The sequence below is a fragment of the Cajanus cajan genome, chromosome 6 (genome assembly GCF_000230855.2).
Source record: "Cajanus cajan strain Asha chromosome 6, NIPB_CcT2T_4, whole genome shotgun sequence".
NCBI lineage: Eukaryota > Viridiplantae > Streptophyta > Magnoliopsida > Fabales > Fabaceae > Cajanus > Cajanus cajan.
In genome coordinates this window covers 34,919,005-34,991,093 of record NC_138522.1, presented here as the reverse complement: position 1 = coordinate 34,991,093, position 72,089 = coordinate 34,919,005, and the positions used below count along the sequence as shown (strand labels likewise).

The 72,089-nt window shown below is 35.9% G+C and overlaps 3 protein-coding genes, 1 long non-coding RNA gene, 1 other non-coding gene and 1 pseudogene across 6 annotated transcripts; 2 read left to right on the top strand and 4 right to left on the bottom strand.

Moving 5' to 3' along the window:
- Positions 1 to 23,466: 23,466 nt before the first annotated feature.
- Positions 23,467 to 31,183, bottom strand: LOC109816246 (putative 6-phosphogluconolactonase 4, chloroplastic). The gene is made up of 3 exons (XM_020381171.3): positions 30,739 to 31,183; positions 30,509 to 30,644; positions 23,467 to 24,183 (listed from the first exon to the last, which is right to left on the bottom strand). The coding sequence occupies exons 1-3, from the start codon at positions 31,074 to 31,076 to the stop codon at positions 23,719 to 23,721; spliced, it is 939 nt and encodes a 312-aa protein (XP_020236760.1). The 5' UTR covers positions 31,077 to 31,183; the 3' UTR covers positions 23,467 to 23,718.
- LOC145959035 (uncharacterized) lies at positions 24,111 to 29,829 on the top strand. Its single transcript, XR_014434649.1, has 2 exons — positions 24,111 to 24,217; positions 25,499 to 29,829. It is a non-coding gene; the product is annotated as an uncharacterized LOC145959035 (long non-coding RNA).
- Positions 31,184 to 42,868: 11,685 nt separating the features above from the next.
- LOC109816252 (ubiquitin-ribosomal protein eL40 fusion protein) lies at positions 42,869 to 45,952 on the top strand. The gene is made up of 5 exons (XM_020381180.3): positions 42,869 to 43,096; positions 43,175 to 43,261; positions 43,646 to 43,748; positions 45,478 to 45,544; positions 45,690 to 45,952. The coding sequence occupies exons 1-5, from the start codon at positions 42,994 to 42,996 to the stop codon at positions 45,714 to 45,716; spliced, it is 387 nt and encodes a 128-aa protein (XP_020236769.1). The 5' UTR covers positions 42,869 to 42,993; the 3' UTR covers positions 45,717 to 45,952.
- Positions 45,953 to 46,664: 712 nt separating this feature from the next.
- PLR1 (NAD(P)-linked oxidoreductase superfamily protein) lies at positions 46,665 to 50,952 on the bottom strand. Of its 2 annotated transcripts, XM_020381181.3 has the most exons (9): positions 50,690 to 50,950; positions 50,375 to 50,603; positions 49,519 to 49,612; positions 49,281 to 49,404; positions 48,634 to 48,735; positions 48,193 to 48,344; positions 47,987 to 48,080; positions 47,065 to 47,246; positions 46,665 to 46,980 (listed from the first exon to the last, which is right to left on the bottom strand). In XM_020381181.3, exons 1-9 carry the CDS (start codon positions 50,792 to 50,794, stop codon positions 46,977 to 46,979), a joined length of 1,086 nt encoding a protein of 361 aa, XP_020236770.1. In that variant the 5' UTR covers positions 50,795 to 50,950; the 3' UTR covers positions 46,665 to 46,976. The 2 variants fall into 2 exon arrangements, with proteins under 2 accessions (XP_020236770.1, XP_029130787.1); XM_029274954.2 differs by lacking the exon at positions 48,634 to 48,735 and having other exon boundaries at positions 50,690 to 50,952.
- A 29-nt stretch (positions 50,953 to 50,981) lies between these two features.
- TRNAL-UAG (transfer RNA leucine (anticodon UAG)) lies at positions 50,982 to 51,061 on the bottom strand. The gene has a single exon. It is a non-coding gene; the product is annotated as a tRNA-Leu (tRNA).
- A 160-nt stretch (positions 51,062 to 51,221) lies between these two features.
- On the bottom strand, positions 51,222 to 54,405 carry LOC109816261 (uncharacterized; annotated as a pseudogene).
- Positions 54,406 to 72,089: the final 17,684 nt, after the last annotated feature.

Here is a 72,089-nt window from a genome sequence, read left to right as displayed (position 1 = left end):
ACAAAAATAAAATGTTTTATATATTTATTATTATTATTTATTATAAAATTTAATTATATCAAATAATTAATGATCATGTGTCACACATATTAAAGTATTAGTAAAAAAATACTCTCATTCAAATTAACTAAGATACATAGAATATTATTAAAATATAATAACAATAGTAAAAGTATATTAAGTATAAAATTAGTTTTATTTTTTTTTGTTTTCAAAACCAATTTTTTCATAATTAAAATAGTGTAAAAAAGATACTTTATGCTTTGTGACTGTAATAGTGGACAGTTATTTGAAGGTACGAACAATTGTCGATTGAAATTTATAGAAAATAATAAAAAAAATGTGATTTATAAAAAATAAAAATAAAAGTAGTTACAAGATAAAATTAGTTAAAAATTGTGTATACAAAAAACATAATCTCCTTTACTATAATTGAAGATTAAGGATATAAATTATAGATAAAGAGAGGAGAGAATGAGTAATTACTTAAAGATAAGAGATTTGAAAATTGAATACCTAGAAAAAAGAGAGGATAAATAAATAAATAATTTAGAGGTAATTATGAGGGTAAATTAATAAAAAAATTGTTTACTCACAAAAAAATATCCTTTATTAATATTATATAAGATGTAGATTATATAATTAATTAATTTTAGTTATAATTAATTGATCCCCATATGTTAAATACAATTAGTTATCTTACATGAAAGTGTTTTTAAGATTTTCTTTTTTATGGGAGGTTTTTAGATATTTTTTTAATTACATATCTAATTTGGTTTTTTATTTATCAAATTTTTTGTTAATTAAATTTTAATATATGTTAAAATAAAAATATCAAAAAAATTAAAAAAATAATAATAATCTTGTGCAACAATATAAATTGTTTATAAATAAATTAAAATAAAAATCTAATGTGTCCAAAATCAAATAACCAAACTAATTCAGTTAAGTGAAACCTCTCCTTTCTTATGCATTTTTGGGAGCATAGGTGAAGTTTCTAACAAACTAATTTGGTACATGTAACCTTGCTTTTGCTCTTGTCTTAAATGTCATTTAATTTTTGAAAAAAAAAATATGCTATGAAGTTTGTTAGGGTTTTGAAGGATTGCTCATTGGAGAACGAAGATTCGCTAGCACACTGCACTAAAAAGGTAAAAAATAAAGGATGACAATGTTGTTTGTGATGAAGTCATGGTGGAGAATGTCGATCTAGTGGAGGAAGAATGTCATGATAAGAAATATGTTGATAGCCTTTTGTCATCAAACCATAGTAGTCAATAACTAGAGCGGAACGACCTTGTGCCACTATGAAAACCTTGGAGTGGAGCGTTTTCGAATTGTGGTTGGAGCAGTACTGCGGCACGGTGGTGCGGATTTTTCAGCCTAAAGCGAATCAATTTTTTTTTAAAAAAAATACCTCATTAATTAAGGGTATTTTGACTTTTCGAAGTGCAAACAACACCTCTTCCACCTTCTATGCGCAAACCCACGAACAACACCTCTTCTAGTGAGCCCTAGCCCCAAAAACGTGACACCTTCGTGTGTCTTCTTCTCGGACTCTCTTTGAGGGTCATCTTCTTCCGTTCCAATGTCAGTCAATAAGGTTGTCCGATCTTCTCTTCTTCTCTCTTCCCTCATGCATGGTATTCTTTCTTTTCTTTTTCTGTCTTCTCTTCTTCTTCTTTTCTCCGCTTGATTTTTTCTTCCTGTTTCTTTCTTCTTTTGCTGTTCACTTTTTTTTTCTCCATTTATTTCTCTTTTTTCTGTTCCATTTTGTTTCTGTTCATTTTTTTTATTTGGACATTAGTGATCAATAAAATCATGGCTCAAACAAACGCTGCTGGAAGTGGTCCCAATCATAGTCCCACACCATCAATGGGTTCTTCAATTGGAATGTTTAAGCCTTTCGGTGACAATATTGACATATTAATGCGTGAAAGGTTATTTTTTTTTGTGTTTTTAGCTTATATATATTATTAATTATTTAATAAATATAAATATAATATTTAATTAGTGATCATCCTGTTATCCTATTTTTTGGGTTGGTCGCTCCGCTATCCGAGATTAACTACTATGCATCAAATGATGAAAGAATTTTCTCATATTTTAGAGACTTCATTCGGGAGATGAACCTTTTGGTTAATGATAGTAAATCGCTTAATGCTGAAAGAATTGAGATGGAGAAAAAGCTTTATCCATTACCTATTGTTCCTATTTCTCAAGAGTTTGAAAAGTAGTCCTCTCCTTGGAAGAACTCTTTGGTGATCAATGTACTAGGTAAACGTTTAATCTTCTAGATGATAGAGAACAAGATCCAACGATAATGGGCCAAAGCTAGAGTGATTCGTATTATGGACAGACCTAATGATTTGTTTCTAGTTCAATTTGCAGTGGAGGAAGACTACAAGCTAGTCCTATTTGAAGGGTCATGAATGATTGCAAACCACCATATTGTAGTCCAAAGATAGAAGCCATTTTTAAGGTTACAATGAAAAAGGTGAGAAAAATAACAGCTTGAATTCGTACTCTTAGACTCATGATTAAGTCATACCAATATCAATTCCTTTTGGGGAGTGGGGAATTATCTCAAAACCATGTTGAAGATAGACAAATTAACGTTCATTCATTTTCGTGGTCAGATTGCTTGAATATGTGTGGAAATCAATTTGGAACGAAAACTAGTCTCTTGTATCAATGTTCTAGGTCATTTTCTTAAACTAAAATATAAAGGTTTACATTTATGTGCTTTTCCTATGGCAAGTATGGACACAAACAAAGTCAATGCACTGCTTCAGCCTTTAGGATGGATTTTCTGAATTGCAGGTTGATGAGACTATGGAAGTTGACAACGGAGTCAAGGTGAATGAGCCTACAATTAACCTTTCTCCAAAGGGTAACCTTAATTTTAAGGAGAATCATGAAATTGCTGAAATGGTTAAAGAAAGCATTCTAGATTCTTAGGGGTTGTATAGGCCATGGATGTTAGTGAAAAAAAGTGTTAAGGTTAGCTCGACTTTGAATTATAAAGAGAAAAATCTACAAGTTTTGAAGGTGGCAAGTACAGGAGGATTAATCAAGAATCAAACACAATTTGATTGTTTAAAAAAGGATGATGTGGCTATTGATAACGTGACATGGCATAAAACACTTGGGGAGGTGCATGCATGGACACATGAATCTAACTTGGTAGTTATCAAAGTGATGAACGTTGTGGGTGATAAAAACCCACAAAACTCATGTAGTAGTGGCGTGGCTCGTCATATGGCCCAAAGTCTAAAAAAAATTGGTACAAAATACGTGCATGCTAATCAAAAGGTTCTCATTTGTAATGATGAGAAAAATTTATTTATATTAGGGGGCAAGAAAGGGTTGTCACCTAAAAGGGGACCTACGTCGAGGTGCATGAACATCTCCAAGATTCGATCTAAAAATATGGCCATGGCCACAGCTGGATTGAAAGTTGTTGAACTTGCCCAAAAGCAATAGTTCCCTATGATGGACTATGCATTTATAAGGCTTAATATAGTCTTTCCTGATGAAGAAACCCAAGCATTTTTTGCAACCATGCAAAGGCATATTGATCCTAGGATGAGGGAAACTAATATGTCGTCTCTTATTGACTCATCTCGAAGTCAACATGCTAGTAGAGACCAATAATGTAGGATTAGGGCCTCAATGCTTGACCCCTCCAATATTTCCAAATGAATATGATATATTGGAATTGTAAAGGGGCTAGCAAAAAAGGATTTTCATCATTAGTTAATGATATGATTCTTGAGTTTGACATTGCACTACAAAAAAACTGGGGATTGTTGGCGGTTATTTTTTGGCGGTTTTAATAAACCATCAAAAAATGTTATAATTTTACAAATAATTAAATATTTCGGCGGTTAAAAACCGCCATAATTTTTAAGACCAATTATCAGTAGTCAATTTAATTAAAATATTTTTTATTTTTTTTTATTAAAAGAATAAAAAATTTAAAAGAGCTTAGAACTTTAATTCAAAATAATTGTCAAAACCTAGCAAAGACTTCGTGAGTCTCAAACTTCTTCTTCATCTTCTTTCACGAGTCGGAGTGTCGAATTCTTTCTTAGCTCAAACATCTTCTTCAATTTGTGTGCGTGTCCACCATTACATAGACTCATCGATGAAGAGAGGTGGACTCAACGGTTTCGATTTGAGGAAGTCGGAGCGTTTGAGCTTGGACGGATTTGGAGTCCAAAGTTGCGATTATTACTTCGATTCGCACGAAAATCACATTAATCTGGCGTTCAAATGCATCTACAGGTATTTTGTGGTGAAAACTTTGATTTTGTTAGGGTAATTGATGATTTTATTGGAATTTGGGATCCAAATGAAGTGTTCTGTGTGCATTAGGTACATCGCGTGCTTGTGGATCTTGTTTCTGCTTCTGCAAATGCAGCGCCTGGTCTTGGAAGGTATCCTCCATTCAAGAGAGAGGTAACAATGTTGTGTTGTATTTCTAATTTCTAATTTGTCTCCTTCTCCACAACAGTATGAAAACAAATTTTAATTGGCAGATAATTTGAAGGTATTCATTCGTGATTCACTCTAAGGAACTCTTTGAATGTTTCTTGGAATTTGAACAATGATGTTGAGTGCTGTTAGCACTGATATGATTACGAAAATTTCTATGTATGACGGTATAACCATTTTTGTGGCTTGTGCATAAATATATCAGTTTAATCACCAAATTATAAACAAGGTACCCCCTAGTCCTCTACTTTGATTCTGAACTTTTGTTTGGCTGCCTGCAAGCATTTGGGAATCTGGATCTCTGACAACCTGGGTTTAGCCCTTCCAATTTTATTTATTTTCATTCTTTAGTTGTGCTTTGATCAGTTTATTTGTCTCTTTTAGTACGAAAATGATCTTTATGGTATATACTGTCTAGGATTATTAAGTAGTATTATGTTCCTCCTTTATGGTATATCTATTGTGTCATCTTTATTGATGATATAGAACTCAGCACCAGTTGTGATATTTTACTGACTTATGGACTTGTGTTGCTTGATCTCTTTTACTGTTGCTATTGCTGAAGAGCTTCAACATTTGAGAAATAGTCTACCTGATCAAGTTGTTGTTCAACGTATAGAAGAAAGATTATCTGCTCTGGGAAATTGTATAGCATGTAATGACCATGTGGCTCTCACACACACTGATCTTGACAAGGTATTGACTTATTATAGATTATAGCATTTTCTTTCATTGTTCAAAATATTTATAAATATTAATTGTGTATCAAATATTTATACTATATTACAGAAACAAATTAATGTGATATCTTTACCACAATAAAACTTTTTTCCATCTAAAAGATATTATATTCTCAACTCCCATGAAAAATAAATTTGAGAAAAAATTATATAAAAAACATTTTGTAGAAAATCATGTTTTCTAAGAATTTTCTACAAACTGATATGTTAAACTTTCTTTGATTTGTCTTATTAGAAGAATTGAAATTTTGATTGTGGAAGAAGAGGGAAAAAAATATGGTTAATTATACTCTGTCAATTGTATTATATAGAATTTTAGATTATTTTAGAAATGCATATATATAATAAGTAGAGTCAGAATACAGTTTAAGGAAAAATACAAATTCAAATAGTTCTTAATGGGAAGGAATTATTATTATTTGAATGCAAATTATAACTAGCCTAATTGTTCTTGTTTCTTCTGATTTGCTTATCCTTATCAGTTTCTTTTCACATATGACATGCTTATATAAAATACAAAGCTAATTATGGTGGTTTCATAATCAAACAGGATAGTTAAAGAGAATATGTAAATTTAATTATCTTGCTTATGATAAGTCAAATCTCACAGTATATTTGTTTTTGACATGAAAATACTATATACATGGTGAGATCCAGCTAGAATAGTGATAAGGGCTGAGAGTTCAATCACTTTAATATGAAATGCATGTAAGGGAATGATCCATGTGTTGGTCTGTTATTGCAATGAAAATCAATATTTGCATTATTGTGGTGAAAATCACTATCAAACACTTTATAATAGGACAAAATTCAATGAATCAATTTATTCAAAACTAAAAAAAAGCTTTGAAGGTGATATATTCATGAGTCATTAATAATCTTTTTGTGTCCTGCTGATTTTATAGCAAAGGCATATTCACAAACATTATTCTCTTATTCTTTTGACACTTGAGAATTCCCCCTCCCCTCTGCTTCAATAACTCCTCCTTGCATTGGAAGTAACAATATAATACAAAACATTAACTACTGTCTTCATATTTTCATGGAGAACAAAGGAGGCATTAATCAGCCTTTGCATCCCTCTCATGACATACCAAGAGTACCAATGTCTTCCATGGAATCATTGTTGGGTTTGGATTTCAATGTGGTCCTAATTTAATTGTCATAATTCTATCATTGTAATGAATAAAGAAATGCATACGTCATTGATAACCCCTCCTGGTGGTTGCACGTTAATCATGAAACCATTGTTTTATCATAGATTATTTAGTGGTATCTATTGTTAGTATTACAATGAATAGGATATTAGTTTTTATTTATGTTTACTTTATTGTATTTTGAACAACTGTTGTCTCATGATGCAGGTTCGCTTACACCTTCTTACTGCAGTTATGAAGTGTTTTTTTAAGCGACCCCCTGAAACTCAAAAGCATTAGGAGTTGTTTTGACTGCTGGTCTTGCTGATTTTCACCAGGTTTGAATACTTTTCTTATGACTGAACTTTTCTATTCTCATTTTGAGTGAATACTTTTGACAGGGAAGTAACTATTCTGAAAGAGTGATGCTGATTTACGATGGTCTCCACTATGATGCATTAGTGGTGAGTAAATTTATATACTATAAATTATTAATCTTCAATTCCTTCTTTTTCATGCATTGTTTTAATAATGTTTTTTATTTTAAAAAAGTAATATTTAACTATAAGTGAATAAAAAATTATTTAATTATAAATTATTATGTTATGTGGTTTGACAGAAAATGTGGGAAAACTTAAAAAAAATGCAATTTTGTGGCGGTTTAACACTGGCAAAAATGCTAAATCAAGAAAAATCTAGGTGAAATTTGTGGCGGTTTTAAACCGCCACAACATATCAAACAAGTCAAACAAAAATGCATTTTGTGGCGGTTTGAAATCGCCACAAAAAGATTGAATTTTTTGATACTCAAAACCAGCGTTTACAAGATATCCGCTGGAAACGGTTTTTGGCGACCGTAGATCCGGCGGTTAGGAATGACGCCGGTAATGCAATTTGTGGCGGTTTTTAACCGCCAGAAAGTACTAAAATAACCGCCACAAATCACACATTTTTTTTGTAGTGTTGGTTTCTTGTGTCTGTTAGAAACTCAGGTTAATAAGGCTCGTACTCCTCATATTATTCGTCGTATCCAAATGGATAAACATCATGTTGTTCCTTCTCAAGGTCAAGCAAGAGGTATTTGGTGTATGTGGAACGCAAGGCATTGGTAGGTATAGATCTTGGATAAAACACCTTATTTTGTTCATATAATGATTGACACCAATAGATGGTACATGACTATTGTTTATGCTAGTCCTTACTCACAATTTAAAGTGGGTCTATGGATGAATTTGAAAAAAATTGTGACCTAGATGACCGATACTTGGAGTCTTTTACATCAAATTTTAACAATTCAATTGTTGAATTAAAAGTTTTTAATGGATAGATCAAGTCTGGAAAGTTTTAAAAAAAATTAAAAATTATTTATTATTCTACTTTATTAATTTAAATTGATAAATAATCATGAAAATATCTCATATGTGGATTTAATAAAGTAGATAGTAAATAATTTTTTAAATTTTACAAATTTGATCTATGTATTAAGAATTTTTAATTTAACAATTAAAGAATTGAAATTTAATGTAATATTGAATAGAATAAATAGATATCTCATCATATATATATATATATATATATATATATATATATATATATATATATATATATAATTGGTTATTGAAAAATTATAATCGATTTTACTAAATAAAAACAAATTATAATATAAAATTGATTATGGATTGAATAAAATAACTATAATTATAAATGATTATTAAATAATAATGATTAGTATATGAACAACCGTAACCACCCCAACCTTTGACATGGTATCAAAAGCGACGAACATCAAATTCAAAGATCCTTCAGGATCCGCGTTCACAGAGTAATCCTCTCACTCCCGTTTTTGTAAAAAGAAGGCATTTTCATACATGATACATCATACATCTATATCTGAAAACTCTCTTAGATTAAGACACCGAGTTAGGATCCCAAAAATATGTAAGAATTTTTAATAAACATTTATTTAAGCTATTTATCAAAAACACTTGAAATACAAAACTATATTACTATAATAGTTATTATTTTTTCGATTAATAATCATAAATTCTGTATTTTATCTTTCTAAAAATACGCTCTTACCTTGGTGGAAACGTTGATTAAGACAACACAATAATAGTAATTACTTATTAAGTTATTATTAGTTACCCGACACTTACATTTCATTAATATCCGGTCAAAATCAGGTTGAATTTGTGTGCATAACACCACCGACTTGTGCGTAACTCAACTTCAGGTCACTTTTCTCTCTTGAAAATATGTTTCTAAATGCTCTACTCTACACATAGGCTAATATTAATGAGATTTTACCCAAAGTTGATGGTATAAATAATTTTGTATTTCTCTTCTGTAATTAAATATGGAAACTTGATTTCTGTCTTAGTCTTAGATAATGGAAAACATCATTTTATCTCTGAATTTCAATGTTAGACAAAAGAATTAATAATTGATATAATAAAATATGTACTTTTATTAAATCATTTATTAATTTTTATCAATAACTAAAATTACCCATCAAATAGTTATACTGATATTTTTTTTTGAAGCATGATTCTACCGGCACTGCAATTAACCTAGATAAATTGAAAGCAGGCCAAAATTTATTAGGTGGGTTCTTTGAAGTTTGAACCGATGATTTTGTATTTAAAAAGAAAAAAAAATGAGAAAAGGACAAGTATAATTGTCAACTAAGTAACTAACAACTGAAGTTGAATTTGTATGCGATTTTTTTTTATAGAAATACCAGTCAACAAAATCAGGCGCAGTGTTTCATTTTCTTTTCCTTTTTATGTACAGGCGTAATGATTTACTGATTATAAAGCATCATGAAAGGAAGAGGAAAAAAAAAAGTAAAGAAAAAAAGGAAAAGAAAAGAAAAATTACATTCAAGCAAAGTTATTATTTATGAAATATCTGATAATTAATTTAAAATATCAGACATTAAAAATAGATACGTTATCGGGACGTTGATACCTAATAAAAAAAATTGGTTGAATATATTTTTAAGTCGTGTAAAATTAACGATTTTGAATTTTAGTTTTTTGTTTTTTATTTTCTAATTTAAAGAATCATTGCTTTTTTTCTGTACCGGAAGGGTCATATTGGCCACGTGGATCGACATGTCACATCATATCAGCTACCGAGACGGCCATCGAATAGGCAATGGCCGTAATAACAAACTTACAAGGCCATCAATGGCTTGGCTAAGGCAGTGTTATTAGTTAACCCTCTCACCAACCTCCTGGCCCGGCAAAAGGCTAAGAACAAAGGGCAACCCCAGTCCTTTACCTCTCGGCTCGACCAACGACTAATAGGGCCAGATAGTGATTAAGATGGTGATCATGATTAACAAGGACAAACGCGCGATTAAGGCATAATCAGCCGATTATCACTATATTACCTAATTTGGCAAATGTCAGAAGAGGTCCACCACGTTCAAGGCCCATGACGAGTAGTATAAATAGGTCACATAAAACGAGGTATGCACTGTTCATTTATTACCCTCGAGAATTGTGCTTGTCCTGACTTGAGCGTCGGAGTGCCTTTTGCAAGTACCTCCCCCTGAAGCATCCGCTCGGAGCTTTCGTTCGACCCTCCAGTTACTAGAAGATTACGAGTGTGCCCTTAGACAGGTACATTTTGGCACCCACCGTGGGACCGAATCGAAAGCTTTGAGAAGACAGACTGAGCTTTAGCATTATGGCAAAGACAAGGAAGACAAACACTGAAGACCACCAATCTGAAGAGGAGCACCGATCTGAGGAGGACCATGTTGAAGTAGTGGATGAGACGAACCTCTCGGAGATGGTGCGATAGTTAAAAGAGGAGATGGCAGTTATGAGGCAACAGAGAGAAAAAGATGCGCGGGAAATGGCCGCCTTGAAGGAGGAAAATGCTGCCCTGAGAAATCAAGACCCCACATGGAAACCCTCTCAACCGACCCAAACGCACACCCAAGGGTCATTCCACTTGCTCGGACACCACACCTCCCTCCCTCATACCTTCGTCGTTGCCCTGGGAAATCATGCCTCGGCCATCCAAACACCCGATCGACCATCTCATACTACGCCGGCCGGAGCACCCCGACACCTGTTCACCCCAAATATCATGCAAGCTTCGCTCCTCGACCATTGGAAGTCCCTCCCGTTGGACAAATATGACAGAACGACCGATCCCGATGAGCATGTCGACATTTTTCTCACCTCAGCACAACCGACGACGCCGCCTTATGCCAAATTTTCCCAACATCTTTGAAGGGACGAGCATTAAGTTGGTTCACGCGACTCCCGGCCAACTCAATCGACTCTTTCAACACATTGGCGTCCCAATTCACTATTCAATTCGCCACCAGCCGACCCTATCAGCTGACCTCCCTAGCCTTGGTGAGCATAAGGCAAGAGAAGAAGGAATCTCTTCAGAGTTTCATGAGCCGATTCAACAAAGAGGCGTTGAAAATCCGAGACCTGAACCCCACCGTAGCACTTCACCAACTCACCACTACCCTAAAACCCAAACCTTTCGCTAACAACATCTGCAAGAAACCCCCCACCGACATGGATGACTTGCGACAACGTGCCGACAAGTATATGCAGATGGAGGAACTAGCAGAATTCTGAAATCAGGCCAGAGAAAAAGTAAGCGCAAAAGTTGAAAAGCCGATTGACAATTCTTTTCGGAGTCGTCCTAAGGATCTTGTTCCCCGAGAAAAACCCTCGCGTGGGTCGAGATACTTGCATTACACGCTGCTAAATACTTGTCGATCGGCTGTCCTGGATCAGGCACTTGCATCAGAAGTCTTGGTAGTGTCAAAAAAAGCCTCGACCCCTCCACGTGCTGAAACAACCAAATCCTGTAAGTACCACTACAACCGGGACCATTCAACTGAGGAGTATTCAGCCCTCAAAGACAAGATTGAGGACTTGATCAAACAAGGGCAATTTCAACGATTCATAGATCGACCCTCCCACTCCAGCCACGCCGACCGTCCGCGGCACCACGGTTGAACTGAGAAAGAAAGGCACTCCTACCGGGAACGCAGCCGATTGAGGGGCCGAGAGGAACAGGCAACCCAGCCCCGTAAGGTCATCAACACCATTGCCGACGAGTTCGCAGGAGGAGGGTCCACCTCCTCGGCCTAAAAAAGGCACTTAAGAACTGTCCGGACCATACACGCGGTTAAGAAGGTTCAACACAGGTTGCCGGCCATCACTTTCACCGAAGCTGACTTTAAAGGAATTGATCCAGATCAAGATGATCCGATGGTTATTAGCGTCGAAATTCACAACTGCATTGTCTGGAAGACACTGGTCGATCAAGGAAGCTTTGTCGACATCCTCTATTGGAACACTTTCAAACAGCTTGGCATTCCAGAGGCCGAATTGGTTCCTTACAATGAACCATTAGTCGGATTCTCTGGCGAGCGTGTACACACCAAGGGGTATATCAAGTTGTCCACATGCTTCTGTTTTGACAGGGCCAAATACTGAGACATCCCAGTGAAGTATGTGGTCGTACACGCCAACACTTCCTACAACATACTCCTCGGAAGGCCATCCTTGAACAAACTAGGCGTGATTGTATCAACTCCACACTTGGCAATGAAATTCCCATCCGAATCAGGACAGATAATCGCCGTTCATGCTGACCAAAAGGCGACGAGGAAGTGTTATTTTGCCAGCCTTCGCTTACCACGCCTTGACGAAATACAACCACGCAAGCTCAAGCGTGTGAATACGGTAGCACAAGAGCTTGATCTCCCAATCGTGGACTTCGACCCTCGCATGGAGCAGGACAAAAGGGTCGAACCGACCGAAGATAGACAACCCTTCATCATCGGTCCAACCGACTCTCACGTGACCTATCCGGGGTCCATCCTATCTGAACAAGCCAAGCAACAGATACAACAAGTTGTCAAGAAGAACAAAGACCTCTTCATATGGCGGCCGGATGATATGCCTGGGATCGACCCAACTTTTTTATGCCACAAACTCTCGATTTGTCGAGAGGCAAAACCGGTTGCCCAGCGAAAGAGAAAAATCGGGGAAGAGAGAAAGAAGGCAATAGAGGGAGAAGTCTCTAAGCTTATGGATGCGGGCTTTATCCGAGAAGTCCATTACACCACGTGGTTGGCCAACGTCGTTATGGTTAAAAAGTTGAATGGTAAGTGGCGAATGTGCACCGATTATACCGATTTGAACAAGGAATGTCCTAAGGACGCCTACCTTCTACCGAACATTGACCGATTAGTTGATGGTGCGGCTGACCATGAATTCCTGACATTCCTCGATGCATATTCAGAATATAATCAGATTTGAATGTTCCCCCAAGATGAAGATAAGACAGCGTTCGTCACCGAATCGGCCAACTACTGTTACTAGGTTATGCCGTTTGGCTTGAAGAATTCCGGGGCTACGTATCAGAGACTCATGGATAAAATCTTCCACAAGAAAATAGGGAAGAACATGGACGTGTATGTTGATGACATGGTGGTAAAATCACCCAACCTCTCCTCCCACGTGGCCGATCTGGCCGAAGTATTCCAGGCACCTCGGAAACACTGAATGCATCTCAAACCTGACAAGTGCGTATTTGGTGTTTCTGGAGGAAAATTTTTAGGCTTTATGCTTTCCAGCCGGGGCATCGAGGTAAACCCTGACAAATGCCGCACCATCCTAGACAATGGAAGTCCAACAAACATCAAAGAGGTTCAAAGGTTATCCGGCCGTTTGACATCCTTGTCTCGCTTCCTCCCGTGTATGGCCGAAATAGCTAAACCTCATTTCAACAATTCAAGGAACGACTTGACACCCCACCGATTCTTTCCAAGCCGACACTCGAGCTAGACCTGATCATATACTTGGCAGTCTCCAACGATGCCATAAGTGTTGGCATGTTACAAGAAATAGACGGTCACCAGCAACCTATATACTTTGTTAGCCGAGTGTTGCAAGACGCCGATACCAACTTCTGGAAAAGGTGGCTCTAGCACTCATTTACACGGCGCGACGACTCCGACAATACTTTCAAAGTCACAAGGTGATAGTCCAAACTGACCCCCCGATATCCAAGGTGTTGAGAAAACCAAAGATCGCGGTCGGATGATGGCTTGGTCAATAGAATTGTCCAAATTCGACGTCCGGTTCGAACCCTGAGGCCCCATCAAGTTGCAACATTTGGCCGACTTCATCAATGGACTCTCACCACTTGGCCATTTTGAAGATGATGCTTGGACCATGCATGTCGACGGATCGTCCAATTGCCAAGGAAGCGGTGCCGACATAATTTTGGAGGGCCCATCCAGTATCACCCTCGAACAATCTCTACGCTTCGACTTTTGGACATCAAATAATCAGGCCGAGTATGATGCCTTGCTCGCAGGAATGAGATTGGCTGCCGAGATGGGAGCCAAGAAAATAGTGTGTTGGACTGATTCGAAAGTAGTCGCCGAACAGGTGAACGACAACTTCTAGGTCAAAGACCCAAACTTGCTGAAATATTACCACCTTTTTCAAGGGATGGGCATAGGGATGGCAATGGGGTGGGGCGAGTACGGGTTTCATGATACCCGTCCCCGTCCCCGCAAGTCAAATCCATCCCCTTCCCCATCCCCGTACCTGTCGAGTATGTGATTTTCATCCTCATCCCCATCCTCGTCGGGTATCGGGTATACCCATACCCGTACCTGTACTCGTCAATTTTTTTATTTTTTATTTTTTGTAAAAAATATGATATTTTTAAATTATTTTTTTATTATATTATAATTATAATTAAATTATTTATCTATCTCATACTATAATAAATAATCACACATAAAAAAATATTAAAATTCTTTAATATAATTAAATTGAAAGTGGGTATTAAATTAAAAATGGGAACGGGTGCGAGTACGGGGCGGGTAAGTACATACCCGTACCCGTACCCGATTTAATATATCGGGTTTTACCCGTACTCGTACCTGGTCAAACCGGATATTCCCCGTCAAAGTCGGGACAGGTTCGGGTATTACCCGCAGGTACGGGTATATTTGTCATCCCTAGATGGGCAATCAATTTAGTGATGTACAGGTCTGGCATACACCTCATTGCAACAATGAAAGGGCCGACCAGTTGGCCCGGTTGGCTAGTAGTCGAAAACCTGGACAGCTCCGAACAACCATCCACTTGGAATTGCCCACACCAAGTATTCCACAAGAATGCATGCTGATCGAGGAACTGCTAAATTCGTGGATGACCGACATTGTGAATTTCATCGTTAACGGCACGGAACCCACCGATCCGAGTCAAGTCAAGAAGGTCAGAACCCAGGTGGCACTATACTCCATAGTGGCTGGAGAGTTGTACCGACGAGGATTTTTCACCCCCTTGTTGAAATGCATTGACCAACAACAAGCCGACTATGTTATGCGAGAACTTCACGAGGGCATTTGCGGATCCCACTCAGGCGAGAGGACACTGGCTACTAAAGTATTGAGGGCCGGCTATTATTAGCCGACCCTCAAAACTGATTGTGCAGAATACGTGAAGAAATGCATGCAATGCCAACAACACGACAACCTGATACATGCCTCAGTCGAGCAGCTGCACACTGTCAGTGCCCCTTGGCCTTTCGCTTTATGGGGCATCGACATACTCGACCCATTCCCACTCGCTAAAGGACAATGCAAGTTTCTGGTAGTAGTCGTGGACTACTTTACCAAATGGATTGAGGCCGAGCTGCTCGCCTCTATCACGGCGGCCAACGTTCAAAAGTTTGTATGTAAAAACATTGTCACTCGGTTCGGCATTCCCTATGCTATCATCTCGGATAATGGGCTGCAATTCACGGATAAAAAGTTCAACACCTTCCTTGAGAACCTTGGCATTCAGCACCGGTTCACGTCCGTAGAACATCTGCAGTCCAACGGTCAAGCCGAAGCAGCCAACAAGGTCGTCCTGACTGAGCTGAAGAAGTGGCTGGGCACAGCCAAAGGATCCTGGGCCGAAGAATTGCCTAAAGTCTTATGGGCGTATAGATGCACGCCCCAGTCAAGTACAAAAGAGACTCCCTTTTGGTTAGCATACGGCTCAGATGCGATGATACCGGTAGAAGTTGGTGAACCGTCATTCTGGCAGACCCACTTTCATGAAGAATCCAACGGCAACTCCCTTCGCGCCAAGCTAGATGTCTTAGATGAAGTGCAAGAAAAAGCATAGATCGTGGCCGAGGCGTGCAAACAGCGAATGAGTCAATGCTTTAACTCCAATCTGAAGCCGATAATCTTCCACGAAGGCGATCTTGTTTGGAAGGCGACCGGATCGGCAAGAGCAACCCCACCGAAGGAAAGTTATCGGCAAACTGGGACGGCCCGTTCCGGGTATGACACGCTCTTCACAACGGAGCATACAAACTTGAAGAGCTGTCCGGCAAAGTCATACCAAGGACATGGAATTCCACTCACCTGAAGACATACTACAGTTAGGATAAATTTATAGTTGTCTTTACATTCCAACTACATGTATTACGATGCACTCTTTTCCTTGACCAGTCTTTTTTCCTCTTAAAAAATTGTGAAAAGGGGTTTTGGCCAGCAAGGATTTTAACGAGGCGTCCATTCATCAATAAAAAAGATTGTCAATACGCTTAAGTTCATTATGTTATTTTTTATTACAAGTCTTCCCTCCCGAGACTCCTCTCAGCCAAGGATGCGACTTAATTATTTTCATTACAATTCTTCCCTCCCGAGACTCCTCTCGGCAAAAGGTGCGACTTAATTATTTTTATTACAAGTCTTCCCTCCCGAGACTCCTCTCGGCAAAGGATGCGGCTTAATTATTTTTATTACAAGTCTTCCCTCCCGAGACTCCTCTCGGCCAAGGATGCGACTTAATTATTTTCATTACAAGTCTTCCCTCCCGAGACTCCTCTCGGCAAAGGATGCGGCTTAATTATTTTTATTACAAGTCTTCCCTCCCGAGACTCCTCTCGACCAAGGATGCGGCTTAATTATTTTAGTACAAGTTTCCCTCCCGAGACTCCTCTCAACCAAGGATGGGGCTTAATTATTTTTGTACAAGTCTTCCCTCCCGAGACTCCTCTCGGCCAAGGATGTGGCTTAATCATTTTTACAAAGTCTTCCCTCCCGAGATCTCTCTCGACCAAGGATGCGGCTTACGTTATCTTTACATTTCAGTCAAGACGCATCAATTAGCATATAAACATAATATTTAAACAAACAAAGACCGAATTTCATAAAGGGGCGCTGTCAGCCCAAATTACAAAAAAGGGGGCACGGTGGCCCAAACAAAAGTAGAAATTACATTAAAACAAAAAACAAAAAAATTTCACGAGGCCACCTCAGGCTCCTCATTGGTCGGGACCTCCCCCTTAACGACTTCCTCCTCATACACCGTTTCATCTTCACCAGTCAGTCCTGCCTAGTGAGGAATAGGTGCCTCGGCATCGGCTTGTTCATTGGGGGGATTTGGGCCAAGTCCACAAACTCCCCCCGAAAGAAGTCCTTCGTCATATCGAATTGGAAGTCACAGGGAAACTTTCGAAGAAGCGGGCCTGCCGAGCCGCCTGCGCAAAGCCGGCCTCGTGCTGAGAGAGGACCTTGTTGTGATCCTTTTCTCTATAGGCCCCGAAGGCAATCTTCTCGGCCTCTAGCTCTTTACCTAGCAGAGTCGCCTTCTCTATCTCAGCCTTCAAGGAGTTTTCAAGTCGTTGGACCTTTAAACTCAGGTCGTCTGCCATTCAGCCTTGGCGGTCCATCTCCGCCTGAAACTTTGCATTGGTCGTTTGCGCATCGGTTAGAGCGGCCAAAGTTTCCTGCATCGACTTCTCGGAGTCAGATAATTGCTGATGCAGCTTGTCAGCCTCCGGATTCGGCTCCATCGTAATGCTTTGGGCCAAGGCCAAAGCTTGAACTTGGAGCTCGTAGAAAAAATTCCATTTTTGCACGAAACTCATTCGGCCCACACATGCCTGACCTGCCTTGGACGTCAAGTCTTGGCTGAGAAAATCCTGAGCGTTTACGTTCGACGCCAAGAAACTTGGCCCCACCAAGCCTTGAGGAACAACAAGGCTGGCCAGCCTCTACTACTTGGCCTGTCGGCCCTTGTCATCGGCCCTCTCTCCCTCGAGCCTTCTTTTTTCAGCTTGGGGCCGAGACGTGCCCTTAGCGCCCTTTCCCTTCCCCTTTGCAGTCGGCCCACCTGCACCACCATGGGGAGGGGGAACCAGATTCCCACCTGAGCGACTGTCGGTTGTCGCCTCCACCGTCACCGGAACGACCACTTGGCTCTTCATCAAATTGCGAATGTCAAGGTTGTCGCTCCCGCAGCTCGCCATAATACCTGCACACCACTAGTCAAAATCAATGATAACACAAGAATTTAAATAAGTGGGAAAGTTACTATACCGATCAGCTTATTAGCTATGTCGGACGACTCAAACAACCGAACCAAGGGTTGGCACGGCATAGGCCGTGGCAGTTTCTCCAAAAAGTTGAGGTTGGTTCGCTCCTCCGGGGACATTCGGGACTTCGACACTACGTCATACTTTCGCGGCGCCCGGGTCCAATACAAGGGGAATAATGGCTTCCCTTCGACATCAAAAAATTATTTATTCCCTGTACTCGGTCGAATCATCACCTTTATAAATCCTACTTTGAACTTCTTGTAGGAGGTGGTGTAAGGCTACAATAAATAGTTGGCCTGTCGAAACAAAGAGAGCCACTTGGCCTTCCTCGTCGGCCGGGACGAGTAGTAATAAAGGAAGAGGAACGGCGTTGGTTTGATGCCGATGGCTAAACACAGCCGTCAGAATCCTTACATGGCCGCCCAGTTGTTGGGATGGAGTTGGGTCGGCGCCACGTTAAGAAGCTGAAGAATACCCACGAAAAACTCGTCAAAAGGAAGAGTCACCTTCAAGTCTCAAAACAAGTAATCATATACGTAAAAGTACTGATATTTACAATTTCCTTGATCCAAATAGACGAAGTCAGGATTCGGCCCCCCGTTACTTAGGCAAGGCTGAAAGAAAATAGGCGGGGGCTCTTCTTCTTCCGAAAAAGTTAGGAAATTCTCGGTAGAGACAAACAAAGCTATCGAGTTCCTGTTGGTATAACGAGAATACACACTACCGACCTCCCCATGCACCCACTTGTAGCCCGGGTTCTCTATCGGAGGGTAACGGCGAGAAGCTGATCCAACTTTGTGGGTAGCGGGACGGCCTTCGGAGACCGACACAGATGAAGACTCGTCTCCACTTTGGGTGCGCTCAAATCCCAGAATGATCTCAACACTATCCGAACCATTAGATGTCGAAGCCGACGCGCGATGCCGGTCAGATTCTGCATGCGACCTCGTGCCAGCAGATCCACTCGTGTCCCTAGAGGAATCGACCCGAACAACATCCATATCAGCCGTAGAAACGTACCTAAATTGAAGCTTGATCGGTCTTGGTCGATGAAAATCGCTCAGAAACGCTAAAAGTTGAACTTAATATCGGTTCAGAGCAAGCAAGAGAAATATGTGTGTATTAGTCCCCACCACATGCCTATTTATAGGACCTTCTCGAGACGATCTCAAACGACGCATCCCTGAGCACTGTTGGATCAATTTGATCCAACGATCCACAAAAGGCAACCCTTTGCGTCTCTTCATCATTAATGCCCCAACGGTTACAAACCCAACGGTTACAACCCTTCACGTTCTAACACCCAACTGCCACGTGTGAAGCGCCATGATTACCCTTTACGTCGTTTCACTCCTCAAGGCTGGGGGCTTGTGTATCGGAAGGGTCATATCGGCCATGTGGATCGACATGTGACATCATATCAGCCACCGAGACGGCCCTCGGATACAACAATGGTCGTAATAACAACCTATAAGGCCATCAATGGCTTGGCTAGGGCAGTGTTATTAGTTAACCCTCTCACCAACGTCCCGGCCCGACAAAAGGCCGAGAACAAAGGGCAACCCCAGTCCTTTACCTCTCAGCTCGGCCAACGACCGATAGGGCCAGGTAGTGATTAAGACGATGATCATGATTAACAAGGAAAAACGCACTATTAAGGCATAATCAGCCGATTATCACCGTATTACCTAATTTGGCAAATGTTAGAAGAGGCCCACGACATTCAGGGCCCATGACGAGTAGTATAAATAGGTCACATAAAACGAGGTATGAACTGTTCATTTATTACCCTCGAGAATTGTGTTTGTCCTGACTTGAGCGTCGGAGTGCCTTTTGTAGGTACCTCCCCCCTCTGAAGCATCTGCTCGGAGCTCTCGTTCGGCCCTCTAGTTACCAGAAGATTACGAGTGTGCCCTTAGACAGGTACACTTTCTTTACTATAATATTTTTTTAAAAAAATTATTTATGTGTTTATTAAAAAATTAATCGATTATCTTAGGTAGTATTTACAATTATATGTGACATATTAATATGTGATATTTTTTTTTAAAAAAAACTTTATATAATATTTAGTATAAATGTTATTTATTTATAATCAAAATTAACGAATTTAAAATTTAAGGTGATAAAAATAAATAAATAAAATCTACAAATACTAAAGCTAAAACTTGATTATTTCATAAAGATTAAAAGTAAGGTTTACAGATTTTAAAAAGATAAAAATAATCCCCTAAAAAAAGATAAAAATAAAGAATTTTTTTAAGAGGACAAAATTAAAACATTTATTTTATTCAAAGATTAAAAATATGTTTAAATCTAAAAAAAATCTCATTTATTATATTTATTTTACTATTTGGATTTGAAATTTCTACGAGATTAATCTCTGTTATATTTTTTTTTTGAAAACTCAAAATATTTCTTGATCAAGAATTAAATATTGATGTTGAAGATCTAAATAATAATCTTTATTTTTTTAAAATAAAGATAAATATCTATATCTATTATAAAGAAGATAGATTTTGATAATCATCATTTTAATTTTCACTTTTTCATACCTATTATACTATACACTTTAACAATAATCTTCTTTAATATATATATATATATACTCTTATTGATTAAAAAAAGATCTTCTTACTTATATGGTTTGTTTGTTTTTAGAAGAGGTATATAGTTAAATTTATTGTTTTATTAATAAACAAAACATTAATTTTAAATGGGATAAAATTTAGTTGTTTTAAAATATAAATTTTCGAAAGACAAGGAAAAACCATCTTTATTTCATGATCTCTAGATTTGTTCTGGTGCTTTTTTTCTTCCTTTGGACCCTTAAAGAGTGTGGTACTTGAGATGATATGATATTTGCTATTGGTGTGGGGTCCATTGTTTTCCAAGTTTATTGTTTTGCCATCAATTGCCACTTTGAGATCCGACAATGGCCTATATAAAAAGTCTCCCTAAATGATATGTGTTGCCCTTCCATAATTCATCACACACACTATTTGCAATTCCATTGCTGCTATAGAACCATTTTGTTTGTTTGGCCACAACCCTCCAACATTGTCATGATTAAGAAGCACCTTTAACAGTACCATGTATCGCCTTTTAATACACAAATATTAGGCTCATAAGTCATAACTAATATGATAATCCTTTGTTTGCGGCATTAGCAATATCACCAAAAAAGCATATTAATTGGGTTATTGACGTGCAAGGTAGAGACACCTTTCCTGAAAAATGAGAAGGAAAAAAAATAAAAATAAAGGAAAGAACAACCTTCTAAGGCCCATATGTTTTACCTTTTGAATATTTGATGTTTTATAGGTCATTTTCATCATCTACCACAATCATGAAAGAGATTCCAAAGAATAAACGGTGAGTCCAATCCAAAGAGAGCTTTGTCTTCTGTGGGATAATGACAACACCACCATGCCAAGGGTGTGTGTGTCCTAAGTATTGCCCCCTAATTACAACATTGCACTCTCTGTTATCCCAAAGTATGGCCTTAATTATGTCTAGTCATTGCGGTCAAAACTGCTAATCATGAAGTGGTTTTTTGGTTTTTAAGCAAGTCATGCCCTTGATTGTGACTTTTTCATAGTGACAAGATTTAGGGTTTGGTGTTAATTCTACAGAAACAAAGGGTAAAATGAAAAAAAAAATATATATATATTTCACTTGAGCGTAATTATTGGATTTTAACGAAATATCTGTTAGCTGTTAGTATCATGAAATTTAATTTCACACTTGTGAGTACAATTTTTATTCAGCCTTCTTCTCTTTTATTCCCCCTTTACTTTAGCACCTTTTTCATTTATGGATATGCTCATTTTATAGAAACTTGACCAATTTGGACCGAGGTGAAATTAATAGAACTGTTGATGGTCTAATTATGTGGCAGATGAATAAAGCTGGGATGCATGGTAGATCACTCTGTCAAACTAACAGAATGCTATTTGCAGATACTCTTTTACCACGCATGCACCAAAGTGACATTTAATGCAAAAAAGTTGAGGGTTTTGGGGGAAGGGGGGATGAGAGCAAAAAGATTAACTAATACATCATCAAGCATTACCTTCTTGGACTAATCATGCAATTTGATTGCAAATTGCAATAAAGAAGATTCTCGTTTGAGAAAATGAATGCGGGATTAGAAACCAAAGTATACTTTACATGGAAAAGGAACGTGTACAAAAACCAATGCCATATGAAACCACAAAAGAAACATGAAACGTTGTGTGAAAAATATAAAGTATGAGATGCGAGGTAAGGAGTACATTGTTTGCCTCCCCCAAAATTGCATTGCCCATGTGCTTTGAGGACGTTTCTTGCTTATATTAAGTGCTAAGGCATTTTAATACCCATAATTAAGTTCCCCCACCGTAACACGCATTTTAATATAAAATCTATAATTAAGATTAATTTAGAACTCTACAAGATTTAAATTAATTTTATTAAAACCAATCTTACTTACCTAACTCTAAATCAAATGAACCTTTATTCATCTTACAAGTCAAGTCGCAAGTTCTCATGTGTGGAATATTCTTGGAGTAACTGTTCAGTCCAAAGGAGTATGTGTGTATCTAAGGTTTTCTATGGTAACTCAAAAATCAAGTCTCCAGAAATGAGTTCGTGGTTAAAACATTCCCTCCCAATAAAAAGCCAAGACTATTTATAAGTCAAATAAATTCATTCATAATCAGTTGTGTGATTAGCAGAAGGAACTCATTAACTGCACTGCTTATATAATATACTACCACACGTATCACATACTACTAAAAAATCTGACAAAAATGGTTTGACAGAAGGGGAGAGACACCACTAGTAATTAGGACTTTTCTAAAGCAGATTAACTATATATACTATTGGTTTAATTTAAAGTGCATATTAATGTTGGCATGGTAAAATTTATAGGGTTAATAGACCCTTATTCACTCACTTGGAAACAAATTCACTTTATAATTTCTTTATTAATGTGAGAGAAGAAAAGTCTTCATTGCACAGGCTTTACCCTATCCCTCTGTTGGAATACTTGTCAGGTAAATTAAGCAATCAAACGACATAATGAAATTGGGTGGGCCAACACCAAGTTCTCCCTTTGCCATGATCTATCTAATGTATGTAAGCTAGTGGTAGCGTAGCTCCTTCTCATGCTTCAGACAACAACTAAGGACCAGAAATTAAAAAATGACAAAAACTAGAAGAACTTAAAGAATCCGATTCGTGGCCCAAACGTGGTTACTCTCGTGAGTGATGGTGTATTTTCGTGTTTTTTATCTTTTGTTTTCACACCAGAAAATTTGGCTTCATCCAACATGCATTTCCTCACGTTAAGAAAATCTTTCTTTAACCAAAGGGCCGTTAGCTGGTAATTTGTAAATAAAATCATGCATCAGTTGCCAATTTAAGATTGATTAGTTTATCTTGACTTATAATCAGCTCAGTAATTCTTTCCACAATTTATATATCCTTACGCCGTTGCAGAAAGACGCGTGCTCGTAATACGATAGCTTCTCAGGTACAACACGCAACCTAAAAAAAAACTCCACGTGAAAGTACCAAGAACCGTGTAGGGGTCAACACATGATGCCACTGATTGTTGGAAAGGACAATAATGAAGACAATTAACATGAGGCGATTATTTGATTCATTTAAATGATAACGACGGAACAGTGGACTTAAAATCGAAGAACACATGCGCTGAAAGGGTGGGGTTGGTGCACATTAATTGGAAAATTTGGAGGGGGGACAAATAAGAAATTTTGAAGCAAAATAACTTCATATCCTCTTTATTGTCACAAATGACAATGGACCCTCTTCAGTGCAAAACTATAACCGAGATAAGGATATTCAGTATAGTGTATATGTCTCTCTTCTCATACACACTCGATTATTGCAAAGGTAAAATACACTAGCACAGCATTTAGATCATGGCTTAGCTACTGGATCTACAGCTTTGAGGCTGCACCTTTGTCTAGGAACCATTTCAACTCCCCTTCAGGTGCAACCAATCCAGCAGGAAGCTTAGCAGAATTTTGAGATTTGCCCAACACAGAGTTAACTGCATCTGCTTTACCCTTGCCAGTCACCACAAGTGCTGCGTAGGCAGAAGCATTAATCACCGGAAAGGTGAAAGTTATTCTCTCTGGGGGTGGTTTTGGGGAGTCCTTAATGAAGGCAACCCATCTTTTATTCTCCTCCACAAGAGGATGCCCCGGGAACAATGAAGCTACGTGGCCATCAGGGCCCATGCCCAGCAGCATGAGATCAAATTTTGGAAATCCGCTGGCTGGTGATGAAGCTATCACATTGTTCTTGACCAATTGTCTTAGACATGTCTCATAATCATCAGCTGCTCCCTCAGCTGAAAGGGCATCATTGATTGCATAATTATTGCCTGGAGGAATTGGCACCTGCCAGATAGAATCGTGATGAAAGTACCAACAGGTTAGATTGATAGAAAAATTATGCTGATAGAAGACTAGGTAGGGAAACAGTATAACATGATCATGATTCATGCAGTCATTTTAAAGATCACACATGTATAAAATATAGCTTGTAATTTGAAACTGAGGGCAATTATTTTCCTCTCTTGCATCATTTTATAGGATTGAGCAATACAGTAATACACTAAACAAACTTGTCAAAACAATACCATCATATCCAGTATCCAACAAGGATATATATTCGCCTGATCATCTACAAATAAGTAGCCTCTCCCCAAAATGCGTGCAATTGTCCATTCACTGTTGTCACTTCATAGATATATTTTTAGTTTCGTGTGATATGTTCACACCCTTTGGATTTGAATGTTATTAAGTTGGTTAAAGTAAACATTTGGTCCATGGGTTCCAAAAGTTTAGAAATCAATCTTTGCAGGGTAAAAGAACTTAGTTTTAGTCCCTGTAAGAGGGAATAGAGACTAAAATTTAATAAATATTGTAATATAGTAATAGCAGGGACGAATGTATACTAACAAGGGACTAAAACTTAAGCTCTTCATTTCTTGCCTACACAACTGTGGGACCAAATGATTGGTTTAACCTATTAATTTCTTAGAATAGTGAAAGATATGGTCAGGCCATCTCCTTACAAAGGAGTCTCCAGTGTGTTCCAACCTTTGCCCTCTTGAAGGCACATCATGTTGAGAATATGAAGGGAGTTAAACATTGAAGAGAATTGCATCAATGGACCATGAGCAATGAACTCTACACTGCATCTTAATCCAAAACATTAAGACATCAAGTTTATAAATCTTTCCAATTATATGATCTTCAACATATTCAACTCTATCCAATGCAATGCAAAACTCTCACTCACATGTGCAAACCAATACAATCATTGCACCCAACACCTTGTGCTTGTTTATTTGGGAGTGTGGGTCATTCGAACGAAAACATGTCTACGTACCATGTTGCATACGATTCCAAAATGGGGTTCCTATCCTCACACATGGACTGTTTTTACAATGGTTTCAACTCAAAGAGCTACATAATTTAAATAATAATAAAAAATCTACTTTTTTCTCTCAATTTCACGACCTAAACACATAAGGAAACCTGTTAAGTCTCAATTTTACCTCTTTTTGGATGAGACTTATTGAACAAATTCCACTCATCCTTTGAACCATTGCAATATAATTGTTCTCTTTTTGGTTCATTTTGTGTGCAGATATAACTAACCCAAATTCATCTAACAATACCTTAATCCACCTCATTTTTTGTGCAGGTATTGAGGAAGAGTGGAAAGTTGAAGACTCTTAGGATTGGAAACCTAAGAAGCTAAGGAGCAGAGAAGAGGTTCTGCGCCGGGCTCAATATAACCTGCGCTGGGCGTGACAAAAACAGAGTATTTCATCTCAGCCAGTTATATTAAGCCGGGTGCAAAAGGAATTGCGCCGGGCTTGTGTTGAGACAGAGAGTGCTTGACTTCTCTGGAAGAACTTGCGCCGGGCGCGAAGAATTGTGCGCCGGGCTCGGAACCCTAATCTGATCTCCCAGGCTCGTATTTAAAGCCATTTTCGGGGATCTTTCTCTCCATTCACACATTGGGCGCGTTTTGGGAGCTGTGGAAGGGATTCTCGGAGCTTGAAGCCGTTCGTGTGTGGGTCTTTCCTTCGGTTCTTCATTTCTCCCTTCATCTCTATTTTGTATTTACCCTCTTTGTTGAGTGGTTTCACCCATTTTTTGTGGGGTTAGATGTAACCAACGAATACTATTGTAATCCTTCTGGTTTTATGATATATATACATGTTGTTTCATTCATTGTTGTTTATGTTTCTATTCTTAATGCTTGCTTTGGATTGATCACCATTTGCACGATTTAAGGTTCCATGGGTATTGGAAAATAACCTTTGAAACTAGTTCTGAAACATATGCCTAGTGGTGATTGTATCTAGGGATAGAGCTTGACCCATTAGTAGTCTTAAACCCTAGCCCGTAATGCGGGTGTAGATATTGGGTACTCAAGGGATTGATATTCAATATCCGCATCTAGGCTCTTTTTCTAAGGGATTAGGTTTGAGTAACTCTTGGGTTGACTAAGCAATGAATTTAACAAGAGATTAAGGACTCATTAGTGTAACGTTTGGTGAAATCTGACCCCACAACCTCACAAAACCATTACCATTTCTACCCTTTTCCACTCACAAACCATTATTTATTTATAGCTTTCATTCCAGTAGTCATGCTCTTCGATTCATATACATGACGAACTACAATTTGGAATCATTCTTTAGCCACGAATAGTCATTAAATGCTTATTTTACCTTCTAATCCCTGTGGATACGATATTTTTACTACTTGAACGGCCGGTATACTTGCCGTGTTTGAGACCGTTGATGGAATTAAACTAAATTTCAATTATAACAAAAGTACTTCAACGGAAATCTCAACAAGTTTTTGGCGCCGTTGCCGGGGATTAGAATGGCGATTTAGTATTTATAGCTATTTGTGATTTAATCCTTTATTGTTTTCTGTTATTTTTTTTTGTTAGCAATGAATTGATGAAGCTAACTTGTGTACTCTAGTCTTCAGCTTTCTCTTGTATGCAAGGTACTGTTCAAATTAGAATGACCAATTCCTCTGAGCAGTTGCTGAACAGTGCTCAGATTGAGCACAAAGTAAGGAGGAACAAGAGCAACAGGAGGAGAAGGAGAGTAGAGCACTTCAAGTTGGTCACTGTCAGGCTCGGGACAGTAAACAAGCGCTTCCTGGGAGGCAACCCAGAGATCTGAACTGTGTTTTAGATTTTTGTTGCATGTTGTTCTGTGTTATAAGTGTTGTTTTGTATTATGTGTTGTGTTTTGTGTTATATGTTTTGTGGTATATGTTGTTTGTGTTATGTGTTAGTTGTTAGAATCATGTTTGAATGGGTAAATATAGGGTACATTTTGTTTGGAATGTGAGGAATGAGGCAATTCTGTGTCTAGGTGGAAATAAGGCCTGATCCTAATTTAAAACCTGGGCAAATTGACCTTTTAAAGTGACTACGCGCCGGGCGTGACTCTTTTGCGCCCGGCCTAGTACTCAATTTTTGGTCTCTGGAACCACCACGCCGGGCGCGTTTAATGCATGCCCGGCGCGATATCAGATTTTGGACCTCGTTGAGTTTTACTGATATGAAGCCCGGCGCATCTGTTTTGCGCCCGGCGCAAAAGCATTCCTGATACCTTGTATTTAACTACTTTTCATTCATGTTTCTTTGTATTCTGTTTGTGTTGCATTGTCTTAGTCCATTTCTATGTACATGCATTTTGTGCTTAATTTTGGTCTAAGGATATTCTCCATTGTGTTATAGTCGCTTGGTCATCACTATGTATACATTTTTGTGCTCACCATTCTTTTTCATGCTTATACTCCGCGACCACTCTTGGTTTCTAGGACCTTCAGGCATATACTGGTTGGCCTGGGGACCAGGCTCCTAAGTTTGGGGGAGTGGAGCTGCTGATGCAGACGGAGCCGTTGATGGTGGAGCAGCCCCTAAAGATGATGATGACCAGACCCCATAGATGGAAGCAGATGGAGCTCACCTTAGTTTGCCTTTGTTTCTTGCAATTTATTTTTCTGTCTTTTATTTTCAGTATTTTAACTATTTTTATATCTATCTCTTTTGGTGATTACACTGTTGGTTCTTTTTGTGAATATTCTGCTTTAGCACAGGTTTTAATCTTGTTGATACTTGCGTTGCTTGTGGTCAATTCTGGATTGTAGTTTGTTTGATGTTATGGTGCATGTACCCTAGACATTTTCAAGTCACATTAGATCTTTAGTTCATAACTAGTTGCATACGGGTTTCAATGTTGATCATAGAACTGAGTTGAGTTTGATAGTTGTGCATGCATAGCCGGGTGAGGTTTGAGCCTAAACACTGATGAGTGAACTACGCTTAGGTTGCATGATAGACTTTGCTTGAGTTTCCCTGGTGGTTTGCTTATGTTGTGCACTTATATGATCAAGGCATTCACATTTCCATCTTTTGTTAACCATCTAAGCCAAAAAGCCATCTCCACTCTTCACTTGACCCATACCTTTCTAAGCCTAAACACCACACCTTCCACTTGTCCCAAACCATGAAAAATTAATCATAACCCTTGCTTTGGTTAAGAGAGCAAACTGATGACATCAAATAAGTTTGGGGGAGTTGAAGAATGGGGAATTTTGGGAAGAAGAAAGTATGTGGTCAGCCATTACAAAACAAAATAAAAAATAAAAAAAAATAAAAAAGAGAAAAAAAAAGCAAAACAAAAACAAAAATATTAAGATGCAAAAATGTAAATATGCATCTCATAAAGGCTAATGGCTTGGATCAGGTAAAGGGCATGTGCCAAATTGTTGTAATGGGGTATGGAGAGGGACATCATTGTAAAATCTTATTTGCTCTCTTAAGCTATAGCACCTTCAATCCTTGAAAAACCATAAAACTGCTACCGCTTGACCCTGCTTGACCCAGATTGCCCTAATAAAGACCTTGTGATAAGTGTCTGCATTTGTTTTACCACTGGTTTCATTTGGAAACGAAAAGCAAAGTTGAATTATGTGGCGTGAGTAGTAGACTAGAGAGAAACACTCACCCTGATACACTAGTGTGCATGGAGAGAAACATTTTCCTAGTGAGGATGCATACACAGATAGTCATTACTCTTCTCAGCTCTTTGATCTCTTTTGAAACCTTTGTTTGCACCTTGTCATGTTCTATTGCAATAATTGTGATTGGAAATTCATCTGAGGTTCATGCTTGTGAAAAGAAGATACAAGTAAACTAGGATGTAGAAATTGACTCACTTGCATTGCTTGTTATCTGCTAGATTAATTACCTTTTGCTTGAGGACAAGCAAGGTTCTAAGTTTGGGGGAGTTGTTAAGTCTCAATTTTACCTCTTTTTGGATGAGACTTATTGAACAAATTCCACTCATCCTTTGAACCATAGCAATATAATTGTTCTCTTTTTGGTTCATTTTGTGTGCAGATATAACTAACCCAAATTCATCTAACAATACCTTAATCCACCTCATTTTTTGTGCAGGTATTGAGGAAGAGTGGAAAGTTGAAGACTCTTAGGATTGGAAACCTAAGAAGCTAAGGAGCAGAGAAGAGGTTCTGCGCCGGGCTCAATATAACCTGCGCTGGGCGTGACAAAAACAGAGTATTTCATCTCTGCCAGTTATATTAAGCCGGGCGCAAAAGGAATTGCGCCGGGCTTGTGTTGAGACAGAGAGTGCTTGACTTCTCTGGAAGAACTTGAGCCGGGCGCGAAGAATTGTGCGCCGGGCTCGGAACCCTAATCTGATCTCCCAGGCTCGTATTTGAAGCCATTTTCGGGGATCTTTCTCTCCATTCACACATTGGGCGCGTTTTGGGAGCTGTGGAAGGGATTCTCGGAGCTTGAAGCCGTTCGTGTGTGGGTCTTTCCTTCGGTTCTTCATTTCTCCCTTCATCTCTATTTTGTATTTACCCTCTTTGTTGAGTGGTTTCACCCATTTTTTGTGGGGTTAGATGTAACCAACGAATACTATTGTAATCCTTCTGGTTTTATGATATATATACATGTTGTTTCATTCATTGTTGTTTATGTTTCTATTCTTAATGCTTGCTTTGGATTGATCACCATTTGCACGATTTAAGGTTCCATGGGTATTGGAAAATAACCTTTGAAACTAGTTCTGAAACATATGCCTAGTGGTGATTGTATCTAGGGATAGAGCTTGACCCGTTAGTAGTCTTAAACCCTAGCCCGTAATGCGGGTGTAGATATTGGGTACTCAAGGGATTGATATTCAATATCCGCATCTAGGCTCTTTTTCTAAGGGATTAGGTTTGAGTAACTCTTGGGTTGACTAAGCAATGAATTTAACAAGAGATTAAAGACTCATTAGTGTAACGTTTGGTGAAATCTGACCCCACAACCTCACAAAACCATTACCATTTCTACCATTTTCCACTCACAAACCATTATTTATTTATAGCTTTCATTCCAGTAGTCATGCTCTTCGATTCATATACATGACGAACTACAATTTGGAATCATTCTTTAGTCACGAATAGTCATTAAATGCTTATTTTACCTTCTAATCCCTGTGGATACGATATTTTTACTACTTGAACGGCCGGTATACTTGCCGTGTTTGAGACCGTTGATGGAATTAAACTAAATTTCAATTATAACAAAAGTACTTCAACGGAAATCTCAACAAAACCCTAAACAAATAATTGTGGAAGCAACATAAAATAAAAATAGTACCTTGGAGAGAAGGCCATCGAGGGCAAGCTTGTAGTTACTATCCTCATGGGTCTTGGGCACGACTCTCTCATCGACCCAAAACACGTGCCATTTGGACCATTCAAGAGAATCAACATAAGGGGGTTCCAGAAGCTTCCTGAGATCCCAAAACAAAACACAGTCAATTCAATTGAATCAGCATTAGGTTTAAAGCAAAACGAAACATTGATACGAAGAAAAAGAAGGGTGACCCGAGATATTTGATCAAAGAGCCACCGGAGAGGCAAACAGTGAAAGCCCCTCTTTCCTTGGTGAACTTGTCGGAGAGATCGGCGACGTATTTGGCGAGAGAGACGGCGAGATCGTCCTTGTCGAAGACCTCGACGGCGACGTTTTTGTTGGTGTCGGCCATGGAAGCTTTGATTGGGGGAAGAAGGGCGTTGGAATGGAGGGCAATGGCAATGAGGCGTCTGAAAGTGAGGGGGCGAAGGGAGAGGTGTGCGGAGGGTGGATGGAGGTGGGTGTTTGGGAAAGAGGCGAGTGGGAATCGAAGAGTGTTGGAAAAGAGTGTAGAATGGGTGTAAGCCATGACCCACCTTCTTATAAATCAAACACCACTCACAATGCCTACCATCTCGTTCGCTTTCTACTCTTCTCTTCCACCAATTTCTCACATTGACCAGGCGATACCATCAATTGCTAATTGCTATACGTTTTACAGCTTCCAATTTCAACTCCCATTATTTTTTTTTTCTACAATTTTCTTCCATTTCAACTTTTTTTATTATTATTATTATAATAAATTAATAATTAAAAGTTTTGTTTTCTTTTACACGTGTCCTAAGATTTCGCCTTAAAATAATCATATTTAATTAAAGGATAAAGTTAAGAATTATTTTTTTAATAATTAAATTCAAGTATTGTATGAATAATTCGATATTGAATTTAGCACACTAACAAGAAAATTTGAGCTTAACACACCCAATTTAGGAATCTTTTAAATCCAACAATTTCTTGTACAAATTTCTTTTAAGGAAAAAAATTTCACTCATTTGAATTAATTATATAATTTTATAAATAGTAATTAATGATAATAGCAAAATTAACGGTAACAATTGATAAAATAAATTAACATTCCAAGATTTTTAAATAAATTAGTAAAAAAAATTAATAATTAATTAAGTTGTTTTATAATTATGAGTGTTGGTAAATAAAAAAGAAATATTGTGAAATTATTAATCATATATGCATAGAGAGAATTAAAGGTATTTTATGTATTTGATTATGAATTATTAATTAATAGAGAGAATGAAGAGTAAATTATTATTAATCACTAGATATAAATCTATATTAGATCACATGTAAATTGTTGAGGTGAATATAGATACTTAATTTGTGTCTTCAATGTTTTCTAAATTTGGTTAACATATTGTCTTGATGTTATTTTTCCCAATTCCTTTGGGTGCCATATACAGGGTACAAAAAATTTCTCTTATAATCTAGGATTAGGAATTAAAGAATGTATAGTTCATATATAATTTTATTTTGTTTTTCAATTATAAAATGACAACAAACAAATAGGATAACACTCCAATCCATTTTATGATAGCCGATCAAATACACCATAACCATCTTGTAACCTGGACAACAAACACTATAAAAACTTGCAAGGAAACCAATACACCAATTGACAAAAAAGTATTAAAAGTGTGTTCAAAATCAAAGAAAACCTAGACAACTACCACAAACTAAAAAATATATGACATGTTACACATAAAACTCAATATTGGACTTGACACTATCACCCTAGTTGGAAGACCCAAATGATGCACATAATACATATGTTGGTAGCACATCTAATGTAACATAGTAAATGACAAAACAAAAATGTACATGACAACGAAATATGTCTCCGTAACCTACTCTCGCCCACCCCTCTTGTTGACGACATTATGCAAAATGAATACGAGGAACCACCTATTAGTACTAGGAGAATAGTAGTTCTTCGGCGCATAAATGATTACATATTTTCAATCAATTTCTCCATCGCATTTTAATTTAAACAAGGATGAGTAACAAAAGGAGGAGTTGTTGAGATGGAATAACAAGAAATAAACTAATAAGGATGTTAATGACAAAACTCTCCACAACAAAAGAGACCTCTATTGTATGAAACCAAACACCATTGCAAAATATAATTTTATATGTATGATGTTATATATATTTTAATTAATAAAATCACAGACTTTAATTAAATCATACTAGGAGTCTAGTATTGCAACTCCGTTTAATAACCTACCACTAATTAACCCATCAAATAATTAAAATTTTAATTATTTAATCAATCAAAATATTAACTAGTACTGATTAGTTTATTATTTAAAGAATAATTAAAAGTCCCTATTAAAGAGTTGGGTTAGGGTGTCTCAACTCCCTAATGGTGGCTAATGCATTTTAAGAAAGAAAAAAAATAAAGCATTAAATCTTTGTTTAATGTGATGAAAGAGTGGAGTAAGGAGAAGCGAGAGGTAAGAAACAATGTTTTAAAAATTGAATCGATCATCAAATTGGTCAGGATACTAGATCTATTGGTTAGAGGTCGAACTGGTGGGTCACTAATTGAACTTCATAATTCAGTCTTATCAACTTTTTAAATAAAATATCCATATCATATATATTTTATATCTATAAATTTCAATAAAATTTATACCATATTTTAAAGAAGTTCCTAAAAAATTTGTAGTCAATACAATACTTAGAACAAATACAGTACTCATAGGGTAATCAAATTATAAGTTAATTAAAATATATAAATTAATATATAATTTTAAATTAAAATACATTATATAAAATATTTAAGTCAATTGTATAACTTATATTTACTTAGTTATTATTGAATGAAGTTTAATACTATACAAATATATAGTATGTTTTTGTCATATATGTCATCAAAATGACATTTGGTCCAATGGTTTATGGTTCTCCTTTTGTATATGATATTCACGTTGCTTTTAAGGTTATATATATATATATATATATATAGGAGGGTTCAAACGACACTGATATAACTTTAACTAAGTGTTACACCGCTCAATAACTTTATATTAATTGTGAATTTTGTAAATCGAACCGTTAGATTGAAAGCTCTTTACTTTTAGATCATATATACAAAATTTTATATTAATCCAAGATAATTTGATACTTCATTTTTTTAAAACAAAATTGACGTAATATATTCATTTCAAAATACACTAAAATATGAACACTTTGATTATCTTCAAGTTATTGTTCAATTTTAATAAAATTTGATATACACACATAAAATGATATGAACTTTCAATCTAACAGCTAGATTTACAAAATTCACAATTAATATAAAGTTATTGAGCGGTGTAACATTTAGTTAAAGTTACACCGATGTCGTTTGAACCCTCCTCATATATATATATATATATATATATATGTGTGTGTGTGTGTGTGTGTGTGTGTGTAGAGGGGGTTATAATTATACCAGTGTAATTTTTACTAAGTATTACACCGCTCAATAACTTTATATTAATTGTGAATTTTGTAAATTCAACCGTTAGATTGAAAGTTCATATCACTTTATACGTGTATATCAAATTTTGTTAAAATTGAACAACAACTTGAAGGTAATCGAAGTGTTCATATTTTAGTGTATTTTGAAATGAATATATTACGTCAATTTTGTTTTATAAAAATGAAGTATCAAATCATCTTGGATTAATATAAATTTTTGTATATATAATCTAAGAGATATGAACTTTCAATCTAACGGTTGGATTTACAAAATTCACATCTAATATAAAGTTATTGAGCGGTGTAATACTTAATAAAAGTTACACGGGTGTAATTATAACCCCCCTCATATATGTGTGTATTAATATGTCGACAATGTTTATGACATTTAAATTTTGATTATTTTTTTTAACTTCGTTGTTGGGTATAACACTATATAAAAAAAATTGTAATTTATGTGTTATAATGTTGTGTTTTCTTGTTTTAAATGTTGAATTTTCTTAAGTTATAATGTTACATTTTTTATATATTTACATTTTGTATAATATTTTATATATTATAATGTTGCATTTTTGTAGTGAGTATGTTTTTATATTATTTTATGAAGTTGTGTTTTATAGTCAGTAATATTTTTTTAAAAAAATATTTATTTAGTCAATAATATTTTTATAGTATTAGTTTATTTTTAGGCAAATAAATATTTTAAATAATTTTTTTTATGTAGATGGAAACGTCAGGTTTAACACGTGTTGTTTGTGGATCACTTGAGATGGACTTGGTGACTTTGTAGTCTAAACATGTATGGAATAGAAAGCTTGTTCGTAGTACATGTTTGACTCATGATGATATAAATGGAGTTCCACATCAAATAGTTCATTTATTAGACGATGCTAGGTTTGGAGAGATGTGGACCAAAGACACATACATCTAATATGCCTTTTGGAGAGTATGATTACTCTCCGAGAGGTAGGACTACTTGTTGGACTCCATGTTGATGGATAAACAATTTTATCGACACGTGATGTTGATGGAAAAACATTAGGTGAGAATTTCATAATTTATTTAACTATGCATATTGTATTTAATTATTTATATAATTGTTCATTATTATGAAATGCACACGATTTAATAGTGAAAATTTTCATATAATGTAGCTTACAATTATTTAGGGGTTGTTCCACTTGACCATGCAATTAAACAATTTGTCATAAAATTGTCATGGTTGGGTGTAACACTCAAAGTCGTGGATGAGTATAACAATTACTTTTAATATTTGCACCACATGGTGAGAGAATGGATATTGAGATATATTGGAGGTATTATATTGTTGAGAGAAGCTCTGTTTAGGTAAGTTTGAGGTGGTTAGTTTACTACGTGATTTTGACGTGATAAAGAACTACACATGGATGTTGCTACATTATGTTATCTTTATTGACAATTATGCTCTTCGACCAATTTTACTACCACAATAATTGGTGGATTGGTCACTCTTGTGTAATTGTGTGCATGAAAACGTTTTCAAAGGCTAGCTCCACTAGTTTCACTACCTATTCCTCCCAGATGCGTAGTTGGTTTAAGGTAATTGTAAAATAGTACTACACTACACAAATTTTTATGTTAAATTGGTTATGAATAAAACAAATTCATTTTATTTTAGATGGTCTAGCACGATCTTGGAATAAATATTTGAGATGATCTGAAATATTATCGTAAACAATTTGACTTGATGAAGGGAAAACATGTAAGTCCTTTTTGTTATCTTTTTTAAATAAGAATATTATTTGATTAAAAGTATATAATGTTTATCAAATTGTTTATAGATAAATTAGCAACCGTAGTTTGAGGAGTTGATAGCTCAGATGCTTGTGGAGTGCACTCAAAGGGCATCATATATGGGGGTTTGTCTGTCTTCTCATTTGTCTTATTCATTATGAGTGGCATCAACTAGATAGAGTAATGAGGCAATTCAGTTATCAATAACCTATATCTCAAGACCCTAGTACACCAGGAAATGTCCATACGTTGACCTGTGTGGTAAATAAGTTGACGACTGGACTAGGATTTTAAGGCCAACTTTACATCAATGGAAAAATCTTGCTAACTTGCATTTTACTCTCATTGTACCTCGGGTTGGATTACTAAGTCCAAATTTAGAATATATGAGGTTGTATTCACGTAAGGGTAAACTGCAAATTGATCTCAATGAGGTGATTGTGTCAATGATGGTATGTTAGTTATATTAATGCAATTATTATTATAAATATTGATATCACATTAATTGTGTATGTTAAACTAAATTATATTTATTTTTATGCAATAGAGTGATGTAGTTGAATATTTTGCATTTATATTGTCTCTTGATAACATGACTATTTTTCAATGGAGAAAATAGTAGTAGAAGCTAACAGACTGCTTCTATTAATTGATGAACATGCTTGTTTTATAAAATCTGCCTCCCAAGCTGCACCTGCGGGTAATAGGATTTAGGTTGAACTAATTGATGTCCGTGCAACATCCAAGGAAGGAAGGGAAATTCAAAAAGAAGGCGGGCAACTCAACCAACTGAATACATTTACCCCAATCTTTTATAAAGAAACTAGAGATGTACTATGCTCCTTACCAATATCATTCTTATCCTTCACAATCCTAGTCTAGTTATTAGTACCATCCTCAACAATATGGGTGTTCTAGTAATCCCCTAGGATTTAGTCAACAATAGTCGCAACTGGAGCCAATGACCACATCTGAGATTTATATTTTTTAGGGATATCATCATTCCCATCACCTAACCCTCAATTGATGTCCCAAATATTTGGATCATCATCTCTTTTAACTCTTCCATGTTCCACCAAATGCCCCCACAACAAGGCGGATCACAATTCACTCCTTATATTATTCCATTAGATTCACCTTATTTATGTGCAGGTTTAAGTTTCATGATTAGTGTAGACTTGTGTTCACAATTTTTTGTTGAGGCATCTCATCAACAACCAACTCAGGTGGAAGTTAGGAGAAACCTTGGGAGAAAAGCCAAAAATTAACGTAGATGATATTTCACCTCACCTAAGACCACTATTCAACAAAATGTTGAGGATGATGATGATGATGAGGAGCAGGAGGATAATGATAATGAGGATGAGGATGATGAGTAGCATTGTCACTCAATTTATTTTACCATTTTATTTTATTTTTATCACATTTGAGACTTGATGGATATGTATAATTAATTATCATTTTATTTTGTTAGATTTTTATCTATGATGGAAGTGACTTGATGAAGTGGTTGTTGTTCTTCCTCAAGTTCCATCCATTGTCCAATCTACCTCTTGGAGGTTCATCAATGGTTGAAAATGGCAGAAGCAAGACCAAGCCTCAAAGCTTGTAGAAGCCACCCAAGTGGTTCGGTTCTTCTCAAAGGAGAAAAAGAAGTGAGAAACCAAGGCACAAAGGGGAAAGTCCTTTGTGAAGGTTCCTAAGGGAGAAAGTTTCTCCACGGTTTTAGCTCTTGGAAGAGAGAATTTTGAGAGAAAATTATGTTCATTAACATCCAAAAGTGTCTACAAATGAAAGGTTTAGAAATATATAGAAGTAGGTAGCTTGTGAAGGAAGCTAAGCTTAACCATGGTTCAAGTGAACCATGGTTGGCATGGCTTGACCATCCACCTTAGTTTAGGAGGCTTGTGGAGCAGGCTTCTATCTTAGTTTGCTTGGGAAGCAAGCTAAGTTAGAAGCTTATAGCACAAGCTTCCTAAGGCTTCAAGTGAAGAGAAGCAATTCCGGCCAAACAAAGAGCTAGGCAGCCTTGGCTAGTTTTGCTCACTTTAATTATTTCAAAAATTGTTGATTTGGTTTAGTTAGGTTCATCAAAATGGTGAGACCTAACTAAATCAAATCCTTAAAAAATATGGAGTAAAACAAGTCCAATATGTAAAATTTTACCTAAATCCAATTCTGGCCTAATTGCTAATCACACCCTCAAGCCTTGCTATTTGTCACTCCACTTCTACTACTAAAAAATAGAAAAAAAGTGACCTTCAATATAAGGTCAAATGGAGTAAAAGTCTCTAAAGAACCTACTCTAAATTCCCTATACAATGATCTATAAAAAGGAAACAAAATGCCTCAAATATACAAAGGCAAAATAAACCTATACAAGTAACTATTATATTTACAAACATATGAAAATGTCTTCAAAATCATCCCATTCCTCTTAGTTCCTTTAAAATATCACCTCATGAATTCTTTGGCCTTGACATATTTCCATCAATCTGACTCTTTGCTTTAATTATTATAAAATTAATTATTATTATGTATCTATTTTAACAAAAGTAAACTAACAATGATGCTAAATATTCCAACATTGTTGCAAATATTATATAAAACAAACTTAAACAACATCAACATTTTTTTATACAAATTATGACATCAATGGTCTTGACGATAAAATTATAGTGGACAATTGTGTTCGTTGTGTCCTTCTTGTTTACATCTCTCACATTTTTGATAATGTAACACTCACCTATATTTTAATAACATCTCTTGTTAAAATAAAAAAATACAATGTAACACTCACCTTATTTAACTAAAAGTAACATAAATAAAGGGTTATATTTAAGGATGTAAAAAATTATGTATCCATAGATATCTACAGCTAAAATTTGGGTAAAAAATTAATATTATAAATAGATACTTGTGAATAACGTGTATAAATATTTTCTATACCCGCATGTTAATGGATCAAATACAAGTATTATAGTATTTATATCTGTGGATACCTGCAAATATTCAATTGCACAATTGCATATTAAATTTGTTAAAACTTATGAGAATAAAATATTTTAACAATTAAATTTAGTTTTTAAATTGAAGAATCTTGATTAATAAAATTATGTATAATATTTGAATAATTTATGTCTTGGTTTTTAAACTATTATTTTTAAACAAATTATTATAATAAATAAAAATTATTATTAAAATATTTTTTATTTTTAAAAAAAATAAATATCCATGGATATATGCGAATACTCAAAGATATTGAAAAATATGCGATACACACTTAAGGAATACTTGTACAGATATGAGAATGAGTATGAAGTTAATATTTATCTAACAAAGCAGGTACTAAGGGATTACTACCTATACTTAAGGGTGGCAAATGGACTACAATTTGCATGTCAACTCGTTGTCCCACCAATTTTTTGGTGGGTCAAGCCAGGTTTTTTGGCTTGCCAACTTGCCTCGCCCACCAACCATTTTTTAAAATTTTAATTTATTATATTATTTTTTTATTTATTATTTTTAATGTAAATTTAATAAAGTCACTTCAGATTTATTTTTTCTATAATTTGTGATCTATTGTACAACAATTTTGTTGTGCATTTGATTTATTTTATTATATGTAATTTAAATTTTTTTAAATTATTTAGGACTGATTTATGTAAGTCCTTAGATATTGAGAAAAAAATATGCTAAAGAATAATTCAAAACAAATATACAATTTTTTTCTTTCCTTTTTCCTTTTTTTTTTGGTGAACTGGTGAGTTGGCATACTAGCTTGCCTTTAGGTGGGACAGGCTAAAGTTTGTGGTCCATTTTTTTATGGTGGGCTAGCCCGACTCGACCCATTTTTGGCAGGTCAATGACAGGTCGAATTGACCCATTTTTCCATCCCAACTTATATCTGTCCCACTCTATTGACAACCTTAGTTATCTCTAACTAGTAACATCAAAGTACTTTGCGTCTCTACATGTTTTTTTATTATTATTTTTGATACTTAAATGCCAACAAGAGAAAGATAAAGTAAAAGGCACACTACTCTCATAACATAGGGAGACCCATGGCATCAGCAAAGAGCTGGGCTTCTAACACAGTCGGAGGATCTTTGAGCTCCTTAAGCGCAATCCCAGAATTAGGCCCTATTTTAGCAAGCATGTCTGAACACATATTTCCTTCCATCCAAGAATGAACTAGAATAAGAGCCCATGCTTTGGCCATTAATTCTTTAATATGACAAAGGACCCCCGCATACTTATGGGTTGGGAGTATGTGTGGCTCGTTTTAAGAATACCTCATTATTAGGAAAGTTGATTTGGGACCTCTTTGCCCATCTTACCAAGCTTTGGGTGCAAGTTATTTACTCTAAATATCATGCTGATAATGTTACATCACTTCTGCAACTTTTGGGTTCATATTTTTTGGGGTCCTTACAAAAGGCATATGATATTTTACAACCTGGATTTCAGTTGCAGCTTGGCAATGGACATAGTAGTTTCTAGTTTACAAATTGGTTTTATGGCACATCCCTTGCTCCTTCCGTTCCTTTTGTTCATCTACAGGATATTAATATTCGTGTGTGTGACATTTGGGATGATGGACATTGGGCTCTTGAGAAATTGTATTTGTGGTTGTCAGATGAGACCAAGGCACGCCTTCAGACTGTTACACTATGCCTCCATCCTAATGCGAAGGATGTTATTGTGTGGAGCAATTCTGTTAACAGAGAGTACACTGCCAGAGCCGGTTATAGGTGGTTGTGTGATGCTAGAGTTGCAACAAGGGGTACTTGGCAATGGATTTGGAGACTCCCTATGTCGGAATCCATTATCTTCTTTGTTTAGCAGGTCGGACAACAAACTTGACCTATGCGTAACTGCCTAGTTAATCATCATGTGGGGTAGGACATGACGTGTCCGCGGTGTGGTGGCGCAGATGAAGACATGCAACATATACTCTTTAAGTGTGGTGGTGCTGATTGGGTTTGGAAGGTCTTTGGCTTGATAAAGGTGATTCGATGGAATGATAATGTGTCTTGGTTGGATTGGATGCTTCGGTGTTTCAAGAAATTTCACATTTTACCAGTAATCATTTGTTGGCAGCTTTGGAAAGATCGCAATACTCATGTGTTTAACGGGCTCGTTGGGAGGCCGTCGAGTCAAATTCGATAGATTCATGAGCTGTATATAATCATGCAAACTGTCTTTACACCTTGTACGGAGGCGACACCAACCTGCAAAGTCCTTGAGTGGGTTTCATGTGTGCTGGCGGAGGTGGTCCTCAAGTGAGTGTCTATGTTGATGGAAGCTCTCTTGGGAATCTAAGACCCATAGGTTTTAGAGGTTTAGCTCGGAATTCTAATAGTAATTGGTTGTGGGGATTTAAGACAGATATTGGAGTGGCTACTAGCCTTAAAGCTAAATTGTTAGCTATTTTACATAGTCTTCAATTATGTTGGAATAGAAGGTATCAGTCTGTCCTCTTGGTTTCAGATTCAAAAATGGCTTTGGAATTAGTCAAGCAACCAATTCTACATGTTTTATTTAGATAAAAGATAAAAGATAAAATAATTAAAATAAAAGATAAACAATAAATAACAAAAATATAAAGATAAAATGTTAAGATGAAAAATAATCCTTTGACATTACAAAGAAAGAACATTGGTGGATTACAATGATAGAATACTAGTAGAATAAAACCTAAAATTTAAGGATATTTTTAGAATTAAATAAATAAAGTAATAATAAAAGATGAGTATGATGTTAAAAAATAAAATTGATTATTAAAAAGTAAAAATGAAATCTCTACATCCATTTGTATATTATCATAGATATCTTTTTTTTAGGTTCGTCCTTGGAGTATCCGTCGCCGATAGCAATGACTAATCTCCTCGCTACGTTAGAGACACCTCAAAGGGTGAGATAACTAATCCCAAGATTTAACGCAGCTGCATACACAAGGCAGTATTCGAATCCCTGACATTGCTTAAGCGTGGATCAACCCCTATCGCTGAACCACACGCTTGAGGTTTATATCATAGATATATATTAGAGCTGTCAAAATGGGCCAACCCGGCCCATGTGGGCCGGCCCACTTTTGATTTTCTAAAAAAAAATTTGGCCTGGCCTGGCCTACCACGGGTTGGTGGGTTATACAGGCCAGGCCAGCCCACAAGCCCACCAAAAATTAAAAAAAAATTATCAATAAAATTCATAATTTTAAATTAATTATAAATTAACATAATAGTCATAAAATTAGCATCATTAATAGTCATAAGTCATAATTCATCATACAAAATTAAATATAAATCATGATAAAATTTTAAAATAAAATTTTTTAATATCCTATCATTCAAAATTAACTACAAATCATACTTAAATTTTTATTGCAAAAAAAAAATGATGGGTTAGTGGGCTACCCGACCCATCACAGGTTTATCCCGGGTGAGCCGGGTTGAAATATATCCACCTACTATAAAATTTCAATTTTTTTGACCCGGCCTGGCCCGTTTTCAAGGTGGGCCGGGATTTATATATCTTAGATGAGTTAGTGTAATTAATTATAAATTAAATATATTTAAAATCCAGAGACTAGAGACCATGGTTTTAAATTGCGGTTGCGGTCGCGGTTGCGGTTACTGCGGTTGCGGGTATTGCGGGTATTGCGATGCGGATTGCGGCTATTGCGGTGTGAAATTATTAATTATTTTCACTAAATATAAAAAATTTATAATTATCAATATATATTTTATTTTTAAGGATTTATATATTTTAATTCCTTTTTTTAAAAATATTCTATTATTTTAATGAATAATTTAATTTATTTTAAAATTATAGTATCAATTTATCGTATTGGGGATGTATTGCGGTGCATTGCAGATGTGTTGCGGACGCAACACCGTTACGTTGCGAAAAAATGTGTGATTTCCAGTATCATCGCAATTGCGGTCCGATGCCGTTGCGGACAAGGCCGCAACAGCAATATTGCGGCCGCAACAGGTGTTGCGGTCCGCAATTTAAAACCATGCTAGAGACAAACAACGGAATTAGTTCTGGAGTAGCATAACCTGGGTATCCAAACACCGAGTTCTGAAAACCCTAATAAAAAAAATTAAAATTCTACCCCTTATATATATATTACGTACACAGACACTAGAAACCCTAATAGTAAGTTGAGAAGAGAGGGAGGAAAGATGCAGATCTTTGTGAAAACTCTAACCGGGAAGACCATCACCCTTGAGGTGGAGTCAAGCGATACCATTGATAATGTCAAAACTAAGATTCAGGACAAAGAGGGTGCGCTTTAATCTAAACGATACGTTTTATTGATTATCATTCTCTCTTGTTTGATTCATTTTGTTTCTCATTGTTTAGGAATCCCTCCGGATCAGCAGAGGTTGATCTTCGCAGGGAAACAGCTTGAGGATGGCCGTACCCTCGCCGATTACAACATTCAGAAAGGTTTGGAATATCTCAATTTCGAAATTGCGTACTATTTGGCCATATCAATTGAACTAATATGTTAAATATTTTGAATGCTGTAATTGTTGGTTTTTTATATGTTTTGTAGAATTTGTATATAGTCATATATGTGTATGAATGTCAAGGTTGTGTGTTTGGAGTAGGTGGTAAGTTGGAGTTGGAAAATTGATAATTAACATAATAGTCTTTATGAAATATGGGCGTGTAAATTTTACAATTTTCAAATGCTTTACTTTATAGTGTCAGACACTAGCACTTTGGTCCTACTTACTGAGAACACCAGACCCCTAATATTGTTAATTATGCTCAATGACTCTAGTTTCAACTGTGTGCCCTTATTTGTTTGGTTTCTCTATTTTGCAGAGTCAACATTGCATCTTGTTTTGAGGCTTCGTGGTGGTATTATTGAGCCATCTTTGATGGCTTTGGCTAGGAAATATAACCAGGATAAGATGATTTGCCGCAAGTAAGTTTACATATCCTTGTACTGAATCTGTTGATGTTTTCAGAAGTAATTAGAAATATTGTCCTTATAAAGTATGTGTAGTCAAAGGTGCCATAGAACTCATTTTGAAAAGTCACATATAACTCAATGTTATAATATTGTTAAAGTTACAAGTCAGGCAAGTTTTTGACAACACGTTAGAAAACAATCCAAATGAAGTCAAACTGGGAAGATGAATAACAGAGATGTTAGTTATAGTGCGAGAGACTCATGACAAGGTTGCTTGGTTGTGGGATGCACACTTGCACTTGAACAGCTCATGAAGATCTGTGATTCAATTGATTTCAAGATCTTCACCAGCAAACTCACAACCATCCAATATTCCTAACAATCCACAATTTTGTTTGTGAATGGGATTGTTAACCAAGAAACAGTCTCTGGGACTTTGTTTCATAACACAAGAACTCCCCCAATGAAGGATGTGTTTAAATACTTGATTTATGCAAAGAACAAATGCAAAATAGTCAATTGTTTTCTTTGTTTATTCTTGTCTAATGTTATTCTTATCTTTAGTGAGGTAAGTGGTTTTAGGCATCTCTTCCCAAGACTTTAGAATGTTCTAGTTCCTTAATTCTTTGTTTTGATCAATAGATAAAGAGGAGAGAAAAAACAGTTATCCATCATTTGGATGGAAGAGGTCAGTTTGGGTGTGTTCTACCCAAATTTTCCTTCTTTGCAATGTTGTCATGAGAACTTGGCAGGACACATTCTGTTTACACTTTATGTTTCTGTCTTCTCATTCCATCTGTTTAAAACATTTCCCCATCAATCACACCCATCTCAATTGATTTCAAGTGTTTTTATTTATCTAATCCACCCTGTCCTGTCCCATATCTACTCATTCTTGATCACCTTGAGTGTTGGATATAGATGAAAAGATGCCAATCTGTTGGTGTAGAATAATTGATTAACCACAATAAATAACATTATTAACTTTTGCATAAATTATTTAAGGGCAAAAAATGATTAAATTACAGTAATGATTTTTTTAATAAAGAAATTCTGATTACAAGGATAAGATATTTTGTTTTAAACACCTGATTTTACCCATTTCTTCCTTATTTTCTCGTCTCTATTTTCTTTCCTCTCTTTTCCTCATCCAAATGAACATCAAGAACATATTTTTACCTTTAGCTTCCTTACATGCACTGAAATCTTGATGTGCATAAATGTTGGGATATGAGCCAGAATCTTTTTGATAACATTAAACGTATGTAGCAAAATTGACTTTTGAATAATTGCTATTGTCTTGGCACAGCTGAAATAAAAGACAATTTCATTTACAAATGATTTCTTATATGAAACTTGTTTGGAATTTGGATTGAGGTCTTAGAATTAAATTCGGTGAAATCATATATCCTCTAATATCTGCCTATCTGTGAACTTCCTAATTGTTAATAGGATTTGTAAATCATTTTCTTGAAATTATTCTTTTGAGTTCTAGTGTTCAAGCATTAATTTCGAGTATTTTCTTCTGGTTTTGATCTTTTGTAGGTGAAGGAAGGTGTTAAATTCTAATGCTTTGTTGGAAAATAAATGTAATTAGTATAACTTATTCATGTTCAGTGTCAATGACAATGACTATTTGGAAAAAACATTTTATATTTTTGGAACTAACATAATCTATATCGTTTATTCTCTGTATAATGTTAATTCAGCCATTGTGCTTATAAATCGATGTGTTTTGCAGGTGCTATGCACGCCTACACCCCCGTGCTGTGAACTGCAGGAAAAAGAAGTGTGGACACAGCAACCAGGTATAGTAGACACCGTGTGCAGTTTGTTTTGAACTGTAGACTATCCAAAATCTATTGTTTATTAGCCCTATCCGTTGTGCTTCTTTTTTTAACGGTATTCCCGTGATATTATCAGTTACCACGGCATTTACTTTTTGTGTTGCAGTTGAGGCCAAAGAAGAAGATCAAGTAGACTGTTCTGCTTGCCCGAAGGAATTCTGCGTTGTTATGGATTACTGGTTGTCTTGTAATCCTAATAACTCCATTAGCTACTTAGTATTGTAGGAAATCTTTTGGAAATGTGACAGTCAAAGTTACTCTATTATTTTTGTTTAGTTTGAGACGGATTGATATCAATTATGCAACATTTCCTTGTGATGACAGTTTTGTTTTTGATAATAATGCGTGTGATGTCTTTGTTCCCTATCACCATAATTTGGTATACTTTACCTTTTTCATTTTAACTCGTGAAAGACTGAGCTGTAATTGTTGAATACCTCGTACTTATTCCTTTTTAACTAGTGAAAGACCAGGCCCGATAATTACAAGTAGAGTTTCTTGTTGAGTTGTGTTACTAATATGCAGTGACTCTAGTTGGAAGTAGTTTCATTGTTTTTGCATTTGATACGAAGTTGTGTAGGTATCAATTACGGAAGATGCAATAATATGAAAGCAAACGAATTCTCTATTTTTCAGTAGTTGTGAATGCAAGCGTGGCTGGTAAGTATAGAAAACTTCATTTAGCATTGCACATTAAAAAGTTATTTTTGTCTTATCCATAGAAATTAAAAAATTACAATAATAAAAATAAGATTTGAACTTAAGATTTAGTATATATTCTTTTCATTTTTCATTCATAGTTATTTTGACATTATTTTTTATTATTTTTATTGTCATTTTTTTAAAAATTAATGACTTATTAATTTTTTTTTATATTTTTATTCTTGATAATTAATGTATGATTATTGAACAATGTTTATTAATTCTTAATGTAGTTATATTTTTTTCAATTACTTAAAGGATATAACAGAAAAATAAGTAATAAATATTTTGAAAAATTAATTCTTGTATAACTATAAATGTCATAAAAAAAAATGGAGTACTATCTTAGCATCCTATTCTTACTACTAGGCAGATGATATGGTTCTCATTAAACAGTCTTTTTTGTGTGTTGGTATAATTTTAAACAATAAAACAATATTATGATAACATGATTGTCCAGAGGTACTTTGGGGAATCACAATTTGGTCGCAAGTTCTTTAGTTTAAACCTAATGTATGACACTCACAATCAGAAGGATTCATTGTCAATTATCCTGGACTAGTGAAACTATCGAATTATTGCATGCTCTACACCTTTCATGATACCAGATGATATAAACCTGTGACCATACGTGTGTAAGATTACGCGTTGTTTTTCGTCCGCACCTTGTGCTGAGGTCTCGCTCCATGTATTATCTGTTATGAATGCCAAGTTGTGTAAAACATTTTAATATTTCAACATCTTTCTCTTTCTATTTTGTTAAATGGGATAATGTATACCTAGTTTGGAAAACGTTTTGGATCATCCTGCGAGGTGATTCGTTTGCTGCATACTCCAACTGAAGCAACTCGTCTGAGGAGAGGCGCCATCCAAGAGCACCCAAATTTTCCTCTACTTGTTTAATGGACTTGACTCCAGGAATTGGAACAGTACCTTTGCATATGCACCAATTTATAGCAACCTGACATGATAACGTAAAGAATGAGATGATAAGGTATGTTACTCAGGCAAGGTTGGTCAAGTAGGTGGTCAACATTGTCATTTTCCGCGCACCTAAAACAAAGACATTTAATTGGGTTGGTCGGTGGTTCTGTAAAAGGGAACTTTATAACCTTTCAAAAAGTAAGTTGCGTAGGTAAGCACGGCATTTAAAAACATAAATGTGACATTAAAAGTTGGCTTCTAGGTGGTTGATCCTGATAATGAAGCAGCTGTAGTTCTCATGTTATAGTGGATAAGATGTAGTCGTTCCTTTCTGACTCAAGATATCAATGAAGCAAGATAATACATACTATCCTTTAATGCTGATAAAAAAAAAGACATAATATGATAATATCCTTTAATTGGATAATATGTGAAGTGATGTACAAGGTTCCTTGAATAATAGGATCTTGGTTTTCTGTTATGCAGAGTTTAGTATTGGCTGATCTGGAGAGACCGAAGAAAGATGCTTATAGCCTGAATATGATTGCAAAATTGGATCAAAACATGTTATACAAAAGCTGGCCAAGCTACGAGGGCCTAAATGTGATTAAATTAGATTTTGGTGGTCGGTGTGCTTTCCACACAAATAAAATATATTACTACATATACCTGAAGACTAAGATTATATATTTTGTGGCATCTAACTATTCGACAGTCATAAGACAGCTTTAAGATATTTCTAGCATACAAAGGTAAAATAAAGGGGAAAAGGATTACTTGTGACATGGTTTTGCGCCGTTTATTTGCAATATTTCTCAAGGAACTCAATAAAGGATCCAGTCCCGGAAGTATTTGCTTAAATAGCAACGCCCTGTGAAATGAGATTAATTACAAAACTACTACAAGAAAAGCTAATAATGCATTAGGTTATGAAGTTTATCACTCTAGCGTTCTATAATATATTTGCTTAAATATCAACACACCTTGGCCCACTAGGAAGTTCGGATGGTGAGTATTTCCCAGTAAGCATTCCAAGTCCTAGAGGACTATAAGCAATCATGCGAATACCCAGAGAGTCGCATATACTCTTGATCTCTAGTTGATCTTTCCCCATGCTTATCAAAGAAAATTGCACCTGAAATGTTTAAATTAAAAAGAAGGTTAATAAGAGAATATCAGGATAGCTTGATGTCCTGGAATTCACAACTGCTTCAAGTTATTCAAGCAACTCATGTTCACTAAACTGATATCATTTTCAGAAACTCAACAAAGCGTGATATTAAATTATAATCAATAGTTTTGTCCCAAGTACTTTTCCTCTGAAGTCTCTCAACGATATGTAAGAGTTCACTAGTTCAGACTACTTTCCCATCATTTCTAGCAAAATTTGAATTTAAAGTTTACATCTATGCATAATTTTATACCTGGGCTGAGCATAAGGGGACTCCACGGTCTTTCAGGTAATCATGTATCTTTAAAAGCTGCTTTGGTCCATAATTACTCACTCCAACTGCTTTAACTAATCCCTAAATGACAGCATAAATGAGTACAGGAACTCTGATCATTTAAGAAATTTAAACTAATATTTTTCTACAAGACATAACCATTGCAATCAATATTTTAATATGCTCATCTGAAACTAAAAAAGAATATATGATCAAAAGCACCTTTAATTACTTTATCCCCATTCAGTGCTTTAAGAAAAAGTGTCCTTCCCTTTCAGGTTTACAATAGTTATGTAGCATCGCAGACTTAGGTATGATGATTAGATAGGACAAAGTCTTTAAACAATGTTTCACTCAAGGTCTTATTTATTTTGGAAGTGGCTCTTCTAAAGGGGACAACTCATTTTAGAGGGTAAAGTTACAAATTTCAATAGTTTGATGAGAAAACTAACCATTAATATTATGTGCATATGCATAACAAATTAAGGATAAGTTGAAATATCAACTACTGATTTTTCGTCAACAATTAAGATTTGTTACTTTATCCTTTAAAGTGAGCAATCAGAGGATTCAAATCCTATTTGTATATACCAAGAACCCTACTATTAATAATGAATTATCGTAACCTTCTCGTACATTGCCACTAAACCATCCCAAAGAGCTATCTCCTGCAAAGGAGCATAGTTTGCAGTTGACCAATGTAGCTGTCCTATCCCAATTTGATCAATTTGCATTCTATCTAGTGACGCCCTGGAAATTTGTTTCATCCAAGTTCAAAATCATAGGCAATGAAAATAAATCCAGAAATATTTGTTGTGGGAGATTGGATGGAAGGCTCAGGAATGATTTAATGGAAACCAATACCTGCAAGCATTCACAAACTGCCCTGGTGTAAGGCGCCATGGATATGCTGCAAACTTTGTAGCAATCACTATATCACGCTGGCTCCCCTTTTGCTCTGAGATAAAATAGCCAAATACTTCTATCACTATATCATAGCCAAAATAGTGCAAACTTTGTAGAGTCATATTAGTTTAAAAAACACTTCTATCACAACTTATGCATATATAAGTTAAAAAACTTATTTTGGAGAAGCTAATATGAGAAAACTTCTCCCAATTAGCTTATACATAAGAAAATTTTAGTATTTGGAGAAGTTTATTTCATTTATTTTTATTGTCTTCTCCTAGAAATACTTATGGAGGACTTATTCAAACAGACCCTAAATCAAAAAACAAAATCATCCTACATTACAACGTCTTAGGAACTGAATTTGGTATCGGTTCTAACTCAACCACAAAAGTCAGTTTAAAGAGTGAAAATTATCTCTCACTTGTATATATTATTTTAGTCATATGATTAATTTATATAAGATCTCTAACACACTCCTTTCAAATTGAGGACGAGAAATCTCAAGCGAGTTGTACTAAATATTTACATGTGGTTCAATCATGAATAGCCCAATAAAGCTAACAACTTTTACTAGGATAAGATCTCACATTATCTTAGTATATGAATTTGAAATAACTTAATCGGTTAATCCCAAAATCTAACTCACAGAGTAAAGATATTTTCCGTTTATATATGCACTATTTTGGCCGCTAAATATCACTATTTAGTGTGATCTCCAACACTGAATCATTTACTTACACCGGCACTGCAATATACAACAGAATACATACCAAACTAAATGAAAGTGAGAAAGGAACGCAAGATGAACCTTGAAATTCTCGAATGAACCTCCCCAGAAGCTTCTCGCTCTGGCCATTTAACCTTCCAGTGCCATAAGAATCGGCAGTGTCAAAGAGATTGATGCCGTTGTCGACAGCCATGTTGAAGACTTGTTGGAGCTCGTTATCCATGGATTCCTGGTACCCCCAGAGAAACTGATTGCCCCATGCCCACGTTCCAAACCCCATCGGAGACACACTCAGAGGACCCATCTTCACCTGCCACAACCAAAACCAACCATTCAAGCTACCTTGTTACTCACATCACATCACATCACATGACATAAAAGGAAAATTGTTTTTACCTTTTGCGTTGGCCAGAAGGGAGGGAACTTGAGAGACTTGAAAGAGAAAGATGGTGTTGCTAATGCTATGGGGTTAGTGTTGATACTACAAACTGAGACTACCATTGCTGAATGAAATACTGATAGATGCACATGCACCCGACAGAACACCAGTTACCAGCACAACGTTGTATCAATTGGTTAGTTTGTGTCTTGTGTGTGTGTGGTAACAGTTGAGTCTCCGATCTCGTTATGGATCAGTTTGGTTTGTGTATAGAAACCGGAAAAAGAAATTAAAAAATAACAAAAGGTTTGACAGCTGTGGGATTTGAACCCACGCCCTTTCGGACCAGAGCCTAAATCTGGCGCCTTAGACCACTCGGCCAAACTGTCATGTTGTGAGGTTAATCCAAATTAATTTATTTATAAGATATGATGCATTTTTAAGTGTTCGTAATTCTATAATTTTTTTTCAGTCTAAAGAAGAAAAAAATAGAATCCAGTTCAATAAAAAAAGTAAAATAAATACACGTCAAAATGATATTTATGTATAAATTTAATACAAAGAAATCCTTAATCCCCACTTTTTATTTTTATTTTTTTAATAAAGTAGGATGTTTGATGAAAATGTTTGGCGGAAGACAGGAACTTATCATATACATTTGAAGTATTGGTTCACTGGGTTCACTTCATATTTGATGTGCATTTATGATATTGTTAAAATGATTGTTGTTTAATATGGGGTAGGAATTAGGATAAGCGATGAATGTGAGGTGAAGTTCAAATCAATAAAAATATAAGGACACTCCTTCAATGCCTTCTAATTTAATAAATATAATATTGAATGTAACTATATGTGAATAATAGTATTATTTTTAATATTTCAAGTGCTATACGGTTAAATTACTCAATATTTAATGTCAACAACATCAAACTTACTCAAAGAGATAGATATTTGTATGGTATTATAGTTGATAATGGTATTTGATTTGCTGAAATTTAAAAGATCGGATAGGATGATAACACTTGTTTTATTTCATTTTAAACATATTCATGACATAATATAACTAAAGATGAAACATAGGAAAATAGTCTTAAAAATATGTTTTTAATCCAATTTAAACTATACACGAATTAAAAAAAAATAGAAGTATTTCTTTTTTTTTCAATATACCTTTTTCTTAAGCCCTTTCTTCAACTGTACTATGTTTCCCTTCTCACGTTGTGTATCAACTATCAATCAACAAACATACAAGGTTGTGCCGTAATTCTTCATGCTATTGTTGAATGAACATATATAAGTGTATTTATAGCACTATATATCATAGTCTAACTCTAAGGTTTAAATTTCAATTCAAAGGTGCTCTAGCAGATTTTTAGACAGCGACTAAAACTAAATATTTCACATTAATAGAATGATTAAAAAAATTAAAATCTAAGGCGATTTGGTCTCAGGCTTCACTAAGTTTGACTACATCAACATTCTAGTGTTTTAACACAACATATATTAATGAATTCACTTTAAGCTAATCAAACTATCTAATGAAAATCAGATGAACTTAAACAATTCCCTTTCAGGACTTGTAATTATCCTTCATATTTAGTGCTAACTGCTTAAGAACGCTGCGTTGCACGATCTAGTGATACTATTAAACAAAGTTGATCTGGTAGGATTATGAGTTGCATTTATTCCATACATAGTATATAATGGAAATAGGTCTATAAGACAAGCCAAGAAATTGAAATTAACATATTCACACTACTTCATGAATTTGAGCAATATCTTATTACAACATTCATTCATTTTGTTTGAGTCCCTATAAAGATCACACTTGTTAATATGGGCATAAGCTAAGGTGATTAAAGAGAGGATCCTTTAAGAACAAAGAGGTTTTAGTGAACCCATTGAAGTGGAAAAGGAAAAAAGAAGAAATAACACACACAAAGGGGTGGGAAAGGCATGCAAGTGAACAAATAGAGACAATCCACATTTTTTCTTCTTCAAATCTCTACACAATTGAATTTAGGCTATCTTAATTCTCTCCCTATCAAATCATGCCTACAAATTTTGCTTCAAGTTTTCTTGACATATTTGACATCCTGCAAAGCTGGAATGTTGAGTTTTTACCTGTTGGTAGCAGAAGTTCCAACCAATCTTTGTTCCTTATTGGAGGAAACAAACATCATACATACAACACAAAGTGTGGTTCACTTTTCAAGTCCAGAAGTCCAACCATTGAGAATTGCTACATGGTTGGTCCAAGATGCCACTGTGGTCCATAATACTATACCACTTCTCAAGTGATGCCAATGGCATCTCTTCATGGTCATCATCCATTCTAAGAAGTTGGTGTTCTTTGTCCTCATATTTCTCGCCCCTTATGATGTTATTCTCATTTTGGTCATCTGAATACACACATATTTTGTCCTCCAAACCCTGATTTGAAAACATTGGTTTTGCTTCAGCCTTCTAGCAGCTATATCCATTGCTTGAGCCACAATCTCCAATGTTGTTTTCTTTGGCACCCTTGTTTTTCCTTCCACCATCATGAGATGTTATCACCAAATCACTTAGCCTCTCCAACTGTTCATAAAAAAAACAACACAATTAAGGGTCACATGCTTTATTAAGAACTAGTCTTGTTAAAGAACCATGAACTTAATTACCTCTAATTGCAAAAACTCCTTCTCTTTCTTTAAGGACTTAAACCTTGATGCTAAATTGTCATATTCATCTTTGAGTTTCCTGAACTCTTGCTCTATACGTTTGATTTCCACCTTGCCCTTTTGTTTTGGAACCATATGGCAACTTGGCGAGGTTGTAGACCAAGATATCTTGCCAACTGCAACTTCTTCCTTGGCTCAAGCTTTGAATCTGACTCAAATATGCATTATAGTGATCTTATATGTTCATCACTAAACCTCCTCTTGTTCTCTATCTTTTTGTTTTTCTTCCTCTGTGCCTCCTAGCAAGTGAAGCTTTACAACATTTTTTTTATTTGTTGTTTGCCACCAATAAATAAAAAAGAATTGTGTGATTTAAAAGTCTGATAAGGTGGGATCAAATGCAGAACATATAGCTAGCTAGCCATAAAAGAAAGTATCTCAGCCATTTCTATCACGTTATTGCAACTTGACAACTTCTAATGGAAGGATCAATATGACCTATGGGATAAGATACCGTGTGGCTCTTACTATCTTTTGTTAAGTAGAAAGAAATTATCTTGCTTCATTTACTTGTAGCCTATCTATCGACCATATACTATTTTGTTTGTAGAAGGAACTACTTGCTTATCAATTGTCACCCTCACAAGCACACGTATCTATTGCTTTTTTATAAGCAAAGGAAGGAGGAAAAAAAACTAGCCAAATTGACCTAAAAAATATAGCATGTCATATAAGTCCTTTAAAATTTAAAGTAGTCATTGCAATGTATATTTGGTCTGTCAAATTAATTCAAAAGTTAATAACATTTAAAGAAAATTAATTTATGAAATATTTATTTTAGGAGCTTATATGGTAATTAATTTCCAACAACTTAGTTGACAGGTAAAAAGTAAATCTGCAGGTCCAGAAGAGTGAACTGATCATGAGTCTTCCTAAGTGGCTTTGCTAGTAATTGGAATTTTAATATTTTCCACTCTGGTATGGCATTAGCACCTTGCTGATGCATTGTCACCTAATAGTTGTATCATATTTTCAGCTTGTACAAGAACATTAATTTTCCCTTTCTTCATTAAAAAAGTTGTTGAAGTGATAATCTAAAATAATTAAGAGCATTCATATATTTAAAAGCTTTGGTTATACCATTGTTGATCTTAAGAAATAAAAGTGATAAGAAAAGAAAAAAGGGTTAACAACAACTTAAAAAATGACACATAACAAGGTCCATATATGCACATCATTATATTCATGTTTTAGAAGTTAACTATTTCTTTGGGAGTTAATTGAAGGAAAAGGGGGAAGAAACAACTCACTGATCATTCAGCTGAGCTACACTCATGTAGTGGCTGCCAAAAATCGTTGGTGGAAAGATATTATATTGTTTGTTTGATTGTTAGTTCCAGCTAAATTGGAGGTTACTTTGTTAGGGAATAACTAAGTATCTGTCAATAGTGGACCTATTTCTCTTTTATTGTTTGGATCTGTTGACGAAATTTTTTTTATCCCATGTCATTATTCTTATGTTGCTTTCTAAATTAGGTGGCTAAGTATTGAAGATCTCATAACTCATACAAAAGTATGATCAAATAGTTTGTTTGATCAGCACATTTGGTAGCAAAGATAATTAAGAAAAAGGTCAGTGTCAATTTTCTACACACAGTTGATAGTTGAGTCAAAATGTTAATACTCTCTGTAAAAGTTATCAAAGGGCAATGAAAGAATTGTGCTCTACATTTTGTTAGCTGTAAAGTAGAAAAATATAGAAAAGTGGCCTCCACTCCTGATTGTAAACGTGTGTAATGAGTCCTACTCCATACCATTAATTTTGCTAAATCATGCACGTACAAAATAGAATGTCCAAGAAGTTTTGTTAGACAAGATACCCTTTAAAATAAAATTTAGAATCATTGGTTGTAACAATACTGGTAATTTTTTTATTTTATTTTAATACTACTAGTATTATAAATTTAGAAGCAGTGAATAAGTTACACTGTAGTAAAGTTTGTAATCTATGTGAGTCACTTAGTTATATAAGAAAAAAAGATAAGATGAAATGAGAATCATTTAACAATGTCTACCTTCCATCACGCACAAGATAAGGGTCAATAGATGTCGTCAAATACAACCAAAGTATTGTCAAATTGTGGAGTTAAATCACAAAAAGTGAGTTTTTACATTTATTGCCAATCATACTAGTTGGCCTTAGGCAAATCACTTCATTCCTGATTTTGTTTTGTAGCAAAAATATGGCTACAAGTCTTTATCACATTAAGATTTAGCATGTTTTGGTTTGCTTTATGAAGCTCCATCCATGGTTAAGTTCCCTTGCAGATTGGCTTTTCTATGTTGGTGTAGTTGTGGTTGATGTTTGGTGACGTGTCTCGTGCATACAAGTAAGCATAAAAAAAATGGCAAGGTCAAGAAGTTGAGATGCCCAACACTAGATGTCATAATTGCATGCCAAGTGAGAGAGAGAGTCAGTTGCTTTATTGGAACATTTTAAGTAGCAATTCAAGCTCGTGAAAGCTTTCACATTCTATTCATTTTTCAAAGTCCAAGAGTGCCAAATTTCTTGGTGAAGGTACATTGGAGTTTCATAATGGCACATATAAGGAGCTTCATAATAGCACATGTAACAAATGTCTTTGCGAGGATGGTGATCATACTTGAATGAGTGTAAAAAGATAATATAATGAAATAAAATGAGTTTAATTTTACTTTTTACTATTTATGTTTTACAATCTTACAAATATTGATACTCAATTCTCAAAGTTATATATTTTGTAATTTAGCTTATAAATTTTGCACATTTATTATTTAGCTGATTATTAATATAACATATTGACTATTAATATGATATGTTTATTATAAGCATAATAAAAGAATTATGTAACATGAATTATTTATAGAACATACAAGTGATGACATGACAAAATATATATGTCAGTAATTGTTACATTAATAATCAATATGTCATATAAATAATTGATTTAAGATATTCGATTATCTAATGTTATTAAAATAGAAAATGGCAAAGGTAGAAAAATGAATCTTGTGGGAAGCCTTATGACTTTGTATATATAATAATATTTGTTTGTTTAATATTTTTGTGCTAGAAACTGCGTGGGGAAAGAAGCATTCCCTTACTTCCCGTCCATGCCAACTTTATTTGTTGGTGAAAATGACTTGAATTTTGTCTTGAAATGATCATGATTAGCCTTGCTTTTTTTTTTGGGTAAGTATGAATTATCCCACATGTTGGTCTTCATGTAAATGTCAAGCTATTAAGATCTTTACGGCCATGGGGTCCTAAGGCTTTTGAGGAGGGGATAGGTGTTGAGGTGCCAATTGTGCCAAATGGCTAGCCCTCAAACCAATAGGTTAGCAAAGTTAGGTATTAGGTGCCTCAAAGTCAAAAATGAAGTGATTGTTCTTCCAATCATTATTAGGTTAAGATAGATTCATCTAATGATTGTCAAATTGGTGTAGGAAACATATGTCATATGTTAGCAACCCAACTTGAAATACCGATGTTTCTTACCACGTTATCCATTACTACGTAACACTAATTTGTTTCTTTTTAAACTAGCTACTACGATAGGTAAATCTTACCTTACAAACATGTTTTACATTAATTGAGGTTGGCCATAATAGTAAACAATTCATCTTCTTAAAGCGGGGACTAAAACTGGATCACTAAAGATAACCATTGTTAGGACTTAGGAGATTATTTTAGTAAGTGTAACTCGTTACAATAATGCTTGAAAATCTAGCTTCTCTTTAATGTCGTACAAACTATTGGATTTTATTATTGGTGTAAGAGCATAATAACAATTGATTTAAAGGCATTGTAGCAAAGTACTTTATCAACACAATTTGTTCATTCTGGAATCATATTAGAAGAAGTGGTTTATCTTGACAACATTATCATTACCACAATTTATACATATAATATTATTGAAATAGTTCATTTGAATTACATTAGATGTTTTTGTTAGTGTTATCATGTAGGATTGTTTTGCTTTCTTGAAATTTAAATTTTAGTCATTTCAATTCACTTTTTTCTTATGATGTTTTTGGCTATTTGTTTAATCATATTCAAATTATATGAAATCATTCATGGATACTGTTGGATATTGGACTCCTTTCCTATATGGAGAAAAGGTCCAAAATTGAGAAGCTCACTTGATGTCTCACTTAATTAAGAGGAAAGGGATCTGAAGCATATAAGGTGAAAAAAGAGAAAAGGTCCATAATCACTTGAACACCAACACTTTGAGAGAGACGAAGAGAGAAGGTCATTCTCATTTTTACACAAAGCTGTGATTGTAAAATTGATACTTTAGATTTGTTCACCATTTGGTTAGGCTAAAAATTTGACAAAAGGTCCGAGACCTCTAGTTCTTCATTTTGAACGGTTGGATCGTTGGTATGAGGTCTGAGTTGGGAGATATTCAGTTCACACTATAGTTGTGTATTTGGAGTTTTTCATCTTCCTTGATCTCTATTTGTAAGCTTTATTGCTTTATTGTTTGGCTGGGTGTTAGCATTGTTTTGTATGGTTGATTGAGACTCTTTTGTACTCTTTGTTGATCATAGTGAAACTATCTCTTTGGTCTGGACGACTCGTGGTTTTTACCCCTTACTTTGAGGGATTTTTCACATTAAAATCTTGGTGTCTTTGTGTGTGATTTTTGCGATTTACTATTGTTGTTCATTGGTTGTTGCTCCCCATAGATTCTTGCAAGTTAGGGGGATTTATTTCTGCCACGTTAACTATTTGAGTTTGGTTTGTGTTCTTATTGTGTTGTTGTTTCCCCATCAGAGTGGTATCAAAGCTTTTTTGGCTTTGGTTTGGGGCTATTTGACTTGCTTTAATGATGGAGGAAAATACTAAAATGATTGCTTTGAATGAGACTAATTATCACTTGTGGAAGGGCAAGATGAAAGGCCTGCTATTTGTGAAGAAAATGCATCTTTCCGTCTTTTCTATTCAAAAGCCAGATTCTATGTCTGAAGAAGATTGGGACTTTGAACACCAACAGGTGTGTGGTTTTATTTGGCAATTTGTAGAAGACAATGTTTATAATCACATTACTAACGAGACACATGCTAGAACTTTATGGGAGAAGATTGAGTCCTTGTATATGCTTCTAAATCAGGGAATAATAAATTGTATTTTTTGAACTATTTGATGAATTTGATGTACAAGGATAGTTCTTCCATTTCAGATTACTTGAATGAATTTCAAGGGCTATTAGATCAGTTATCTGGAATGGGTATCAAATTCAATGATGAAGTTTTGGGACTATGGCTATTGAACACTTTACCTGAGTCTTGGGAGACTTTTCGGGTTTCTATTAACAACTCAGCCCTTAATGGTGTTGTTTCTTATAAGCAACAAAGAGTGGTGCTCTTAATGAAGAGATCGGAAGGAAGACACATGGTTCTTCATCTCAACCCGAGGTACTTGTCATTGAAAACAGAGGGAGAAGTCAGAAAAGGAACTAAAGGATGGTAAAGAAAAAAGTAAGAGCAAGTCCAGGTCCAGATACAAGAATGTGGAGTGCCATTATTGTCACAAAACAAGGCACATATAGAAGAATTGTTTTATGTGGAAAAAGAATAATAAAGGCAAGAAGGGTAAGTAGAAAGAGAAGGATCATGATGATGATGATCATGTTGCTACTATTACTTGTGGTGATTTTGTTATTCTCAGTGACCATTAGGCAGTTAATCTTGTATTAAATGAGAGCATGTAGATTTTTGATAGTGGTGCTACATTGCATGTTACACCAGGGAAGGAGTTTTTCACATCTTACACTTCTAGTGATTTTGAAGTGTTGAAGATAGGTAATGATGGTGTGTCTAAGGTGATTGGTGTTGGTGATGTTTGCTTGCAAATTAACATGGCAATGCAGATGTTGCTTAGAGGAGTCAAACATGCTCTTGATGTCCGTTTTAATTTGATGTTTGTATAGATGCTTGATGATGGTGGTTATGATAACGACTTTGGTTCTTGAAATTAGAAACTAACCAAAGGTAACTTGGTTGTGGCTAGACGAGAGAAATCATTTAAACTGTATTGGAAAAAAACTTTGGTTGCTAAAGATAGTGTGAATGTCATGGATTTGGAGGCATCTTTGTGGCAGTGAAGGCTCAGTCATATAAGTGAAAATGGGCTGAATTTCTTAGCTAAAAAGGATGTTCTTCAAGGGTTAAAAAGTGCAGAATTGGAGAAATGTTCTCATTGCATGGCTGGCAAGCAAACCAGAGTATCCTTCAAGAAGCATACTCCCTCAAGAAAGTCAGAGTTGTTGCAATTGGTACATTTTGATGTTTGTGGTCCATTGAAGGTGAAATCCTTTAGTGGTGCACTTTACTTTGTTACCTTTATTGATGATTGTTCTAGGAAACTATGGGTTTATGATTTGTAGAGAAAAGGCCAAGTGTTGGAGAAATTCAAACAATTTCATGCCAATGGAACAGTAAATTCGAAGTCTAAGTTGTAGATTGTTAGAGTAACTCCGTTTTGATTTCGTGCATGCTCTGTTTCACTTAGGCATACTCTATTTTTTGCCTCTATTACTCCTCTAGTTATCAGAATTGGACATATTATATATGCATTTGGGGTAGAAAAAAAAAGATCTATGAAAAAGGTCGTTTATTATTTTTTTTCTTCTAATTTTGAAGTTTTATTTCCCTATTTTTCTAAACTTTTCATAAGTGGTTTATATAGTTAGGATTTGAATTTTGCTTTGAAATTTTTTGTGGTAGTTTCTAATGATTTTAGGACGATATTGGTGCATTATTTTTAATCATTTCTAAGTTGTCATGGAAATTCCCATTTGACCCCTACTGTTCACGTGTCCTAATGCATGTGTTGCATGTAGTGCATGACTAGGAGCAATCCAGGCTTTTTGCATCCATTTGACCCTGAGATTGATAGGACATTCCATAGACTACTTAGAGAGCATATCATTCCATCTTTAGATAGTTATAGTGATAATCATAGTGTAAGTGTTGCATCTGAGGTCGATTTAATTCAAACAGAAAACATGGGTGAGCAACCTTATAATGGACCCCGTGAGAGGACTCTTAGGGAGATGGTTGCACCTGATTTTACATATGAGAGTTTGTGCATTCAATATCTTGAGGAAGATGTTCCTTTTGTGCTTAAAATTGGACTAATTCATTTGTTGCCCAAGTTTCATGGTCATGCAGGTGAGGATCCACATAAACATCTGAAGGAGTTCCATATTGTTTATTCTACCATGAAGCCTCCTGATGTTCAAGAGGACCATATTTACTTGAAGGCATTTCCACACTCATTGGAGGGAGTTGCTAAAGATTGGCTATATTATTTAGCCCCCAAGTCCATCACCAGCTAGGATGATCTTAAAAGAATGTTTTTGGAGAAATTCTTCCCTGCCTCGAGGACCACTGCAATTAGAAAATATATATTAAGGATCAGACAACTTGGTGGAGAGAGCTTTTATTAGTACTAGGAGAGATTCAAGAAATTGTGTGCAAGTTGTCCTCACCACCAGATTTCTGAGCAGTTGTTGCTACAATATTTTTATGAGGGGCTAAATAACATGGAGAAGAGTATGATAGATGCTGCAAGTGGTGGAGCACTTGGTGACATGACCCCAGCTGAAGCTAGGCACTTGATAGAAAAGATGGCCTCCAACTCTCAACAATTTAGTACCAGAAACGACAATCCAATTGTCACCAGAGTTCATGATGTGGCCACTGATGCAGATAAAAAGCTGGAGAGTAAACTTGATGCATTGGTCAACCTGGTGACTCAACTTGTTGCAAATCAAAAATCTGCATCTGTAGTAAGGGTCTGCGACATTTGTTCTTCAAATGATCATCATACAAATGTTTGCCCTTCTCTGCAGCAGTCTACAGTAAATGAGCATCCAGAGGCATATGCTGCAAATATTTACAATAAACCTCCTGTTCAGCAACAACAGTAGTAGAGTTATGACTTCTCCAGCAATAGGTACAGTCTAGGTTGGAGAAATCATCTTAATCTCAAATGGTCCAACCAGCAACAACAACAACAACAGATATCCCCTTGATTCCAGAATATTGTTGGTCCTAACAGATATGTGCCTCCTCCTATCCAACAGTAGCAACAAAGACAACATGATGTTCTTGCACCTCCACTAGCTAAACCTTCTACTTTTGAGCCTTCATTGGAGGAGTTGGTGAGGTAGATGACCATTCAGAACATGCAATTCCAGCAAGAGACCAGAGCCTCCATTCATAGCTTGACAAATCAGATGGGGCAGATGGCTACTCAACTTAATCAGGCACAGTCCCAAAACTCAAACAAGTTACCTTCACAGACTGTGCAAAATCCAAAGAATGTGAGTGCAATCACCTTAAGGTTTGGCAAGCAAATTGACATACCTGCACCTAACCTTGCACCTAAGCCTATACTTGAGAAAAAGGCCCCTACAGGTGGTAGCAAAAAATCTCATACAGGTGGACCTTCTTCTAGTGCACATAGTGGTGATCTGCAGCAGCCTCTTATCCCTCTTCCATTTCCACCAAAATCAATTCCAAGCAAAAAGATGGAAGAGGTGGATAAGGAGATATTGGAGACCTTCAGGAAGGTGGAGGTGAACATACCTCTGCTGGATTCCATCAAGCAAATTCCAAAATATGCTAAGTTATTGAAGGAGTTGTGCACCCACAAGAGGAAGCTGAAGGGCAATGAGCGAATCAGCATGGGCAGAAATGTCTTAGCAGTTATATGTAAATATGTTCCACACATTCCTGAAAAATGTAAGGACCCAGGTACATTCTATATACCTTGCATTATTGGTAATAGTAAATTTGAAAATGCCATGCTTGATCTAGGAGCTTCCATAAATGTCATGCCTCTGTCAATTTTTAAATCTTTGTCTCTTGGACCTCTGCAACCTACGGTCTTTCAGTTGGCCAATATGAGTGTTGCCCACCCCACAGATTTTGTAGAGGATGTCTTGGTTCGGGTTGGTAAACTTATTTTTCTCGCTGATTTTTATGTTCTTGATATGGAGGATGGATTCTCTCATGGTTCTTCCCCAATCATTTTGGGTAGACCATTTTTGAAAACAGCTCGGACCAAGGTTGATGTTTATGCTGGCACATTGTCTATGGAATTTGGTGATATTGTTGTTCATTTCAATATTTTGGATGCCATGAAATTTCCTTATGAAGATCATTCTTATTCTATTTTTCATGCTGAATTGATTGATGATTTAGTTGATGAGCACATTCTTGATTTTTATTCTTTTCATGATAAGAACCATTCCTTTTTGTCTGATTTGTATAACTATTTTCATGCATTGAATCTGAATCTGAATTTGGAAGTGATTTTGATTGTGATGATGCATATGGATTTGATACTTTGGGTGTTGTACATATTGATCTTGATTTTATAGAGTCAAAATGCATTAACCATGTTGCAGGAAGTACAAAAGAATCTGACTTACAGGTTGAGGTACAGGCTGCGAAGCTCCTTCTCCCTTCTTTGGTTCCTTCTGATGTTCAACCAGCACCCACACCCACACCAGAGTTAAAGCCTTTTCCAGAGAACCTCAAGTATGCTTACTTGGGGGACGATGAAAGATTTCATGTGATCATTTCTACATCCCTTGATGTTGATCAAGAGGATAGGTTATTGCATGTGCTCCAGAAGCACAAGAAGGCAATTGGTTGGACCTTGGGAGACATTCCTGGAATTAGCCCATCCACGTGCATGCACATGATACTATTGGAGGATGGAGCTAAACCAGTGAGACAACCTCAAAGGAGACTTAACCCAGTGATTTTGGACGTTGTAAAGAAAGAGGTGACTAAGCTTCTACAAGCTGAGATCATCTATCCTATTTTAGACAGACAGTGGGTGAGTCCAGTTTAGGTGGTCCCCAAGAAGACAGGCCTCACTGTTGTTAAGAATGAGAGAGATGAGCTCATACCCACTAGAGTGCAAAACAGTTGGAGAGTCTATATTGACTACCGAAGACTCAACCAAGCAACAAGGAAGGATCACTTTCCTCCGCCCTTCATTGATTAGATGCTTGAGCGTCTGGTAGGTAAATCTCATTATTATTTTCTTGATGGTTTCTCTGGTTATTTTCAAATTTATATTGCTCCTGAGGATTAGGAAAATACCACATTCACCTACCCCTTTGGCACTTTTGCCTATAGGAGGATGCCCTTTGGCCTATGCAATGCCCCTGGAACATTCCAACGATGCATGCTTAGTATCTTTAGTGATTTTCTTGAAAACTGCATAGAGGTGTTTATGCATGATTTTACTGTTTATGGATCATTTTTTGATGCATGTTTGGATAGTTTGGACAGAGTTCTAAATAGATGCATTGAGATTAACCTTGTTTTTAATTTTGAGAAATGTCATTTCATGGTAGAGTAAGGTATAGTTTTAGGGCATATCATTTCTAGTAGGGCCATTGAGGTAGACCCTGCAAAAATATCTGTAATTGCACAGTTGCCTTACCCCTCTTGCGTGCGAGAGGTGCGATCTTTTCTTGGCCATGCAGGTTTCTACAGGCGCTACATTAAGGATTTTAGCAAGAAAGCCCTCCTATTATCCAGCTTGCTACAGAAGGATATTGAGTTTAATTTTGATGACAGGTGCAAGGAGGCATTTGACTTCCTCAAGAGAGCCTTGACCACCACTCCTATCATTCAGCCACCAGACTGGACAGTTCCCTTTGAGCTGATGTACAATCCTTCAAATTATACACTGGGGGTTGTCTTATCTTAGAGGGTTAACAAATTGCCTAGGGTGATATACTACGCTTCCAGGACGTTAGATGCTACTTAAGAAAATTACACGACCACGGAAGAGGAACTTTTAGCTATTGTTTTTTGCACTTGATAAATTTTGATTATATTTGCTTGGTTCTCGTGTCATTATTTTTACAGATCATGCAGCTAAAGTACCTATTGAAGAAGACTGACTCAAGGCCTAGGCTGATCAGATGGACGCTCTGGCTTCAGGAATTTAACTTAGACATCCATGACAGGAGTGGAGCACAAAACTTGGTGGTAGACCATCTCAGCAGGATTGAGAAGACTTTGCCCATTCAGGATGATTTTCCTGATGAACACTTGTTAACTGTTTCTGTTCCTTCCCCCACCCCTTAGTTTGCAAACATTGTGAATTACTTAGTTGCTTCTATTTTTCCTCCTTTGGCATCTAGAGCTCAAATTGATAAACTTAAGAGCGATGGTAAACATTATGTTTGGGATGACCCCTATTTGTGAAAGTTGTGTAGTGATCAGGTAATCAGGAGATGCTTGCTAGACCATGAGATTGATTCGGTCCTGCACTTCTGTCATTCTTCTGCACCTGATGGTCATCTTGGCATTCAGAGGATAACTCGTAAGGTGCTTGATTGTGGTTTCTACTAGCCCACCATCTTCAAGGATGCGTGGAAGATTTACAGCACTTGTGAGCAGTTTTAGAGAGCAGGAGGATCCCTTTCTTGGAGACAGCAGATGCCTCAGCAACCCATGTTGTTCTATGAAGTCTTTGATGTCTGGGCTATAGATTTCATGGGTCATTTTCTTGTTTCTTTTGGTTTTTCATATATCCTCCTAACTGTTGATTATGTTTCAAAATGGGTGGAAGCTAAAGCCACTAGAACTAATGATGCTCGGGTTGTTGTGGATTTTGTCAGATTTAACATATTTTGCAGGTTTGGAGTACCTAGAGCTATTGTTAGTGATCAAGGCACCCATTTTTGTAACAGATCCATGCAGGCCTTGCTTAGGAAGTATGGGGTTGTTCATAGAATCTTTACACCCTACCAGCCCCAAACTAATGGGCAAGTCGGGATTTCAAATAGGGATATCAAAAGGATCTTGGAGAAAATTGTGCAACCCAACAGGAAAGATTGGAGTAGCAGGTTGAAGGATGCTCTCTAGGCACATAGGACTGCTTACAAAGCACCCATAAGAATGTCTCCTTACCGGGTTGTCTTTGGCAAAGCATGTCATCTTCCTGTGGAGTAGAGCACCGAGCCTACTGGGCTGTGAAGATCTGCAACTTCTCTATTGATCAGGCTGGAGAGGAAAGAAAGTTGCAACTGAGTGAGCTTGATGAGATCTGTCTGGAAGCCTATGAGAACTCTAAGTTCTACAAGGAGAAAACCAAGAAGTTCCATGATAGCTTAATAGCTAGGAAGGACTTCACGGTTGGGCATAAAGTTTTACTATATAATTCAAGGCTTGGTCTCATGGGTGGTAAGTTACGTTCTAAGTGGATTGTACCTTTTGTTGTTACTAATGTTTTTCCTTATGGTACAATTAGGATCAAAAGTGAATCCACAGACAAGAGCTTCAAAGTTAATGGGCCTCAGCAATCCTTCCCTATTGAATGTAGTGGTAGAGGAGATATCTCTGCTCGACCCCGCTTCTCTCCCACCACCATGACATAGGGAGTTTTCTTTCCCTCTCTCCTTCTTTACTTTTATTGCACAAGTCCAATTCTGTTGATTGTTCTGATTGCTCTGATCTTATATGTGTGCCACATTGGGACAATGTGTGATTTAAGTGTGGGGGGGGGGGGCAACTATTTTGGTTATATGATTTTAGGGTTTATTTTTTATTTTTGGTTTAGGTTTTATGTACAGTTTTGCATGTTTCTCTTTAAATTCTGGGTTTTTATAGTTTGGGTAGGCACTTACTTCACTCTTGGATATGAGTTGCTTAATATTCTATGGATCGAAATCCCTGTCTTTCTCTGCTTGACAAGTTGATTATGAGGTTTGAGAGGTTGAGTTGAATGTGACAGATTTACCCTGTGTGAGGTTTTGGGCCGCTCTCTATTCTTTCTTGTGTGTTCTGCCTCTGGATTGCTTTCACAATATCCTTGGCTTGACTTTGTTTGATATTTCTCGGATCACATGCATGTTTGGAAAGGATTAAGGCATTTTGATTCTGATAAGCCTCTAGCCAAATAAGCCTACCTTGAATTAATTCCTTTGATAACCCCTGTTGAGCCTGTTTGCCTTTCTTTGTTTGAAGCTCATTACAAGCCTTAAGTGAAAAACCATGATTACCTTAACCTTAGGGAGTTTTGGAGCTTTGGAATTGTTTTGGGAATAAGTTCTTGAATAAGTGTGGGGGTATGTGTATGTTTCATTGGATGATATATATTATCTAGTTGGTTCCTCATGCTGTACATTTTACTTCTCTACGCATCTTATCTTATCTCATCTCAAAAAATTTGTGTGTACTGTTCACACTCTTTCGAAGAAAAAAAATCAAAAAGAAAAAAAATCAAAAAACAAAAAAAAATGAAAAAGAGAGTTGTTTGAGGCAAGAGAAAGAGGATTGATTATTATAGAGGTCATTAGAGGTTTCTAGGTTTGCTTCTTATGCTTATTCTTGACTTATTCCCCATTGCTCCTTTGGTTTGTAGCTACTTATCCCATCTATTATCCTCTACCCTGTCCTTGGCCTCATTATAGCCTTGAAAAGACCTTTTGATCCTTATGTGCATGTGTGTTGGGTGTTGATTTTATAAACTTGCCAAGTCTATATGTTGCTTGTTTTTCATGAGTGCTCTAAGAGTATACGGTAGCCTAAACACTTGAGAGATATAGTGATATAGTGCATATCTTGTGAGATTCTGTTGCTTTTGATTCACCTCTTGAACTGACTAATTTTCTTGCCATGTTTTAAAATACTTGGATAATGTTCATAGGTATCTGGTTTTTTTGACTCTTTGTGTGTTGGATGTTTTCTATTCCTTTCTTTTCACAAGATTTATTGAGGAGTATGTAACTCTGTCTGTTTATGTGCTGCTATTTTTGTTTTTGTTTTTCTCCTTTATGTCACCCTCTCTGTTGTTTTGGATTTGTCCATTGCTTTGTTTCATTATTTTGCCCAAGAGTGCAAAAGGCTAAGTGTGGGAGAATTTGATGAGTCATTATTTTCCCTTATTTATTTATCTTTTTGAACATATTTTAATTATTGATTTGGGCTTAATCACTTATTAATTACACGGTTTCACTGTTTGGGCTTCATTGGGCCAGTAATTTGAATTTTAATTAATTCCAATTCACTTGGTCTAATTTTTAACTATTAATTATTTTCAGGTTAATTGTGAAACACTTTTGGGCTTGGATATTATTTTTGGACTTCAAGAGATAGGTTCCACGTCAGCACCACTTCACCACATTAGCGCCACATCAACATTTTGTTTTATTTTTTCATTTATTTTATTGTATTTTCGAGTCAGACTTGAATTGGGGGCCCATTTGACTCTTCTAGGGTTTTTAGGGACCTAGGGTAGGGACCATGTAGCCACCATCTGATGTGACCATGTTTCCCATTTTTAGTTGCTATGTTTTTCTATTGTTCTTCTTATTCCTTTACGTTTTGTTGCCTTGTTTTGACTAGAAACTTTCATTTTGATATTGAAAGTGAATACAGATTCTCAATTTTTTCTTCTTCATCCTTGCTTACTATGTTCTACTGTATTTTCATTTTAACGGAAGGCTAAAGCCCTTGGGGTTGGCTCCTTGAGCGGATTGAAAGCTCTATTTGAGGTTTTATTCGTATATGCATCTCTGTTCCACTTTCTTCTTCTTCATTGGATTTCTGTATTAAATGTTTTCAACATTCGTTCATGCTTAATGAATCTGGGTTGGCTGTGTTTAAGACCACAGTTTGCTTAATCTTGGGGAGAGGTTCAATGTTGTATACGTTTGCTTAATTCGTGTAAGGAAGTCTTGAGTTAATTTTCGCTTAGTTGGTTAACTTGGATGGAACAAGGATTAAGTTGTTAACAGAGAAATCTGTAGTGAACAAAGGATAAAAGAGTTGCAATCTTAACAAGGAGTCAACCTGCTTTACTTACTGTCTTACTTGCATTTTATTGTGTTTTAAACCTTGATAAATCTGAATCAAACCTCCCCCCCACTTCGTGTTTGAACCTTTGACAGAAAAGAGTGGTCATTGGGAGACGACCTAGGAAAGAATCCTAGTACTATATTTACATGTTTTTATTTGACCGAGTACGGCCTCAATCATCAGGCAATAAGCTGAAACGCATTCGTACTAACAATGATGGTGAGTATTGTGGACCTTTTGATGTTGATTACAAAAAACATGGTATTACACATGAAAAGATCTAAAATTTATCATCTAAATGATTTAACGGAGAGGATGAACATGACATTGCTTGAAAAGGTAAGATGTATGCTCTCAGATGCTAAATTATCCAAGAATTTATGGGGTGACTCTATATACGATGGTGCATGTTATTAATCTCACGCATACTATTATTCTTGACAGTGAACTGCCAGATAAAATTTGGTTTGGCAAGAATGTAAGCTATGATCATTTGCATGTCTTTGGTTGCAAGGCATTTGTCCATATTGTTGAGATTCATAGTGGTGAATCAACTCACCTCTGGAGATTGAAGATTTTGATGATACCAAAGTGTTGAACAAGGCTAACCAAGGACATCAACAAGTCAAAAACAAAGTCAAGAAGAAAAATATAACTATTATGTTGTAATAGGAGTAACTCATAATTTGTGTTATTTTGTTGAGCTTATTTTTTCTTGTGTGTGCTTTGTGCTTGAGCTAATCTGTATCTAATCTGATTAGGAGTGAGTATGATGATGAGTTTGAAGCTTAAGAAATTATTTTGAGAACATAAAACTGAGTTTTGAAAATTAACTCAAAATAATCTATTATTATTAAATATAATCGATTATTCCAGCAACAGGCAAAAAGGATGCTTTGCTGCAATAATCGATTATTTGTGAAATAATCGATTATCCCAGGAATCACTCTCTGGAATAATCGATTATTCTGCAAAATAATCGATTAAATTGTTCTTGGTTGATTTCTAGAAATCATGAAGAACAAAATAATCGATTATTCTTTAAAATAATCGATTATCTGGTTCTGAAAAACTTATAAATAGTTTGCACATTTTGAAACTTAAGAACAAGATAGAATTGAGAATCAAAAAGAGAAAAACGTAATTGTGAAGTCTTTGTGACATTCTTGGAGAGTTTTCTTTGTGAAACCAAGAAGAAAAACGTTTTTGAAATGCTTTGAGAAAAAGATCATCATCATCATCACATTCTTGAAAAGAGAAAGATTAAGATTTGCTTCTGAATTCCAGGTGAATTCGTTCCTTTAATTCTTTGTGAATATTTGTAAATCTTGAGTAGGTTTCTCAAGTGGTAACGAATTCTTGTAGTGGGTTTCTACAAGGGGTGCTTTCTTGGGGTCAAGAAAGTGGTTATCTTGAATGTAGGAGTGTATACATGTGTGGTATGCTTGTAAAACTTCTTCATTAAGATAGTGGAACAAATCTTGATCAGGTTATGATTGAGGACTGGATGTAGGTCACATGTGGAGTGGCTGAACCAGGATAAAAGACTTGTGCAATCTTCTCTTACCCTTATCTTTTACTTTGTGTAATTTCTTGGTTGTATGTTGAAGAGATTATTCTTGATTAACATGTTTATATATGTAACATTGGATTAAACTGAATCAAAGTATTACATATTGATTGTTCTTAACTTTGAATCTCATTAATGATTAATCAAGAAAGCATATAGGAGTCATTCTTCATTAACAAGTCTTTAAGAAACTTCTTTGAAAATTCATATTAGAAAAGTTTGAATTGAAATAAAGATCCTAAGAACTCTGAAAATTTTTAAAGTGTCATAGAATCCAATTCACTATCCCTCTTGGATTGAGCCATTCTTTTCTAACACATATTCCAAGGGATGAAAGATCCAAGTTAGATGCAAAGACAAGGCAATGCATCTTTATTGGTTATGGTGAGGATGAATTTGGCTACAGGTTTTATGTTCTTGTTAAGAAGAAGCTTGTTAGAAGTTGTGATGTACAGTTCATGGAAGACCAAACCATTGAGTACATTATAAGGTAAAGAAGACTATACCTAAGCAAGATAGAAATTTGACTGATGCTGATCCTATGCGGTTACCTATTCAAAATCTGGATAATGCTAATGGTAGTGTTCAACCTGGTGAACAACATCATGATGTTGATGATCAATAACTTGGAGGTGGCTTAGATGTTGCTATTGATGATGACCAGGAGGAGCATGAGATGTCACATGATGAGAATATTGATGTGAAGATGTCATCCATTAGAGTAGTTTTGAGTTTGGCAGCTATTCTCGATTTAGAGGTAAAGCAAATGGATGTGAAAACTGCTTTCCTTTATGGTGATTTGGAGGAAGAGATTTATATGAAGCAACCTGATGGCTTTCAAGTTAAAGGTAAGGAAGACTGTGTATGTAGGTTGAGAAAGAATTTATACGGTCTAAAGCAGGCTCCAAGGTAGTGGTATAAGAAGTTTGAGTTTTTATGTGTGAGCAAGGCTACAAGAAGACTACTTCTGATCATTGTGTCTTTGTTAAAAAGTTTTCTGATGATGACTTTATTATCCTATTATTGTATTTTGATGACATGCTTATTATTGGGAAAGATGCTTCAAGGATTGATAGGTTGAAGAAGCAATTAGGCGAGTCATTTGCCATGAAAGACATGGGAGCTGCTAAACAAATTCTTGGTATAAGAATCATCCGTGATAGAGAGAAAAAGAAGCTTTGGTTGTCACAAGAATAACATATTAAAAGGGTGTTGTAGAGATTCTAGATGGAAAATGCTAAGGCTATGAGCTCTCCTCCTGCTACTCATTTTAAACCAAGTGCTAAACAGAGTCCTTCAAATGAAGCTGAGAAATTAGACATGGAGAGAGTTCCTTATGCACCTGCAATAATGTGTACTAGACCATATATTGCGCATACTGTTGGTACAGTCAGTAGATTTTTGTCAAACCTAGGTAGAGAGCATTGGAGTTCTGTGAAATGGATTATGAGGTATCTTCATCATATTATTGATATGAAGCTTTGTTTTGGAGGTGATAAACCTACCTTGGTTGGCTACTCAGATTCATATATGGCTGGAAACATTGATTCCAGAAAGTCCATTTAAGGTTATTTGATTAATTTTGTAGGGGGAGTTGTGGCTTGGCAATCAAAGCTGCAAAGGTATGTAGCATTGTCTACTACAGAGGCAGAGTTCATTGCCATTACTGAAGCATGCAAGGAGTTGCTATGGTTGAAGAAATTCTTGCAGAAGCTTGGTTTTATGCAGGACAAATATCCTTTATTTGTTGATAGTTAGAGTGTTATCCATCTTGGCAAGAATCCATCTTTCCATTCTAGGTCCAAACATATTGATGTAAGGTATCATTGGATACATGATGCTTTAGATGCTAAGCTGTTGGAGTTGGCTAAAATTCATACTGGTGATAATGGTGTTGATATGATGACTAAAGCATTACCAAGAGGAAAGTTTGAAGCTTCTTGTGAGATTGTCGATTTGGCAGTTATCTCCACATAGTTGTGAGGGGGAGATTTTTTGGGTATTGGGCTTTCTACCTATGTGGAAAAAAGGCCCAAAATTGAGAAGTCCACTTGATGTCTCATTTAACTAAGTGGAGAGGGATCTGAAGCATATGAGGTGAAAAAAGAGGAAAGGTCCATAGTCACTTGAACACCAGCACTTTGAGAGAGAGGAAGAGAGAAAGTCATTTTCATTTTACACAAAGTTATGACTGTAAAATTGATATAGTATATTCGTTCACTGTTGAGTCAGGCTAAAAATTTGACAGCAGGCCTGGGACCTCTAGTTCTTCATTCTAAATGGTTGGATCATTGA

Excerpts from the sequence above, each read along its gene's own strand:
- LOC109816246 (XM_020381171.3), bottom strand. The coding sequence starts at position 31,076 with ATGGCTTACACCCATTCTACACTCTTTTCCAACACTCTTCGATTCCCA. Across the intron at positions 30,645-30,738 it reads TCTTTGATCAAATATCTCGG|GAAGCTTCTGGAACCCCCTT; the intron begins GTCACCCTTCTT and ends TTGGGATCTCAG. Across the intron at positions 24,184-30,508 it reads TCGATGGCCTTCTCTCCAAG|GTGCCAATTCCTCCAGGCAA; the intron begins GTACTATTTTTA and ends TCTATCTGGCAG.
- LOC109816252 (XM_020381180.3), top strand. The coding sequence starts at position 42,994 with ATGCAGATCTTTGTGAAAACTCTAACCGGGAAGACCATCACCCTTGAG. Across the intron at positions 43,262-43,645 it reads CGATTACAACATTCAGAAAG|AGTCAACATTGCATCTTGTT; the intron begins GTTTGGAATATC and ends TCTATTTTGCAG. Across the intron at positions 45,545-45,689 it reads AGTGTGGACACAGCAACCAG|TTGAGGCCAAAGAAGAAGAT; the intron begins GTATAGTAGACA and ends TTTGTGTTGCAG.
- PLR1 (XM_020381181.3), bottom strand. The coding sequence starts at position 50,794 with ATGGTAGTCTCAGTTTGTAGTATCAACACTAACCCCATAGCATTAGCA. Across the intron at positions 48,736-49,280 it reads TAGTGGCAATGTACGAGAAG|GGATTAGTTAAAGCAGTTGG; the intron begins GTTACGATAATT and ends GCTGTCATTTAG. Across the intron at positions 47,247-47,986 it reads GGCGCAAAACCATGTCACAA|GTTGCTATAAATTGGTGCAT; the intron begins GTAATCCTTTTC and ends TTATCATGTCAG.